Raw genomic sequence first — 72,089 nt, forward strand, 5'->3', positions numbered from 1 at the left:
GACAACTTTTGTTCTTTAACTTAATAACCCATTGGCTTCAGCAAAATATCACTCATCTCTCACACATGTCATATAGGCAAAGATGTAGCTAGCACGGGGCTAGGCTGCTTGGGGGGTGGGAAGGAAAAGGGGAGTTAATCAATGCTTGTTACTTAGTGGGATAGAAAAGGGAGGGGAAGGGGGGGGTGTCGGTTTGAGCACTGTAGGCAGTCAGAAAGAATGTGAGCTCTTAAGTACCCAGCCAACAGGAAAAAGGGACAGGGACCCCACCAGTTGAGGAAGGGTATAAAAGTTTGTGCATTTTAGAGAGAGGTGCCTCCTCAGTGAGATGCATCTGACTCAGGTGACTCGTTTATATCAATAAATAAGTGTTGCTTTGATGACTTTGTCCTCTTTCAACTTTATCTATGACAGCTGGTGAGGGGTCAGTAGCTCTGACTGAGGAAGCTGTGACTGGTCTGGAGAGATGGTCCCAAAAGAGATCATCTTCCCGAAGCCCGGTGTCTTCCCTCAGCTGCAAGCTAGGAGGGCCCGTGCAGAAGCTGTCAGCTCTTCAGTGATTATCAACTCGTGATTTCAGCTTAGCTCTGCAGGGCAGCCTCCAGGCCAGACCAGGGAGAGAGAGAGACAAGAGGCCCCTGTAGCTCTTCCGCACAAGGCAGCTTCATTAGTTAGGCAAAGGGGAGCCAGGGACGAGCATCTCTCTGCCCTCGCAGGGGCAGGGGACTAGCTCTTATACAGGGGGTGGGTGTCAGAGGGTAAAGGCCAATGGGCTACAAAGGATCTGCATAGGGTCTCCCAGAGGATTCTGGGTTTGTCTTCTTCTCGCAGTAACTGAAAGTGGTTGCCTTTCCAGAGGAGTTTGAGCAATATCGTTATCTCAGCAGACGTCCCTCCAGGGCAGTGGCTGGGCATACCCTACATTTATCAGCAAAACAGTATTTCTCACAAGCAACAAGAGGGGAAGTTGTGACCTGGACTTACAAGCAAAAGGCTCAGGCTGACATGGACAGGAGAAACCCCTTGCCAGCTAAACAGGGCAGAAGGGGGCCCAGCCCCCACAAGCAAGGATATGCAAAGAGAACTCTGTGTACTACGGCGAAAGTTCTCACACCTTTTACACAAGATCATTGTAACTGGGTACCTCTCTACATGCATGGAGCATGTAGTCACTACAGACTTCACCTGATTGCCCTGACTTTTCAAATACAAAGGATGAGGACCTTGAAATGCAACTTAGCAGGTCCCAGGATGTGTGGATACTCAAAATCAAAGCTCATCTGCAAAAGCTGGAGTTTGTTTATCTGCAGGGATAACAGTCTTTTGCAAGGCTATTCTTGACATAATCCCAGAAATGGGTTTATCCACGTGTAGAAGATTATGTTGTGGATTTTTTCTCTCTAGGAAGAAAATCAATATGAAAAGGAAAATGAGAACACAAGGCTCCATTAACTTCACAATGACGTGAAATTTTTCTTGTAGGAGGCTTATTTGCTTGCTAAAATTACATTTGTGGGTGGCAGAGTGGGAAGGCACTGGTGGATATCTAGAGATGAAATGGTAACTTCAACTCAGCTGCCCCTTGGTAGCATAAGACAATTAGTGTAAGGAAGTTATGAGCATTGCTTTGTCCCTTTGTAGAAAAATGCAGCTAGTGGTGAGTGCTATGAGTTTGAAACAAAGCTTTGGAAGTCATATGCAGGGGAAAGAGCTTGTCCGAGATTCAAGGATGCAGTGCTTCAGCCAAAGGTGATACACAATAATCCCTATATTCAAAGTTATGTGTAAGGGTGAAATAAAGTAAGAATGGAAGAACTGTATTGCCCCTTTAGGAGTGGGACAGACTGAATGCTGACTCTATGCATAAGCAACAGAGGTGAAAAGGCAAGATGGAGAAATTCTTCTTAGTCTCTAAACCACCAAATACTTTGGCACATAAGAAAATTATATCCAGAAACTAAAAATCAAGGAGACTCTCTATGTACATAGTGATCCATATACATATGTAGTAAAGAACTCCACTGAGGGGAAAGTAGTGGTAAAAGAACCTGCTTAAATTGTTACATGGGGAAAATTCATTAATGACTACCAAGATAACCCTATTGTCCACAATTTCTCTGTAGTTAGCAGCCCTTAGTTTAAGGCCTCCACCAGAGGTCAATATATTGCCATTTAACTACTGGCACTTTAACTAGCCAGTAAAAATATCCTCTGAGCAAAGTTGAAACTGGGAGGGTTTTTACTTCTTGTCATTAGACTAACTCATTCACTTACAAATGAACTGCTTTTAGATTGCAGGGTTCTGGTTGTTATTTTTTATCCACGGAGATATTACATAGAATATTGATTTTAAAGATTCGTGTTATAATTACCAGACAACTGACCTTTCCTTAATATTAAATGAGCTGGTAAGATTTTAACTTTTGAAGTGAACCTCCTTATTTCATCCTCCCTCTTACCTTGCTTTTGGTTCACATCTCTGACCGGATGAAATGGATCCTTCCTGGTAGAACTAAATGGGAAGAAATACTCAGAAGATCATGTAATGCACTCCAGCTGCTGACAGCTGTTTGCTCTGTTCGAGCTAGTGTAGAAAAAACTCAGAGCAAAATCCTCTCAAATGCGCAGAACTAGAGATTTTCCTACGCACTTTGCACCTATCAGACAGTGTAGGAGCAAAATCCTAACACATTTTTGAAAAAAAGCTCTATTTAGCTTTGTCTTAATAATAGTGAAATGTTGCAATTATTAAAGGATCCGGGGTATGGATCATTGATAGAATTATGGGATCAATAGAAGAACTATAGAAGCAATAAGCCTGCAAGCAAAAGGCCTGTGTGTGAGAAAAACTCTCCATGAGAAAAATCTGTGAGAACCAAGCTGAGAACAAAAAGGGAGTTTTGAAAAGGTACAGCTGTGGAGATAAGACCCAGAGGGAGGAGGGTGAACACCGAATTCTTTTAATCATAACATAACTGAAGAAGCTTGCCAATGTAAGTCCAATTATGTAGAAGTAGAAATGTGCTTTGATAAGCTTTAAGCCACTTAGGAGTTAACAAGCTGGTATACTATATAAGTGCCTCTGGATTGCTAATAAACGGAGTTTTGCTCTTATCAACCATATTGGCTGGTCTGCAACCCTCTCCCCCCGCCGGAGTTACCGGGCCTCTTGTCTTTTTACAATTCCAACAGTGAAATCTGGATTTTTGTGAGTCTAAACCCCAAAGCAGAAAGTGTTTCCACTTTTAAGGGTCTTCTCTTTCTGTCCCTGAAACAGCAACATCAGGATTATCATATTTTACGAACAGAGTATAACAATACAAAACAGTGTATCCAGAGAAAAGTCAAAAAGCAATCCATTGTCTTAAAACAGTTAGCTGATGGTCTGCTAAGAGAAAAAACTCTTAGCACTTCTGTCAATGAACATGCAGGTCTGCTTGTGGAAAGCTTTCAAGGACTCAAACACAGAGGGTCATCTCTGCAGGACTTGGTATTTTTTGGCCAAGGAGCCTTGACTAGTTGCAGAGAAAGGGCAGAAGATTGTGATTGCCATAGACACAGACACATCTGAAATTACTTTTCACCAGTTATTCTTATTACAGAGGAATATCTATTTGTCCTTTCCCAATAGGACTATTTATTTATTTCTTTAACACACACAAAGTTCATCTCATTTGCAAGAAGGTCAGACTTTGACTTTTTTGCATGCACACTAAAAAAAAAAAAAATCATTCTGAAATGGTGGCATTCCAAAGAATCTCAAACACTACCGTGCAAGGCACAATTTATTGATTAGGGCCTTTCTACAGGATTTATAATTGCCAAAGTATTGTAAAATTTTTTTCCCAAATAGCCTGTTCGGGTAACAGTTCTCTCATGGCTATCAGCTTACTTATTTCACAGAGAATTAGTTCATGGAGTTTTAAGCAAGCTAGGGAGTGATGACTGGCAGCACCTGAAGGAGCAAGAACTAGATGAAGGCAGGTCATGCCAAACCACTGGCACTACAAAGGTCAGAAATAAGGGATTAGAGATGGCATCACAGACAGTGGTGTACATGACTTTTTAACTTGACCTACCCACAAGGGTTTGCCACTACTGAGGTATCTCTGCAGACAGGGTTACAGAAAGTTATTCCTCTAACATACCCCACGTATAGAAAGTGGGAGTGGTTTCAATCCTAATATATTCTTTGAAGGCAGGTCTCATACACTTCCAAGCCGACTGGTATGGAAAAGCTGAGCATTTTTCCTGAGGAAGGATAGCAACCTGCACTTTTATCCCTGCCAGATAAAAACGGTAAACCCAGTAGGATAACTATTACAGTCACCCAAGTAAGCAAGAAAACCGTTGTTTACACATCTCCTTCACACTGTTTGGAGTGAGGATTCAAACAAACACCTGTCTCTTACTTTCTAGTCAAATACATTAATAATATGGCTGCAGGGTATTTAAGGGTTTTGCCAACCTCAGCTGTTGAAACTGTTTTGCTTTCTGTAAAACACTTGCATGGTAATGGCAGCAAAGGACACATCGAAGAAGAGCCTAAAAGATAAAATACTCCAATTAGAAAATGCAGCCCTTGTTCTTCTGCACACTTGTTATATACTTTGTATCATTCACTGGAAATTGTAAACACTCTGGGATTTAAAGACCAAAATTAATATTATAAGCATTACCACTAAGACCTTACCCACTTGGTCTCTTTCCTCTTTATCCTCTGACTTCAGCTTCTTAATTTCTCTTTTCTGCCCTTCCCCTGACCTACACAGAGCTGCTTTGGGAGGAGTGAAGGGGCCAGTACAGCAAGGATGGGGTGGCCTTGTTGCCTTCTCCAGCTCTACTTTCAAGAGAATCAAACATTGAAGGTTTCAGACTATAGGCAAGGCCCAGGTTTGGCGTGAAACTTTCCCAGGCCAAGGTGTCTCCATCAGTCAGGTCTGGGAAACAAGGAACTGTGTGTGGAGGAAGTGCTGGATCAAGTGGCTCATCTCTAGTGAACATAGGTTGTCCCTGGGTATGAACCAAGGCTGGAATTTAAAATGTACCCATCAGGACTGGACTAGTTTCACCTGACTTCAGCTATTTAAAATAGCTGTTTCCTCCTCTCCTGGACAATAGCAATAAGCATTTCCAGAAGAAAAGTCAATCCAATCTACAATGTTGCCACTCTCCCCACTGACTAGAGAGGCAGCTTACATGTTTAGTTTGCCGAATTTAGGTGAAATACCTCTCAAGCATTGAAGACTCTCAAGCCTCCAGTCTCTTTTGAGGCACCTAAGACCTCTGGACCCAAGTCTGGATAAAGCTATCCCCCTGTAACACAACAAAATGGTGTTTATTTAATAATAGCCCCCAGGTGTTACTCTCACAAGATGTGAAAGACCAAGGCAGAAGAGGAATTTCAACTTGCGTCTCCCAAACTCCAGCAGAATGCTCACCACCACCACACTTTAAACAACTCCACCATCACGTGCCAAACATGAGTAAGTCAAGTACTTGCCCAAAAAGTCCTGCAAGTAAACCAGGCAGATAACCAACATGTGAATCTGGCTGGGGTGCAGGTACAACCCTCAAAACTACTTTAGTTTTCTCTGCTCAGCAGTAAAATACAGATTCTTTAAGGGGGCTTACTGGAGTAAGAAGAGAGTAGAGATCCTAGAGAAACACGTGGGTTCAAGCTGAAAAGGCTTTACTGTGTGTCTCAGTTTCAGATTTAGACACTTCACACACAAACTAGACATAAAAAACTTTCGTACATCCAGCCCTCAGCACATGCTAGAATCAATGACACGTACATATTTTGTGTACAAAAAGGAGTACTCTTCTATTGTTACAGTGTAGATGGAAGTGGAAATTAAGGTTTCAAACTAGTGTAAAATAATTTCTATAAATAAGTTACTGGCACTCCCCATATGACACACTTTTTAATATCCAGTTAATGAATCCTGATACATACCCCTGCACAGACTGTAATCAATCTTACTGTTCACAGTTAATTTACTAACAGCAGCTTTTAATGTCAACAAAGTTTAGTTTACAAACAAAGAATCCTGAATCAGATCAGATGCAATTGTTTTACATCAGTATCATAAATTTAGCTGCATACTTGTAATTGATCTGTGGCTTTGTTGCTCTCCATAACAAGGTAATTAATGAGAATGATAAAATCTAACAGACAAAACTGATCCCCACAATCCTTGTTTGTTTTGAATACAGTTGAAGAGAAGTAGCAGCACAATACAGAGAATGCTTATCTTGTAAAAAACACAGAATACTTGCTAAAAAAAAGGAATCATTACTAGTCCTGTTTGGACATTGTATAGATAGCAGTCTTGAATAGCTGGAACAGGGAAAGACAGAAAAGAATTTGTATCAGTCAAGACATAGATGGGCATTAAATAAGCAAAGAATGAAAATTTCAGTGTAAAACACCATAGCTGCACTTACAGAAGAAAATGAATGCAAGATTTTAAACTGCTGTGTGTCTCCTCTCAGAAGAGAAGACAGCCATGAGACTCCTGGGCTTTTTTTCAAAACATGTCCACTAATGAAACTGTCATTAGGCAGTACAAAGCTGGCAACATTGCTTGCTTCACTTTGGAGGGTATGTAAGTAAACAACCACTTGCACAGCCTCAAAACTCATCAAACAAATGCAAGGTAGCCATAATGCTAAAGTAAGAGAATGTAAATAACTGGTGATCGATTTTCTGGCAGTACAGCAGCAGTCTGAAAGGAAATGCAATACTGAAGGTCTGTAACTTGACCGTAAGAACAAAAGGTTGTTCTCTCAGGCTGTGTTCCACTTAACAGATGTTCTATGCAGATTTTTCTTCCAGACAGGTTTTTCGGGAAGAAAAAAAGAATCTTTGGTTTGACAGGCAATTGAGCCTACTATTTCTTTTTATAATATCCTTGTTCAGGATATTATACAAAATACACACACAAAATAAGGGATTAGACATACAGTCTCTGCCAGTCCTGCAACACGCTTACTAACGAAGTTGTCAGACTCCACAACTACAGAGAACTATCATCATCCGTTGTTAGAAGCTCTGTTAGCATATGGTTAGGAATGCTCTAGAAGATACTTTAAAAACCCTTTTGAGAAAGCCACTAATATCCAAGGCTAGCCTAAGACAAAGGCCAACAACAGACAGCATCAGTAATGGCTGACTGGTTGTTGCATTAAAATACCGATGATCACATTACATGGCCTTCTGCAGAGCTTGTGGTGTTAGACTGACACCTCTGAGAGTAAGCTCCTACATGTATGACAGCGGCCTTCTGTGTACAGTAAACACATACACATTTAAAGCTCCTTTTGCCTTCTACAGCAATTTCCATGACTTTTTCACAATATATCTACCGGATAAGATTATTTCTCACACACCTCAACTTCTAGCTGTAATACAAGCTTAGCAAAGCAACATTCAGAGTTGTGATTAGGTTTAATAGGTCTGTATTTCTTGGTATGTATCTGACATAACTTCTTTTAAGTTTTGGCACTTTCAATTTACCTTCACACTGTGTGATTAGCCTTGCAGCTGAAATACTCCATGTATACTTAGCAAATCACCTTGTTACACTAAGTTCTGTAATCTTATGGACTCTTCTGTATAATTTATTCAAATTTCACCATCTCTTCTTCAGTTTTACAGAAAATAATTTTCTGTTGCAGGGTTCTTCTGGTCTGAGAGTTCTCCAATAACTTGAAAAGAGGATTTTTACAATGCCTCTCAGGAGGGATGCAGCAGTAACACAGATCACTGTGTTCTTGTAAGTATCTCTGCAACACTACAAAGGAACTGTACAATTCGATCCTGAGGTAATGGTTCCTGATCTTAGCTTCCTCCACACTGTCTTTTCAATAAACTGGCCTGGTTTGCTGCTGCTGGTCATAAATTTACACATCTTATTTAGCAGAGGGAAACAAGCATCTGCAAGAAGTATAACAATTGTATTCAGCACATTCCTATCCAATATCCTATCTATCCTATTTGGCTGGGAGACAAACTGAGACTTTATTTATAGATTACCTGCCCAGTACATGGTCTACATCCCCAATTTCTGTGCACCCCACCAGGGGTCACTTACACCACCTTACTGACATTCCTCAGCATGGGGGGCAACAATTCTTCTATTATAATAATTTTAAATATTTACACACTGCACAGCCACTCTTTTACATACACACATATACTTACTGGTATATATATCTAAAACATTTTGCAAAGACTGACTACATTGCGGGGTTTCCAAGCATGAAAAAATCTGTAGCCTTCTATAACACAGACAACTGGAGGGCCTGTGGAGGAAAAAAAAAGTTCCCTCTAAGTTTAAGCTCTCTTTGCTCTCTCCAGAGATCATTCACTAGCTTCAAAATACCCATTTTTGACATTAACTAAAGCTCTCTTGGAAAAACCCACAAGTTAATTTAGTTAAAAAAGCACGTGTTAAACCAAGTAGTACTTAGAAAGAGCATTGAGTATTTCATGTGTAATACATAGTTACTCAGATACAAACTTAAATACTTATTATGTAAAAAATAAAGTGCTTTCTATTGGGTCCCAACGCAGGGACATTATAAAACATTTGAACAACTGTAAAACAAATAGATACATAGAATACTGAATCAAACATACACGAAAACAGTTAACATCCAATCTGGTGGATGCCCCAAGACAAAACATCCCTTCATATACATGGTATATACATATATATTCATCTTTACTCAATATATTATGACAATATAAATTTCAAAATTTTGTTACAGTCCAAAAAAAAATCCTACAAATATGTCAGGAACCAGACTCTCAATCTCCACACAAATATGCAACAAGGATCAAGCACAGAAGTCCAAGACTGACAAAGAATTTGCTATCCCTGCCCACACTACCACCTCCACTCCTGGGAAAGATATGCCAGTGCTCTTTGCTGGGGTGCAGTGCCTCCACATCTTGCAAGGCACTGTGAGCAGCAGCTGTGAAGTTGGCATCGCCAGTGGTGAGTAGATCAAATACACATGAGTAAAAATAGATATCCTTCACAAGCATCTTCTCATGGCATTTGGTGGTAGCTGTTTCCAGTGTGTACCCTGATAGGGGATGAGCCGCAGCACCCCAAGGAAGCAGCTTTCCCACCACAGGCAATGGCAAGTTGCCACTCTGATCAATACGTTCACTGGAAGGGCAGCCATTCACGCACAGCTGCAGATCCTGGCTTTCCTCGTAGGCCATGACCAACTCCTGGGGCATGCGAATGGCCAGGGTCAGGTAGTGCCCAAGCTGGCGGATATACACCGTGGTCCCGATGTACCTAGCATGCATCTCGATGTATTTGCCACTGACTTTCTCCACGATGTGCAAGTTCCTGGTGTTCCCATCTCCTCCACTTGTTGTACCATCAACAAAAGCTGCAGGCAAGTCATCAGTCACTGCTTGATATACTTTCTGATCTGTACAGTCTTGGTATGATTTGAAGATAATAGTTATCTGTGGGGGAGGGGAAAAAAAAAAGCAAAGTTAGCGGAAAAAAATCATCACGTCAACCCCTTTTCCAATTTGTAACTGAATATATCTGGAACTGCCCACTACCTTAAAACTTGACAGCTGTCCACAACTCATGCCTAAGGAAAACAGCTTGTAAATGTGCTTAAAGCAGTATTTTACTAGATGGCATATGTTAAATTTGTTCTTATGTTGGCCCGGAAGCAAGACTATTAGCGTGTGGCAACAGCCTTGAGGTCAGGAAAAGAAAACACTTTATATTTAATTAGGCATCACAATTACCTCCTGCCTGACAGTTTCTTAACACTTTGGAATGCATCTGGCAATGACAGAGAAGCGCAAGGACCCGGCAACTCCCACGGTGCTGGCCACTATGGCAAAACCAGAATGAGACCATGCAAAATCCGAGAAAGGTATAATCAGGACCAGGAAGAACAACTAGTCAAATAATGACTTAGGGCTCCTCAATACATTAGTCCTAGGAACTGGGAGATTTGACACTTCGAGTCCACTGTTGCTAGAAAAGGTGCCCACAGAGAAACAAAGCAATACTGAAAGATACTCAAAGACATGCCTTTGAAGAGTGAGTAACTTCCAATACCAAAATCATTATCATAAAGCAATTAATTTTTTTTTAAGATTAGAATTAGCCTTTTAAACCTTTCTACTTGTTAGAGTAAGTCGCAACAAAAGAAGCAGCAGGTTGTCCAGTCTTACTTGAAGGTAATGACTAGGCTATATGGCAGACCAAGTTTGGAGTGTCTAGCAACTTTTCCTAAAACAAAAAATATAATGAGAATTCACATCTAAATATTCAAACAGATATGCTACTGCCTTTAGAGTTCTAGAGGGGAAGGACTTCTTGAAAAGGTCAAAAGACATTTTGCACCAAGAATAGGTATTCTAGTAATTCTTTTCATCATTGACTGATTATATAATATTTGTTACAGTCTATGATTTAAGCAGTCTGCTGAGAGACTCAGATTACTCCAAAACATATCAGAAGGAATTTTTAAACTAATGTTAAACTCAAAATCTGTTCCACAGCAACCTCACATTTTAGTTTCAGTTAACCACCACACTTCTGCACAATAACTTTTATTTCTGCCCCTCTGTTTTAAAGTAAGAGCTAGAGGTTAAATCAAGTGTAAATTACAAACAATTTGAACAAAACCTCTGCCCTCACTAGCCTCACCTCTCTCTTATACCACTTGTATAAGACACAAGTCTTTCCACCTGTCTCCTCCCCCTGCAACAATTTCTTCTTTGGAGTATGCAGACATACCCTACACAATATTAGATTTATTTTCAGTATTTGGTTTATCCCAGGTGGTTGATGCTTTGTCAGTGTTTGTCTCACAACACAGACAATACTTACTATTTTGACTTCATATGTTCTCACTAGTGAGGACTGCATTTTTCCAATCGTTTTTCCTTGCATTAATCAGTTATACAGCCTGAGATGTATCAGCTATATAGCTTGAGACCATCTGTACTCAAATAATTTGGTAAACTGATGTCTGTGAACAACAGCTGAGCTGGAATGCTTATGCCCAAAATCCAGAAAACGCACAAGTGCCCCTGTTGCTGTAAAGAGCACCTCACAGCTTTGTGCTTAGTAAAGTAAGCTCAGCAACTACAGGAGAGAAACTTCAGGTCTTTCAAGTGATTAGTATTTCTGCATATAATCCAGGCCATAATGCAGTAAAAGGCCTTTTATTTTGCGTAACACAGTTTGGATGAAACAGACTTCTATCTCAGCCTGCTCAGACAAAGAAGCATTGCTATTTCCTTGAGCACATTTGCATTGTTCTGCACATCTCCAGAAGTAAAGCTCTAAGTCTCCTTAGCACTTGAACAAGCCTGGAGTCAAAAAGTGTTCATTGTTTTAATGAGACACTGAACTGGCTGCTTGCTAAAACATTTAAGCAAGGCACCTGCCAAAATCTATCAGGAAACAGCTACCCAACTGCTCTCTCCAGGGCTCCCTCGTTTCCAAGAATGAAATGCACACAATTTCAGAACATAGAGAAAGAACAAGAAGCCTTCACCCTAATTAAAGATTAGCAATAACACTGGATGCTGAATGAGAGCTGAAGGACTATTAGATGAAAAAAGGCCTCTATGAACATTGCAAGGACACTCCAAACAGAGAATCAACAGAGACAAGTAAGATTTTCAAAGGACACACATGTATTCAAACCTTGCAGCTCAAGGCACTGGTTTCAAATATTCTGTTGTCTGTCATGTGACATCCATCTAATCCATAGGCCAAATCAGTAAAACCAGAGTGCTGGATGGGCTTTGCCTTATCACACACTCCTATCTCAGTATCATGCCCTGATACATGCCCTGACAGATACTCAGAACCTGTTGCAAAGGGAGATGAAGCAAAATTTCATTGCAGAGTGTTCTGTCTTTAAATTTTCAAGGTAACAGGGAGCATTAAAAAGTGAAAATGGTTATTTCTAACAAACTTAACACGTTATACATGTCTGTGTACGCACAGTACTTTTCACACTCTGGGTCCCAAGAACACCTTCACAAAGCTGCTCATGCAGTACTATTTACAGACTAGAGATTAGCTGCCCTTTCTAAACTTAGATAGAAAAATCCAAATGCCAAAATCTTCATATGAAGAAAGATTTTTGAAACTATCGATGTATCAGCCTTGTTCTTTGGGAACATACAGAGCTCTTCTGCAGTGAGGCACCCTGAAAGATGAAAATAAAGGTTTCCAGAGGCTTATCTGAGGATACAATAAACGAACATCAGCTATAGTAAGATTACTAAACCAAAACAAACCCCACATATACAATTTGCACACATACAATTTCATTTTGGACTTCATCATCCCACTCCTACTGATGCCAGTACTGATGAGTACACTGATCACAAAGCTTTCTTAAATTCCACTGCACATGCAAAACCTTTCAAAGACGGTGTTACTGAGCTGTAAAACTGCAGTTTCTGGAAGACTTTCATGTATTTGTAGAAGGTGCCTGGCTTGTGTACCTTAAAAACAACACTTTCAACTCTTGAGGTCTTGTACTTGTCCTCCCTAGTGCCACAATGCAATTAAAATGATGAAGGTATCACTATATGTTTGTTATTTTACTATGCATTTCATAGAATCCTAGAATTGTTCAGGTAGAAAAAGACCTCTAACATCATGAACTTCAACCATTATTTTAACACTGGTGAGCTTAGGGAGGAGTGAGTGAAAAAGTGCTCAGTGGAAAAGGACCTAGGGATGCTGGTTAACAGTGGCTGAACATGAGCCAGTGTGGGTCTAGGGCGCCAAGAAGGCCAAGGACATCCTGGCTGGTGTCAGACAAAGTATAGCCAGCTGGACCAGGGCAGCGGCTGTACCCTGTACTCAGCACTGCTGAGGTCACACCTCAAATCCTGTGTTCAATTTTGGGCTTCTCACAACCAGAATGACATTGAGGTGCTGGAGCGAGTCCAGAGGAGAGAAACAGAGTTTGGAAGGGTCTGAAGCACACGCCTCATGAAGAGAGGCTGAGGGAGCTGGGGGTGTTCAGCTTGGAGAAAAAGAAGCTTAAGGGAGATCTCACTGCTCTGTACAACTCTCTGAGAGGAGGTTGTAGCCAGGTAAGAGTCAGTTTCTCCTCTCAAGTTGCAAGTGACAGGATGAGAGGAAATGGCCTTAAGCTGTGCTGTGGAGCTTTAGATTGGATATTAGAGAAAATTCCTTCACTGAAAGAGCTGCCAAGCACTGGAGCAAGCTTCCCAGCCTCTTGACTCATCATGCCCAAAAATGTTTAAAAGGCATGTAGACATGGCACTTACAGACCATGTTTAGTGGTGGAATTGACAGTTTGCGACTGGACTGGATCTTAAAGGTCTTTTCCAACCTAAATGATTGTATTATAACCTCCAAAAAATCTGTAGTATAAGCTACTTCTGCAAAATAAGACAAATTCATCTCTGCCTTAGGCAAGATGTCCATAAAGATGAAAAGAATAATGACATGTGACGAGGTACATGATCCTTCTACTTCTTAAAACGTTTAGAACATTTATCTTCCAGTTACCTTTCAGCTGTTTTTCTACTACACTGTTCTTACTCTGCAATGATTTCCTGAAAAATTGAAACCATGCTACAAAAGAGATATTTAAAATGTTTTGACTTTGGGAAAAAGAACATTTATCCCCAAAATTCCCTTACCCTGCTCACAGCACCAATTCCCAGGTTCCAAGGTTTATACCCAATAAATTACTACAGTAAAAAGCTCTGTAGTTTTTTTCCTTCTCTGTGTCCTTAAATTCCCTCTCTCACCCTCAAGCTATCTATTATAAAACACCTGGACAGGAAAACCTCCATTTCCAATTAATGCAAACAAGAAGATACCTCCAAACAAGAAGGAAAGCTTTCCATTGGCAAGCCCAAGCATCTCTGCCTCATTTGCTACTCAGGGACAATTGCTCTAGTGATATCCTGTCACAACAGCAAAAGGCAATAAAGACTTTGTACCCCTCCAAATAAAGCACACAATAAATAAAATTTCAAAAACCCCAACCTTCTATTTAATGCACTCTACAATACCCTACCTACCTGCTCCCTGTAGACACAAATGTAGACACAAATGTAGACACAAATGTAGACACAAATGTAGACATTTATTCTCAGGGAACTGCAAAACCACTTCCAAGACAGGGAAGCTCTTATCTAGAGCTAGAGAAATCAAACATAAATAATGCCAGTGACCTACTCAAAACCCATACAAGAAGTCTGTCAGAAAGAAAAAGAAAGAAGAGCTTAAACTCAGTTTCCCAGTTACGTGGTGATGATCCTCCTTCTCCATCTGAAAGGCCCTAGGATCCTATGCCAAGGGTCATAAGCACATCAGGCAAGCTCAAAAAACCTGGAGTTTCTATTTTCAGCTAGACCACAGAACACAGCTTTTGTCCATGGTGAAAAACAGATGTTACTATGGGTAACACAAATACGCAAAACACCTACAAACTGTCAAGAGCATTTTTATAAGTACACAACTCTCACAAGATGTGCTCTTCCAATTAAGGAATTCAAGGAAAAGTTTTCCTGCTTTTTATACTTTCATGCCAGCGCACAGTGAGGCGCAGGGGAGAACAACACGCTTTTATTCCTCACATTCTTACTTAAGTGTCGTCCTGGCATTCTCTTGTCCTTTATGAACTTTCTGGATAGTCCTCAGACTGCTGGGGGTTCCATAGTCTCTTAGGTTTTGGAGAGAGAAGAAAACTTCACACACAATGTTGCCTTCATTACCAACTGCCTCAAAGACTGGTACACCAGAAAGCAAAGACAAAAGTGAAAAGTACTAACTCCCTACAAGGGCAGGTGATGGTTTGTACCTTTCAAAAGGACAATGGGGTGAAGATTAAGCATTCTGTTTCTATGACTTCTTAAACCACTTCCTCTAAAAAAATGCATTCAGGAAAAACTAAATCTTCTACTCTTACTGTCCTTCCTTTCATTAGGCCTGCTTTAGAGTGTACTAATTAGGTTAGTATTTGCTTTGGCTTCTGTACAATATAAGTTCAGCATATATCTTTGTTTTTATTTCCTGCTAAACATCTATTTCAAATACATACAATGAAATAACAGCCAGACTAACAAAAAGTACCAGTCTGAAAACTTTTCTTATGAAGAAGGTAGAAGACCTTTTGGCATGCTCTCAGCTACGGATTACACTATGTAGATAAATGTCACGGAAGTGTAGCTCTTTAGAAGTCCTTTAAGCTAGCCTGTGGCCAAAATCAGTTAAGTACACTCAGCAGCAGATAGTCAATCATAGTCAAAATGCAATACTTGCAGAGGAAAATGTTACAGGAATGAAGTTAGCAGAAAAGCCTTTTCTATTTCATTTATAGTAGCCTGCTCGTACTAGAAATAACAGAGTCAAGAGAATGCATTAGAGATATTAAAACTTATTTTCTAAGTCACTTCTACATTCAAACAACCTTCATTGTCTACAACAGGTATGCTAAGTTCTGTTACCTGCCAAAAAAAAAAAAATTCAAGGACTGTACAACATGTAAACTATATCAGCATTAGAGACATTTCTAGTATCGCAAACCATAGATCTTGTTTTATTTAATTGCTTCTGCACACTTGGCTGTACTTGGGCAATGACAGAGACTACTACAAAAGAGGAAAAAAAAACATTTTACCCAAGTCAAGAAAAACACAGAAAGAATCCCTATTGAGAACAAATAAAGACACAAGGCACACCTTTTAAAACCTTTTTAAAAATACTTTCCCTCAGTATGTACACACATTTACTCTTGGTGTTCTCTTTGTTATCTCTTCAAAGACATATACCAGCATAACATGCTACCACAGTCAATCATTTTCAAAATGTGGCTAAAGTTAAGATCACCTATCTACTACTAACACACCCTAGCCATCCACACAATTTGCACACAAGAGTCTCAACTTTTTCCTCTACTGCTATCGGAAACAAGAAATAAAGAAAATTCTGCAAGAGTTTAGCAAAACTGAGGATAAAAGCTTACTGCAGATTACAAAATCCAGGTTTTTCTTCCACTTATTAGGAGTCTTTAGGTAAAGCCACTGGAGCAGATTGCAGGGGACATAAGTCTGTTTTGCAAAGCTTACTCATGTAAGCCTCATTCCCTTACTTTATACACCTTCAGAACTCATTCATAATGAAGACTGTTTTTGAAACAGACACAAGTTAAGAAAATGTAATTCTGAGTTTCAGTCCAACCTCTTTTCACTCATACAAGCATTGCCACTAGTAAATACTTCAGAATCCAGCACAACTTTAATAGTAAAACCGATTTTCCCATATTAATACTACTGCACAACCAACTCCACAGAAGATGCATAGGCTCTACCCTACTGTGAAAGACAACTCCTGCTTCTGACTCCAGTAATTAAAAAAACTACTTCCAGGCTTAACAACACAGTGAAAATTCTTTGGAGTAGATGTCTTGAAGCTGTGTACATATAGCCTGACATAGCTTGACAATACATGAGCTACACTACCACAATTTTTAAAAAAGCCCTTTCACTCCAAAAGAGGTACGTGACAACATCAGCTTCAAATGCATGCTTAAGTAATTGATGGACACGCTACCTGCATTCAGCAGAAAGAGCCAAGGACTTTTCTTAAGTCAAAGAAATGGCATCAGTTATCAAATACTAGTGGATGTATTCCTACTCTAGACACCTCAAGTATCTGAGAGGAGTGCAATCTTAAGTCCTGCCTGTTTCAACAAGAGTTTAACATTCTTGGCACAATTTTAAGGCCACTGCTTGTTTAGTAAAGCCAAGGTACTAAGTCTTTCTCACAACCATATAGCTTGCTACCTCCTCTCAATTCTTTGCAGTTCCCCCTCTTGTTTCTGCTCTGAAACATCAGTGTTTTGGTAACTAGTTTTTTGTGCCAGCCATTCCCAGTATTATTTGCTTTCTACTGTTATAGCTATGCAATTTAGAAAATTAATGAAAAGCAGACAAACGCTCTTTCCTTCTTTAAGTTCCCTTCCAACCCAAAGCATTCTACGATTTTTTGAATTTCTAATTAGTGCAGAGAAAGTCACAGATGTACAATAATCTAATAACTGTTTAAAAGTATTACATCAGTATCCGTACAGGCTTGTGTGATGACACGCACAGGTTTTCTTGTCATGAGCAGGAGCAAAGGGAAGAAAAAACCCTGTTTTGTTTGGTGCTCAGAAAAGAAGATACTAAGTGTTTTACTTTTTTATACTATTGTTTAGAAGATTCTCAAGCTGCTACACTTCTTTACCTGTTAAGGGCTAAATGACTTACTTAACTGTCTTGGCCTTTTACTTCTCCATGCATGCACAGTGCACAAAAAAAAATCTGTACCTTATTCGTAGCAGTAGCGCTGGATCCTGGGACCACAGGCACATTGGTCACTTGCACTGATAAGTAGTTATTGTCTATAAGGGGCCAAGAACCTTCCACTTTGCATGTCTGGAAGTTATCCTTAAAAGTCCTCAGATGAGGATCCCCAAACAAGCCACAAAACAGGTAAGTGGGAGGAGGAGTCTTGTCTCCTCCCTGATGTTCTCTCACTTCTGTGTGGCCACTGTAATTGCAAGGATCATAGGTCATTTCAGGGTTGGTGGAGGATGTGGGTCCATCTTTGGTACAGTTTCTCTGGGTCATTAGGTCACCGATCCCAAGCACTGCAGAATGATAGACTAGGTTTCCACGACATACTTTGGAATTGCGATAGGTACACACAGAGTATGCCCGCAGGGCCTTGCAGAACTCCAAATCAAAGTCCTCAAGAGCCGTGTTCAGATGTGAAGTGAAGGATACAAAATCAGTGGTGCACTTCTGGATTCCACAAGATGTGTGCAGTTGACAGTCACCTAAGCACAAAACAGACAACAGAAAGACATAAAGCAAAGCTCTTAAGTGGCAATACCCCTTTCCACTCCCACAAGTACCACAGAAAACAACATGAAAGAAACTTAAAAGTGCTCATGCACTAGGGAATCATTGCATTTTAGAAAGACAAGAGGTTGCAAGATAGAAAGGTAGCCATGGAGAATATCTCAGAGGCTGAGAGGACTGATGATGTCCTAATCCATTACCTCATATTGTCTAGATGAAAATTAAGAGCACTAGATCCTGTCAAGTATAAGCTAAAGATTTCTTTCCAGACACCAAGGTGATGATGCAATTCTGTGTATAAATTAATCACTTAGTCAGTAAGGAAGTCTCCATTTAGTCTTTCAGTGCTTTACACAAGTTACTGGATTTTTATATAGAATTCTGCCCCTCAAAAGAACGTGGTAAAGGCAACAAAGTAAAGTTGTTTAGATGTTTGGACATATCTAAATGTCTAAAAATGTTTAGACAAAAATAAGACTGACTAAAGCAAAAATCAGGTTCTCTTCCAGAAACGAGGGCGGGGGGAGGATGGTAGGTAAGCAGACAAGCAGATTGCTTAATTTCCCTGGCACTGCCATAGCTAAAGCTTCACTGCTCAATTTTTTTGGGACTAGTGTGTGAAAATACCCAGCTTTTTTTTGCTCTCCTTGTCTGAAGCACAAGTTTTCAGCTAAGGTATGTGTACATTGCAGTAGCTGTACCTCTCAGAACATAATTCAGTAATAACACAAGGGGAAGAGAAACCCTCTCCCCACAAAAGCCTCAAGTACTTATCAGATGTATACAACTGCTACACAGTTCAGTTTACACCAACAAACCAGTTAGAGTTTATCTGATGACCTGATTTCCATAAAAAAACACAGTTAACATCCTCACAAGCAAACGGGAGTTTTACAGTTGTCTCCTCCACAGTCTCACAATTACGATCCGAAATCATTCCAGATTCTCATGGCAGTTAACAACGGCTTTCTGAAGGTAACTTTTACCCAAGAACTTACCAGGACCAGAAATTAAATGAACAACGCTAAGGGAAACAGAGCCACACTTTTCACCCAGGTTAAAGCCAGGAGGACCCTCATCTAGGAAGACTGCAATCCCTGCCATCCAAAGAGAAATTGGACCTTCATAAAGAATGTGTCCACAACTTCATTCAACAGCTGTCCAAGCCTGCAAAACTATGTACTAAAATTCATCTGTGGGGACATTTATCTGTCATTTCTCGCTGTCATCAAACAGGATTTGAACACCACAAAAATGCCAACAAAGATAAAATGGAAGAGTAAAAAAAAAAAAAAAGGAAAACGTAATATATCTATGAGAAACTCTTGAGCCATGAGAAGTGGAAAATAGGATGAATAACAACATTTTTCATTTTTAAATAGTTGTTTTCTGCAATGCACCCAGTGACGAGAGGATATCAGCAATTTCTTTGCCTACCCCTTAGCTGACCTTCCTGAGGCAGTACTCACATGACTTACTCTGAATATCTGTACCATGAATTTATAAGGGCAATATGTTTTGCCAGTGATACATAGCTAACACAAATCTCCTGTCAAAATCCCAAGACAACACAAAGCAGAACGAGGAACTCTCCACCGACAGCTATGCATGACCATGACTTGTGTAAGCTGAAAATTTCCTTGTGCAAGAGATATACACCTCTGAAAAATACAGAAAAAAACCCCTAACAACAATCAACTTCTGTGTTTTCAAATACACAAAAAAGACCCGTGCCAAGCAAAATGACAGAGGGAACGCTGGGTTTAGAGCCAGACTTTCAAAGCATCAAAACTTTTATTTCCCTTCAGTTATATTTGTAAAATTATTTTAATCACAAATAAATCAGGCTAGACGAGCAAGTCTGTCAAGTTATCAAACAGCCGAATAAATCACAGAATCTCAGAATTTTTAGGGCTGGAAGGGACCTCTGGGGATCATCCAGTCCAATCCCCCTGGTGCCAAGGCAGGGTCACCTACAACAGGTGACACAGGAACGTGTCCAGGTGGGGTTTGAATGTTTCCAGCGAGGGAGACTCCATGACCTCCCTGACAGCCTGTTCCAGTGCTCTGCCACCCTTAATGCAAAGAAGTTCTTCCTCAAGGTGAAACTTTTTGTGTTTTAATTTATACCCATTGTTCCTCCTCCTGTCGCTGGGCACCACTGAAAGAGTCTGGCATCATCCACCATCCTCTCGGATGGAGATATTTATATGCACTAACGAGATCCCCTCTCAACCTTCTCCTCTCTACACTACACGGGCCCAGCTCGCGAATCCCTCCTCATGAAAGGCTCTACCTGAAGAAAAAGGACTCGACAGCACCTCGCGTCTGCGGGCACACGGCTGCGCTCCCATCCCTCCCAGTCCCGCTCCCCGGTACCTGCGCCCAGCAGCAGCAGTCCCAGCGCGGAGAGCAGCAGCCGGAGGGCGGCGAGCGGCGGCTCAACGCTGGCGGCGCGGGAGGGCGCAGCGCTCCCCATGCCCGGCCATGCAGGTCCCCGGGCCGGCGGCAGGACGGCGCCGCGGCATGAGGCGGCGGCGGCGCGGGCGGGCGACGTTCTCCAGGCTGCTTCCCCCTCCTCCTCCTCTTCCTCTTCCTGCTCCTCGGTGGTTCCCGCGCCTCCTTCTGCTCCAACGGCGTGGCCGCAGCGACGACCACAGAAGGTGACACGACGCGCACAAAGGGACGGACCCGCGATGGGGGGGGGGGACGGGGCGGTGGCGGCGCCCGCCCCGCCCCGCCCGCTGAGCTGCGCTGCCTCCTATTGGCTGCTCGAGCTGTCCGTCACAGCCGACGCCCGACGCCCCCTGGCGGTAACGAGCCGTCAGCCGCCGGCCCCGCCGCCGGCTCTGCGTCACAAACGGCCCAGAGAGCCGCGCCCCTGCGGCGGGAGGGGCCGCGGGAGGCTGCCGGGGGCCGCGTCGGAACAGGGCAAGGAACTGGACCGCGACAGGGAAGGGAACACAGTCGTGATTAGGGCAGGGAATACAGCCAGGACAGGGCAGGGAACAGCGCCAGGAGAGGGACGGGAACAGTGCTAGGGGAGGGGAGGGGAGGGGAAACAGCCGCGATAGGGCACGGAACAGCGCCGGTATAGGAGAGGAAACACCCCGGGACAGGGTGGGGAACACCGCTGGGGAAGGGAACACTGCCGAGAGAGGAGAGGGGGCCCAGCCGGGATAGGTCAGGAACACTGCTGAGACAAGAAAGGGCGCACTGCCAGGATAGGGCAGGGACACCTCCGGGATGGGATGGAAAGACCTCCGGGGCAGACAGTGTCGGGAACAGGGCAGGAGACACCGGTGGGACATAGCAGGGGGCACCAGTGTGACAGCAGGTGGCAGCGCAGAGACAGGGTGGGTGGGAAAACACCGGGACGGAACAGGGGACATCGCCGGGACGAGAATTAGGAAAAGAATCTGCAAGAGAAGATCAGTTCCATCATGTCAGGATATTTTTTTGAGCATCCAAAGATAAACTTCCCTTTGAATCTGTCACTAAGAAGCTAACAGGAGTAACTTACACCACATCTCAGCTGTAAGTAAAAGTATTACTTTCAGGCTGTTTGATTTTGCAATCTATTTCTCCTTTCTAGCAAACATATTTCATGCTGCTAAGATGAGACTGACTGAGGCCAGTTGGTTGAGGTTCAGCAGGGCGGGGTGCTGGGTCCTGCCCTTGGGTTACAGCAACCCCTGCAGTGCTACAGGCTGGGGCAGTGGCTGGAAGGCTGCTGGGGGGAAAGGGCCTGGGGTTCTGGCTGGCAGAGCTGAGCATGAGCCACCATGGACCCAGGAAGCCAAGAAAGCCAATGGCATCCTGGCTTGGGTCAGCAATAGTGTGGCCAGCAGGACCAGGGCAGTGACCGTCCCCCTGTACTCAGGACTGGTGAGGTCACACTTCAAATCCTTTGTTCAGTTTTGGGCTCCTCACGTTGAGAAAGATATTGAGGTGCTGGAGGGAGTCCAGAGGTCCAGAGGAGGGAGTCCAGAGGAGACACTTCCACCCTGGGGAAGTGTCTAAAGCACAAGTCCTATGAGAAGCAGCTGAGGGAGCTGCGGGTGTTCAGCCTGGAGAAAAGGAGAATCAGCAGGGACTTTCCTGCTCTTTAGCACTCCCTGAGAGGAGGTTGTAGCCAGGTGGGGGTTGGTATCCTGCCATGTCTCAAATGAAAGGACAGCTGGAAATGGCCTTAAGTTGCACGAAGCGAGAGGGGTAGATCAGTAGTTAACTCATGTAAGCACAAATTAACTGTTAAGAGTCAGCAAATGTTAATCACAAGCCTAAGAAACAGGATGTGCCTTAGCCTTGTCAAGATAAGACAAACACAATGCACCGTGTCAAGATAAGAGGATCAGAACCTGTTTGAAATCAGCACAGAAACTGCTGAATCAGCCAACGAAGGACTGCTCATGCTCCAGAAAGAAAGGTGACAAGTGCATTGTTGACGAAGACTACTAATCTTCATCAGAAAGACCCCCCGAGGAAGAAGAGGAGCCTTCCTCAGTGCGACCACCAGGGTACACAGCGCCTGCGTGGCATGTATACTAACGATATTAATGACTTCTGATAAGTAATTTGTACAACCACTCCTATCCCAAGGAACGTGATGAATATTCATTAATTTTACCCATCTGCTGTGCTGTATGGAGTGCTATGTGTGTGTGTTAGGAGGAGCGATCCCCCCACACACCCAGCACGCTGAATAAAGCAAATGACCACTTCTCTGACTCTGTCTCTGAAGTGTCTCTTGGCCCAGTTTGGGGCGATTCACAAGGAACCAGCCTTGGTGATTCTGTGATACGGTTCTTCAGGAAGAGCATGGCTAATATACAAAATACTGTACACAAATAAGAAAAGCACACATACAAAATAGACAAACTGATTTCCTTGGATTCCTCTTTATTAGAAAGTTTCTGGAAAATAAAAATGCAATCAACCATGTCTGAAAAATCCCAACCAACCAAACAAAAACCCCAAGCCCAAGCAAAAATCTGAGCTTCAGTAGCCATTAAAATGAATGTAAATTGCCACAACCTGGAAAGAAGACCTTTGGCTTTTACTGTAGGTCACGTAGTATTCATTAATTTAGCTGGGGCTCTGAGAACTGTCACCTATGGTTTCCTGTCGCAGCGGGGATTACTGCAACAAGTATATTTCAAACCAGGAGTCCCGTGGAAACGAAGTATATATGGACAGATTCATGGTAGATGTTTCAGAGATGTTTATTTCTCCAGCCGCATGGCCGGGGCTCTGCTCAGGAACTCTGCAGTCACGGGACCTGAGGGTCCTTGGCGTTATCAGGGAACACAAACCAACCAATGGGGAATGAGGCTGACCAGAGGCAGGGAAACCCTGTGTCTCCCCCCCAGGGCCCCTCTCCCAGGGCTCCATGGCAGGGGGAAGGGACCCCAACAGTTTCCTTTTTCTTCAGTGCTCTTTGAGAAATATTTCTGCTGTTCACCTCTACTAATAGACAACACCAACCTCCTTTTAGGTTCATACTGCTCTAGAATAATATAATAAAAATAATAATAATAATAATATTCTAACTTGCATTCCTTGAAGCTGTCTTTGACTTTGGATGTTGTCTCAGCAAGGGTACGTGTACATGCTTCTTTTGTAAGCTCATAGAGCCTCACCCTGTCTGTTCTCCCTGTGTTCCACAAGCCAAGTAGCTGTATTAGTGCATGGCACAGCTGACTTACTGTCCATCTTCTGTCTGAAAGGGATTTATCCTCACAAGATACATGCCACAGCAACACCCTGCACACAGGCTTTGTTTGGGTTCTGGCTGAACTCTGGCCAGATCTGAGCAGAGGCAGAATCTTCTCATGCTGAACTACGTAGTATACAGAGTTCTACAGTCTTAATTGTTTGTGATGCTATTTTTACTACTTAGCTCTATAAATAGCTTGCCTAAGAAGATACTTCACTAGAGGCCATATGGCATATTTCCCTTCTCTTAGGATCTAGTATTGTCATACTGCTATGGACTTTTTTTACTGGAGCAAAAAGTAGAAAGAAAACAAGACAACTGATAGTGTGATATATGTAATTAAGTTCCCTTAACTAATGCTGAGTAATAATTCATTCTACAAGCATAGCCATTGATTTATGCAACCAGATTATGTCATCCTATATCATGCTGGTTTATATAAATCAGGACTAAAACTCAGTGCTTTTACCTGTAAGAAGAAGCTTTTCTCATCATCTTGAATATTACTAAAGATTTTTATAGCATTTGAACACCCAGCTAATGCAGTAAAAATTCCATAGGAGTAGGAGGATGGATAGCTTGTGAGGGGTTTTAGAAGCTGAGGCAAATCTCTATCTTACATGTCTGAAAGTGTCTGGAAAGTGCTAAGGGCTGTATTTTGAAATTAATTTCTCAGAGAGTACACAAATATACAAATACATTGTAGACTGTACAATGGATCTCTTGGACTCCAAAGTAATAACAGATGTAAATATGCCTGAAGTGTTGCTTCACTGTATGTGGGGTTGATTTATGTTCGTTTGTTTGTTGTGTGGGAAAGTAGCAGTGTCTTGAAAGAAATAAGATGTCCTCTTGGATTGGGGGTTTCTTTCCATTTCCCAAAGTTACACTTGGAATTGTAACTTTCCTTAGCAGGCCCTTCCAGTGAGTTATCCCTGAACGTGTGGCTCCACTGCCTATCAAACCCTATGGTTTCTTACCCCCCCTTTATGGAACTGGGGGATCTATGGGGCATGCCTGCCTATTTCCCCCCAGCTCCTATCATCACCCATTGCCAAAATCCTCCTGGATCCTAAGGTCGACATCTGCTAATTGCTTCAAATATCACAATTTAACGTTCCTTTCAGTTTAAAGATTTCATTGGTTGTACATTACTACAATGGTGCGTACAGAACTGCACCAAAGTGAACTTCAGTTTAAAAAGAAATTAGAGATGTTGCAACTGCACTGCTTATATACAATTACCAATTTCATTTAAAAGCTTTCTACAGATTGGTACAACTGTACTGACCATATGTAAAGATACAAATATCACTTTCAGTTCACACAATCAAACGTTTTGCAGGTTACAAAGTAGTGCCTATATATGTAGGTATATAAAGAGACAAACATCAATTGAACTATCTAAATATCCACAGAGCAGTAACTAAACTGCACAACTCTACACAGCTTTACATAGAACTCCATACATATATAATCATAACAATCAATGATATATAATATATTAACATCTGTGTAAGTATAATAATATACACAGTGAACCTATACATAAATATGCAAAGTACCTATCTAAATCTCTGTATATCACCTGTAATCACCTATAACTAAATAACATAAATAAATAACAGTACATAATTTGAAATATAATTCTTGGCGTATAGAAACATAGCTATTTATATACAGACAAAACCATAACGGAATACAGATATGGAGAAAACAAGATATGGATGGAACCGAGCCAGCACATTTCCCCATGATTCCCCTCAGTCACTTCCTCCTGTGCAGAGCAGCCCTTCTGGAAACAGAGCAGAGAGAGATTTAGGAAGCAAAGGAAATACTGAGTGACCTCCACCGTGCCCTGAGCTTCACCAAGGTCTCAGCACACCTGCAGCTCCTCCAATCCCTTCAGACCCTCCAATCCCATTAGGCCCCCAAATGCTGCCATCCCCCTCAGTGTCCCCCAGTGCCCTGTGCTCCGCCAGCCCTTTCAGTCCATGCCATTTCTCTGTTCCCTCAGACCCTGCCATCACCCTCAGCTCCCCCGGACCCCTCAGTTTCACTCCTTCCTCTCAGCTCCCACAGCCTCACTGTCCTCTCAGAGCCACCACCACCACCACCACCCACAGCAGCACGGGGCCTTCAGCGGCGCTGTCCCTGCGGCAGCCCCGGTGCCCTCCGCCTTACCGGCCCTCCAGCGGCTCCCCGGTGCCTTGAGCCCCGCGGCCCCTAAGGTGGGGCACTGCCTGGTGCCCGCGGCGCTTCCCGCCGCTCCCGTCAGGTGCGGGCAGCCGGGACTTGGGGCTGAAAACGCTGCTCGGCCCGGCCCGGCTGCCAGCACGGACCCCGGCACGGCCAGAGGGGACAGAGGTGGCACAGCGGGCAAGGCAAGAGGCACAGGGCAGCAGAGTGGGGGAAGAGGGGGAAAAGTAGCATATACCTTTGCAAATACCAGCACATTACCTAAATATCCATAGACACAGAACTCTCGAAATACAGGCTTCTAGAATTAAAACCTTATCTAGTTTTCATTAGGATGTCACATCTTTTCAGAGTGCTGATGTGATGTGTCCATCAGATGTGGTACATCTCCCATGCATTGCTACGCAGCATGTAGCTCACACACTGTCAGCTCTTTGGAAGGCACGTTCTGTTGCGGGTCCTCGCTGGTGCAGGACAGCCAGCAGCTCCTGCAGGAGATGCAGGATGCAGGGACTCGTCTGAGGAGCTGCATTCAAACAGCAGTGACCCACAGGTGTCTCCGAGTCCTCTGAGAATTCTCTTCCACAATGTGCAGAAACATCCAAGCACTCATGCCTCCAGTTGGAGGGGGGAGAGGAAGCAGTGCATGATTTTAGTGAGAGTACAAAATTGGAGACTATCACTGCTAAACCATGAAAACCAGAACAGAAATGGATGAATTTATGCACTGAAAGGCCTCTGATATTCTTTTATTGGAGGAAGAAAAGCTATTCATAGTCTAAATACATCTTATATACAGAATTAGAGAAGAGAAGAATTTCAGGGCTGTATTTTGTTACACAAATGTATTGTGCTGTTTGGCAGGCCCATGCCATCTCAAGGACCCACCTACTTAGAAAATTCCCTTGCTTCCAGACACACAAACAGGACTACCTCTATCCAGGTTTTGAACTCATGTGCTTGACCTGCTGCCTTCTCCTCCCACCTGCAGCACTGGCATCAGTTTGCTCTTTTCAGTAGCACTTTATTTTGACATCTAGAATTAAATAACTGTTGCAGTGCGGATACTGCAACACGCATATATCAAACCAGGAGTCCCATGGAAAGGAAATATATATGGGCAGACGGATTCTTGATAGCTGTTTCAGAGAGATGTTTATTTCTCCAGCCGCATGGCCGGAGCTCTGCTGAGGAACTGTTCCAGTCACGGGACCAAGGGTCCTTCTGCCCGCGCAGGGAACACAAACCAACCAACGGGAACGAGGCTGAGCAGGGGCAGGGAAACCCCGTGTCTGTGCCCTCAGGGCCCCTCTCCCAGGGCTACACGGCGGGGGAGGGACCCCAACACCTCACCCGTTTTATTTTAATAAAAGGAGAATGAAAACAACTGGATAAACATAACAAGAACAGTTTCAAAACAAAACAAGCCACCCTCCTGAGTCTTTAACTGTCCAAACAGATTCTGTGGAACATCTTCGGGCTGACAGAAGGGAGACAGAACTCTCTGAGCATGCTTTGTGGGGAAACTGAGGCAGGAGAGGGTTTAACTTCTTCCCTCCCCCTTTTCATCCCCCACTCGGCATTGGAAAGGGATTTTTGGGGAAACAATTGGCAAAAGCATGGTTTCATGAGGGAAACCATGGATGAAAAAACGGATTAGGAATACACTGGGGGTAATAGGACATAGGGTAAAAGGGAAAGGTGGGATTAGGAAAGGGAGACTGTAGGGGGGGCTTACAATGGAAATATTGTATAACATAACTACGATTTTTAGCATATATACTGCCTTTCACAGAAACACCATCAGGCCCAGTGACCTGCGATGCTTGTAACCCTTTTCTACCTCGTATAATTTTGAATTCCATCACCTCTCCATCTCCCAAGCTTGGGATGCATTTTTCAGGGTTATTCTTTTTAATAGCAGTTCTATGCACGAATATGTCTTGCTGGTTGTCACACCTTGTTATAAAACCATAATTTTGCTTAACATTATACCATTTTACTATCCCTAAGGTTTTAGTTACTGTGATCTTTTCCTTTTTCCGAGTGGCTGCTGTTTCCTGTCTCGCTGCGTCTTTGCTCTCTCCTTCGGTCACTCCCGTGTTGGAATTGTCGGGGCTGCTGGTGCCTGCGGGCTCTTCCCGGGGTCGCGTTCGGGGCTGCGCGGGCTGGGCTGGGCCGCGCCGCTCAGTTCTCCGTGCGTCGCCTCCTCTGGTCGCAGCTTCGCTGCCAATGCCGGGCGCTGCACCCACGTCTCGGCCGGGCCCCCGAGCGACGACCCCCCCGCGCCCCGCTCCAGCGCGTGTTTCGGTTCGGCGCGGCTCCGTTCCACCGCCACCGCCGCCAGCCGCCGCCCGCGCGCCGCCCCTCTCGGCCGGGCGTTCCCGGGGCTCGCTCCACCACGCGCTGCGCGGGGCCGGGTGGGCACCGCCGGGTCCCGCCGCTCCCGCCGCTCCCCGCTCCGCTGCCGACACTGCGGCTCGCTTGGCTCCACCTGCGCGCGGGAACTGCCTCGCTGCTGCTCGCAGAGCGCTCGGTGCATGTGGCCTGGGCCGCACGGTCCCTGCGCCAGGCTTCCCTTCGCCAGGACACAGCTGACATTGCTCAACAGTCTCGGTAACCAAATAATATTCACGAAAATATTCTTCCATCGGCATATATTTTGACTCCAGTATTAACTGTGTCCAAACGGTTTTCCAAAAGCCCTTGGTAAGAATTAAATCCCAAGAAACATAGAAAAAGTTCTTAAACAACCATGCCAGGAAGTGTTTCAGTTCTTTCTGAGCTTGAATCAAGCTAAAATTTACAAATCGTTTTTCAAGAATCATTTTAAGTTTAAGATAAATGTCCATATGCGGCTCTGAGAGCCAAGAGTCTTCCCACGGTTCCTCCATAGTTTAGATATGGAATAGCAAAGCAAAACCAAGAAGAGGAATCCAAAGTTTCCAGGGTTTACTCACACAAATCAGTCGCTTAGGAATCGGGGATCGTTCTTCTCTCAATTCTCCACCATTATGTTGCTGTGGGGATACTGCAACATACATATACCAAACCAGGAGTCCCATGGAAAGGAAATATATACGGGCAGACAGATTCTTGATAGCTATTTCAGAGAGATGTTTATTTCTCCAGCCGCATGGCCGGGGCTCTGCCGAGGAACTGTCACAGTCACGGGACCAAGGGTCCTTCTGCCCGCGCAGGGAACACAAACCAACCAATGGGAACGAGGCTGAGCAGGGGCAGGGAAACCCCGTGTCTGTGCCCTCAGGGCCCCTCTCCCAGGGCTACACGGCAGCGGAGGGACCCCAACAAATAACAGAGGAGACTTCCATACAAAGCTGCACTTTCTACCAACAGTGCTTCCCTCTTTTGGTGCTTGCAAATGTCCACTGTAAAAATGGAGCTTGCAACTCGCTGAGAATTAGCTCAGAAATTTACTTACCTTCTGTGAGCTGGAGATTAGAGTCCAGCAAATATTTTTTTTAAAATGTGCTGCCATACAGCACATATCCATCATGGCTGGGACAGAGATTTAAAAGCAATGTCTGCTGAGGGATCTGATGCTGCAGATTCCCACAAGCCAAAGAGAATCTGTTTTTGCAAAGGCACCAGGAGTCCAATGCTGGACGGGGAACTTTTTTCAAGAAGGTCGACTTGGGAGGCTGTAGGAAGGGTGGTAAGAGTGGGGAGAATGGGCAGATGTGCCCATGGGTGAATCCACACTCTGATAGCTGCTCCAAGGACACCACCTGACATGCACAGGACATGGGCACTGCCCTGTGCAGAGGACGTGTCCCTGAGGTATTGACAACACAAATGCTATTGAAGTATCATGCAAACACATTAGATGAACGTCTTCCTAACCTCTACACTTGTCATGGGGACACTTAACATTTAGGCATCCAAAATTCATAATTCATGAAAAAAAAATGGGAATAGGCAAGCAAGAAACCTGCTGCACACATCAAGCAAGAAACCTGCTCCTGCTGTGGTACGGTATCTCCAAGAAATACCTGGGGCCTGTGACAATGTCTGAGAGTTTCCCTGGGCAAGTCTGTGAGCTGCAGAGACCTACCTGTAATGGACAGAAGGAAAGAAGAAAGTTCAGGAGCATCTTACCTCCTCCCCTCACTTTTAAACCAGTTTTTCTCTCCCTCATAAAAAGACAATACTGAGGATCAAGGCACCTGAGGAACTGAAAAGCTTTTTCCTCTGCTGCTGTGCTACAGACAGATTCAGCAGCATTGCTTCACATGGAGAATCCACAAAGTGACCAAAAGTCACTGCCTTAGTGCCCCTTAAAGGTTGAAAATCTCAGCAGACCCAGGTGGAAGAGGCTTGCATGCTACCTGTTTGTTCTATTGGCCCACTTCTGTCTGGCACAGCTTTGCATGACTAAGAATAACAAGGGGCAGCTCCCTATCACCCGTGCAACTGAGGGACCCCTCTGGCCCCAAGACTCAGGGCACTCTCAGCACCCATTTTGTAAGCAACCAGTTCTGCTCTCATGGCAGCCAACCACCAAAATCCTTGCTGACCTAGTGGGAGTAGCAGCAGTTCCCATACCTGATGAATACAACTGAGTCTGGGCTGGACAAATGAGACACACAGTAGAAAATGGACCTGTCTTTGAAAACAACCACCTGCCACTGTTGCCTCCTATTTGCAGTAGTGTCCCATCAGCCTGAGGTACCTGGCAGCCCTCAGTGTCAACTTGGGCTTCAGATGACAGACTCTGGGCTTCTGGAGGTTATGCACCTAATGGAGGTGGGGACTCCCTCTCCAGACTGAGCAGGGGAGCCCCAGGCAGCAGTTCTGCTCATTCCTGTCCTTACTTCTCAGAGAATCAAAATGACCATTTTATGATTGCTGAACCCAAGACAGCATCCAACTCTCCTGTCACTCACCAGTCCTCTGCTCACAAAGAGCATGCTCAGCATCACTCTCGCTTGCTCACTCGGTTACCAGCTGTGTCAAAAGTTCTCTGTCACATGCTCCAGGAACCTCCTGGATTGTTTGCTCTCCTCTGCACTATATTGCCAGCAGATGTCCCCACCTTGTTCTGTTCTGCTTGCAGAGCCTCGTACTTATTTATCCATGGGCACCTGGAAGGGGGGCAGTCACAGAGGATTCTCTGCCCCATCTGCACTAGGCAGGAACTGAAACTCTCTATAGTCACAACTGAAAGCCTGTATCTGCACAGGATACAGGTTTTGGCTGCCCCACTCTTCCTTGGGTTTTGGCTGTGCAGCGGGTTCAGTTCGTAAACCGGGTGGAAACACCAATTAAGTGTAGTGCTTTGGTTCAAAATATCCATTACTTACTTATTTTCCTTCTGTGATATAAGAATTAGGAGAAAGCAAAGCAGGCACAAAACTTAAAAGAATATAAAGAAGTTTATTAACAGACCTAAAAGAAGGAAAAAAGATTAAACTTTCAGAACACTTCTCTTCCCCCCACCTTCCTCCTTTCTCCCACTGACAATGTAAAAAGACAACCCTTGAGATTTTTTCAGTCAGTTTACCACCTCTGTAATAATCTCTTTTTTCAGTTCACTTAGGGAGAGGAGTCTCTCTTGCTCATGCTATGGAGACATTTCCACAAGAAACAATTCTCTCATGGCTTCAGTGTCACAACGAGACAGCCGCCCGGGTTGGTTCTCTGCTCGCATGTGAAAGTCCCTTCCCTCGACTTACAGCTTTCCCCACAACTGCTTTTGAGGGTCCAATCTTGAGCTACTGGGGTACCCTTTTAAGGTTGAGCTGTTCAGAAACAAAGGTTCTCTTCACCTATCTCTGGGAGCATCTTCAGCTCCAGGAACAGAGGCCTTCCTCTTCCCTTGGGAGCAAGAGTCTTCATCACTTTCATCTCTGTTCAAGATTCTCACCAGATCGCAGCTACTTCAACATTTGCTTATTTCAGCACAGATACTTTTGCTCACAATTGCAGTTTGAACGCTCCACCCCGCCACGCTTTCATGAAATTACAATGGGTACTCTGATGTATCATAGTCCATCACCATAGCTTTACAACAGAATTTCAGCTTCTAGACTTGAAGCATCTCCTCCTTCTCCTCCCTCAGGGTTTCAGCTCTTCCTTCTTCATTGAGTTTGGTATCTTTATGGTGTTGTCTTCACTTGCCTTCACCTTTCCTCCTCCTCTGACTTGGGACAGGATTGATGTCTGCAGGCTTCATCTGTTCTGGAGAATCTTACAGCACTAAAAGGGTTAATCTCACCCGGGCCTTGCAGCTGGCATTCGCTTATCGCTGTTGGTCACATGATCTTTGCTGGGTGGCGGCCTCAGATGAATTTGCGGCCGCACTGGAGGGGGCCGGCCTGGCCGAGCTGTGCTGCGGGTGGAACAAGGCCACTCGGCTCCAGGGTGGCTGTCTCCTGGCCGGCCCAGCCTGTAACTGAAGCAGCAACGCCGGGTGTCCAGCGAGCAAAAGCGGCTGAGATCTCAGCCAAGCCGCGCTGCGGCCGACCCAGCCAGGTCGTGCCGAGCAGGGCCCGGCCCAGCCCTGCCGGGCCACGCCGCAGCGCCCCCCAGTTACTTGTCCAAAAGCCGGAAGCAAGAGAGCTTCCCGGGGTTTGTTCGTTCTTAAATGTGGATCACAGAGGCGTGTCAAGCTTCTTAAGTGGGTTAAAAAAGTTGCCAATATTCAAACTAGCCAGTTGATTGCTTCTGTCGGGTCACAGAGGAAGATGTAAGCACCTCTTTGCAAGAGAATCACTTCCACAGCTGAAGCCTTCTTTACTAAAAAACCAAACTATGCTATACCGTGACAGGCTGGAAATGCAATTGCCCTTTCTTCCTCACCTAGAAGTACTGTGTCTGGGCAAAAGCTGGGCACTGGGCCCTATTCCAAAGCCATTGCAGAGCAGATGAAGGAAGGAGACCCCCAATTCCAAACCATCTCTAAAACCCCAGAAAAGGGACTTTCCATCTTTAAGAAAAAGTGGACAATTCAGAAGTGCATGTATAGCTTATACACAAGGTGACAAGGAAGGCAATCTGCCAACAGAATTGATGTTTTACAAAGTTTTACTGTGAGTCCCAGTCAGGGCAGTTGACACTTGGGAAAGCCATTCTGAAATGGTCCTTGCCATTGTGTTGCAATGATCAGAGATGCCAGGCTGGACAGAGGCACAGCTGATTTTAAAAATGGATGCTGCTCAAAGAAAACAAAAGGAATCATTCCTTTCCAAATTCAGTGTGTCACAGGCTCAAGCAGGATTTCTCTGATGCCCAGCAATACCCAGAAATAGGAGTGAGGGGACCATTTGCATTCCATCTGCATGTTCATGACCTGATTATGACAGGCAAATGCAGTCTGTAACCCCACTAATCCATTCATCCTGGAGTCTTCAGCTTGCTGGTATTTTTGCCCTGACTGCAAAATACCAGGGGGAATGCTGTTTGCTGTCCCAGGGATTAGTTCCTTTCGGGAAACTCCAAATACTTACTCAGATTCCTCTTTTCTACAGACAGGAGCGATTTGAGTTGCCAGAACAGAAGAGGGACATAAACCATTGCTCAGGAACCTCCAATGACCAATGCATGGACTCAGATTGGCAAGGATACTGAGATGTTTTTTGTGAGAAACAAGCTGGTGTTATACACTTCTTCGAGACACACTATTTCCTTATGTGGTATTTTTCACTAAGCGACCTATCACGCATTGCTGCGTCAGCAACACACTTTCTTAATGTCCTTATATGGGGGTGATCACGAGCCGCTCACTCCTCCAGCAGGCTCCTCTCCTTAGAGTGCCTGGCCTGTGGCGTTTCTTCCCCCCAAGGTCAGGCAGAGACAAGCTTCTCTGTGCTGCCGTGGTGTTCTACAGGCACGTCCCACAGCCTGTAGCTCAATTCTATCTTATCTTCCTCTACACAGCATCTCTAAGAAATGTTGATGCCAGTAGGATTTAAGCCTAGGTGTTGTTCTGAAGCCCACTCAGGTAAAGGTTTTCAGCACCAGGTCAAGAGCAGGGAGGCAAGTGGTGGAGCACTGATGGACTTGGCTGTGGTTTGCAGGGTGTGCAGTGCCTACCTTTCCTTGCTCTGCCCTTCCTCTGCTGGATGGCACCTTCCTTCCCAGGAGTGAGAGCTGAGTGGCAGGTTCTGCAGCTCCCTGTCACACAACCTGGCAGTAATCTTGAGGCAGTTTCCCTCAACTTGACCATGCCAGGCAGCAAATGGGGCAGGGCCAAGTCCCACTCAGCTGTCTCTGCTTTGATGTCAGAAACTTCTACAAGCAGGGCTTGGTGGCAGAAACCTCTAAGAGTGTGGCAGGAGGGATAAGCTGCAGCCCCTCTGAAGTTCACAGTGAGTCCCCCACAGCCCCCTCATTCCCACAGTCAATTCTCTGACTGCTTGGCTGGGACTGGTTTCTGTGGCTTCCTCCATGTCTCGGTTTTAGAGACAAGTTTAGGAGAAGAACACTCTGGAATGAGTGTTTCCTCTAACAAAAAAAGGGATTCCAACAATCCCTTTCTGCCAATGAGAAAATGAATACTAGTGGATGAAAGTGAACAAAACCAACAGTTTATTGACAAACAGAGTGCCAACACAACACAAGAAGAAAATGAATAAATGCTAGATATTGAATTGTCAAAGCCTTATCCCCACCTCCACCCCCCCAAGCACACACCCACACCAAAACAAAAAAAACCCCAAAATGCCAGGGAAAGAAAAAAACCAACGGCTGATCACATGGTGGAGAAGAGGGAAAAAAATACAAATGCGACAGCTTTTGTCTCAGGGAAGAAAAAAACCAAAAGGTTCATGTAGCAGTTCGGGAAAAAAACAGATGGGAACGTGGTGAATCTCTGATGTTGGTCTCCGCAGCAGATGAAGTTGGTGGATTTAGGGTCCTTTCTCTCCCTGGGTTGGCTTTTCCGAGGTCTGGGTCTGGGATGGAGTGGCTTCTTGGCTCCTCGCTGATCCCCTGCTGACCCCGTCGATTTGTCCTCGCTGGCCTTGGACCGGACCAAACCAAACAGTTCAGGAAAAACAGAAAGGCTGCTGAAGGACTGTTGTCACAGTCTCCAGAGAAGGGGAAAAAACCTTTTTTTGCTTAAGCTAACAAAAAACCAAGCTAGCTAAGCAACAAAGAGAGCCCAGTCTACCCGGCACTATGGACACTTGGGGAGTGAGGCTTTGAAAAACCTGCTCAAGAGCCCCAAGGCTCTCCCCTCCCCCCGGACCCACCTTAAAGCTCCAGCAACCATTTCTGGGTGTAGAGCAGATGATCATGGGAATAGAAAACCACCCCAAGACACTCCACCACCATTTCAGGCCTCCTGCCCAACATCATTCTACTTCAGTATTTTTACCACCAGGTGTGACCGATAGGTAAAGCTTTGTAGAGGGAAGACCTGGTAAAATCATGGCTCCGACGTGTTACTTAGCCTAAGGAGAAATGGACTGTGGGAGAATGACTCAGCTAGAACAGAGGAAGTGAGGCATTCGTGCCTGCACCGTGGTGTATGGTGGTTGGTTGAATTTGGTTTGTTGTGCCTTAAAACTATGTAAACTAACAACCAACTAATGGCATAAAAAGTCCGGATTTTTTGTAAATAAAGGTCCTCCTTTGCACCTGCCTGGGGACTCCTCGCTGCTCCCTAGCATTACAAGCAGGTAAAACTGAATGGACTCTAAAAGTACAAGGCAGGAATGCAGAAAAGATCTGAAGACGGAGCAGCTGTCCTCTGAGGAAAGGCTGAGAGACCTGGGCTTGTTCAGCCTGCAGAAGAGCAGAGGCGTGGCGGGAGCAGCGGGACCTGGTGGTGCCTGCCTGGCCCCACACAGCACGTGGTGGAGCGAGCCCTGTGAACGCCCGAATGAGAGGGGCGGCGTGTGGGTGGTGGCTGGCAGCGGTGGCGGTGGAGCGGAGCCACACCCAGCTGAAATGCACGCTGGAGCAGGGCGCGGGGGGGCCGCCGCTTGGGGGCCCGGCCGAGATGCAGCGCCTGGCATCGGCAGCGAAGCTGCGACCAGAGGAGGCAACGCACGGAGAACTGAGCGGTGCGGCCCGGCCTGGCCTGCGCAGCCTTGAACGCGACCCCGGGAAGAGCGCGCAGGCACCAGCAGCCCCGACAATTCCAACACGGGAGCGACTAAAAGAGGGAGCAAAGACGCAGTGAGACAGAAAACAGCAGCCACTCGGAAAAGTGAAAAGATCATAATAGCTAAGATCTTAGGGATAGTGAAATGGTATAATGTTAAGCAAAATTATGGTTTTATAACAAGGTGTGACAACCAGCAAGACATATTTGTGCATAGAACTGCTATTAAAAAGAATAACCCTGAAAAATGCATCCCAAGCTTGGGAGATGGAGAGGTGGTGGAATTCAAAATTATACGAGGTAGAAAAGGGTTACAAGCATTGCAGGTCACTGGGCCTGATGGGGTTCCTGTAAAAGGCAGTATACATGCAAAAAATCGTAGTCATGTTAGACAATATCTCCATTGTAAGCCCCCCCTACAGGCTCCCTTTCCTAATCCCACCTTTCCCTTTTACCCTATGTCCTATTACCCCCAGTGTATTCCCAATCCGTTTTTTCATCCATGGTTTCCCTCACAAAACCATACCTTTGATAATTGTTTCCCCAAAAATCCCTTTCCAATGCCGAGTGGGGGATGAAAAGGGGGAGGGAAGAAGTTAAACCCTCTCCTGCCTCAGTTTCCCCACAAAGCATGCTCAGAGAGTTCTGTCTCCCTTCTGTCAGCCCTAAGATGTTCCACAGAATCTGTTTGAACATCTAAAGACTCAGGAGGGTGGCTTGTTTTGTTTTGAAACTGTTCTTGTAATGTTTATCCAGTTGTTTTCATTCTCCTTTTATTAAAATAAAACGGGTGAAATATTGGGGTCCCTCTGCCCCGCCATGGAGCCCTGGGAGAGGGGCCCTGAGGGCACAGACACGGGGTTTCCCTGCCCCTGCTCAGCCTCGTTCCCATTGGTTGGTTTGTGTTCCCTGCGCGGGCAGAAGGACCCTTGGTCCCGTGACTGTGACAGTTCCTCGGCAAAGCCCCGGCCATGCGGCTGGAGAAATAAACATCTCTGAAATATCTATCAAGAATCCGTCCATATATATTTCTTTTCCATGGGACTCCTGGTTTGATATATGCGTGTTACAGTATCCCCGCTGTAACAGTTCTTCCTTCCCTGTTCCCCCACTGGCCCTTGCTCCATCGCCACTCCCTCAGAGTTTCCCTGTTGGTTCCCATATTGGTTCGCCTGTGTACCACCCCCATGCCCTCAGATCATTGGTCCCTGATGCTCTCTGGCCTCGTATATAAACCTGGGCCCTCCCATGTTCTGGGTCTTTGTCCCTGGACCCGTTCACATGCGTGGCTGGAATAAACTTCTCCCGTGGAATCCTATACAGAAACCCTTCCTGCCTCTTTGCTGTCAACTCGTTCTTGAGCCTATCTGGTGTGTGCGAATGTGTGTTTGAGTGTGTTGGCCCTGCCGAGCGGCTTCATATAGGAGATGCTTCTGGAAGGTTGCGGCACCCAACATCCACCCGCCGCAACATGTCGCCTGCAGCTGCTCCACAATTTACCTGCAGAAGTTCCTTGGCAGACCCTCTCCTGTCCTAGGCTGTGTCCAGGCAGCACTTCAGAAAGTCACACAAGAGAGAGGATTGTAGCAAGGTGTTCTTCAGCTTTGGGGTCCCTTGTGCGGCTATCAGGTATCAGGCCTGAAGTAAAGGGAAACACGAGACTCCACCTGTTTCTTCTGTATCTGAACCTGCTCCCCTAGACCCCATTCCTTAAGCTTAGTTTTCCAGTGGCTGTTTCTTCCCTGGCAGAGGGTCAGAGACAAGTTTTCACTACCAGAACAGAAAAAACATAAATGCAGCCACACTTGTTCCAACATCCAAAAGATCTTGCCTTGACTGTCAATTTCATTGGCTGATCTCTTTAGTAGGAAGTTCATCAGCAAAACCACATTTTTTGCTCCTTGGAGAATTGACTCCAACTTTTCCACGATTGAAAAAGGCCTATGTGAAGCTGAAGTTGGTTTCCTATGATACAGCTGGCAAAGCAAAACAAGTCCAGTGGGAAGGAAATCCACTTTTGCAGTAGCTGCAAAGGGGTAATAAGGTCACAGATTTATTTAATATACCAAGACACAGGCAAAGATTCAGCACACAATTATAGCTGCCATCTGTGAAAACAAGATCCAAAACTTATCCAGGCCACCCAGACACATGAGAGAACAATATCCAGATGATTTAGAAGCCTGAAACTGTCAAAGAGCCAATGAATTTGGAAAAGATAGTACTGTTTTGGAGAAAATTGATGCTCCGTGATTAATAAAGTAAAACACAAGCAGAACTGCTTCGGGTTTGGTTTGATTTACCTAGGTGGCTTGTTTTGGTTTTTGTTTGTTTGTTTGTATAAAAATGGAAGTGGGAAAGGTTCAGTGTACCCTGACAGCCAGGATGGCCAGCTGTGTTGTGGGGTGCCTTAGGCTCAGCATCGCCAGCTAGGCAATGGAGGGGATTGTCTCACTCTGCTCTGCACTTGTGCAGCCTCACCTTAAGTGCTGGGGGCAGTTTTGGACACCCCAATATAACAAAAATATTAAGCTATTAGAGAGTGTCCAAAGGAAGGCCATGAGGATGATGAAGGGTCTAGAGGAGAAGCCATATGAGGAGTGGCTGAGGTCACTTGGTCTGTTCAGCCTGGAGAAGAGGAGGCTGAGGGGAGACTTCATTGCAGCCTACACTACCTCATCAAGGAAGAGGAGGGGTAGACACTGATCTCTTCTCTGTGGTGACCAGTGACAGGACTCAAGTAAATGGCATGAAGTTAAGTCAGGGGAGGTTTTTCACCCAGAGGGTGGTTGGGCACTGGAACAGACTCCCCAGGGAAGTGGTCACATCACCAAACGTGACAGCTTGAAGAAGTGTTTGGGCAATGCTCTCAGGTCCATGGTGTGATTCTTGGGGTGGCCTGTGCAGGCCCAGGAACTGGACTTCTTGATGATCGTGGTGGGTCCCTGCAAAGTCAGCATATTCTGTGAGTGTAGGATTCTAGGATTCAACCTGCATTTTTGTCTTGGGGTGACTTGATGTTGTATTCCCTATCGCTGCTCTATGCCCAGAAATTAGTTTTATACCTTTCTATGCTTTTAAACTGAGCCTGAGCAGAGAGAGAGAAAACTGAGCAAACTTCTCAAAGCAGTGCTTTTCAAGGACAAACAGAGATAACACTCTCGCCTCAGAATTTTTTTTTTCCCCCTGCTGCTGCTGGGCTGTGGGGAGAGGAGCAGAGAAGCACCCTGCTTGCTTGTTCAGCCAGTTTTTAGTTTTGTTTTTTTTTTTTCTCCAGAGAGCTGAACTTTGTTTTCCTGGAATTTCATTTTTTTTCCATTTTTCTGCTGGACTGCTTCAATATCAGAACACATCAGGAGGACTTTCCACCGAGCACAGAGCCCTGGGCCAAGTCCCAGCTCTGAGGAGGAGGGAGACCAAAAGGGAGGACTCTAACATTTTCCCAGGTTTTTCTCCACAGTGAGAGATTTTATTATTTAGCATTATTATCCTTTTCCTATGTGTTTGTTAAATAAATAGTTTCTATCTCTTTCACTTTCCTTTGAGGAAAAAGTTTCTTTTTTCCCGAACCTGGTGGGGGAGGAGTGGCATGTAATCTGCCTTCTATCTGAGTATATATTTAATAATTTGGTCAAACAGACACAATTTCAAAGGCTATTTATCACATTGCTGAATGTGCTGCTGGAAAATTCTTGTCATTCAGAGACAGAGTTCAAAGACAGTTCAAAATGTGTACACGAAATTTCAGGCATCACTAAAGGCCAATATGGCACGTTTCTTATCTGTTTATGTTCCACTCCTCTTCTGAGGTTCTCCCATTCATGGAACCAAAGCTGCAGCAGGTGCTGATGGGCTTCAGGGACATTTTTAGAGCTAGACCTAGAGGAACTAGTTCAACCTGGCAGGAATGGGATTTTTTCTCATGGGAGACAGAACACTGGACAGACTAGAAAGACATTAGTATCTGAGACAATTTCCACCTTACTTTGAGAGAGGTTTCCATAAAGTGAGGAAGTTTTTTTGAGGAAGATTTTTATGCCTGCAATGCCAAGCGACCAGATGTCCACTTTGGGGCCGTATCACTGGCCTCTCACAGCTTCTGGTGCCATCCACCAAGTAGTCCCAACAACGGAGGTGCGTTTTTCCTTCTTATAGATGAGCTGAGCACAGAGGCCAAATCACCTGAGGAGAAAACTAAACACTCTAAAAGCCAGATTCAATTAGGAAACCAAGAAAAAGAATGCCCCCATGCTCTGAGAATGTGCTCTTGAATCTAGCCAGAAAAGTGGCTGTGCTGTTTCCTCAGGGCTGCGGCCAAGGAAATATGGAATTGGCCACTAAACAAAATCTTCATGTTTCATGCAGTGGTTTCTATTTATTCACCTGAAGTTTGAGATACTGTAACTCCCTTCCTGTGGAAGGGACATGCATAAACCAAAGCCACTCTTCACACCTTGTTCCTTGAGATATCTCCCTGCACATTGCAACTGTGCTCTCAGCTTGCAGCAGGGGTCTATGTACAAGCATTACATTTGGGCAGCTGGCAGTCACTCCAAAGCAGCCCCACACCTCATGCTGGGAATGCTGCACCTGACCAAGAATACCTACCCAACTTGACAGATCCATCCAGGCCCAGAAGGATGTTTCACTTTTGATGTGTCTCTGGATCAACTTCCTGGAATGCAGAAAAGCCAGTCCTTGCAGGCACTGAGAGAGAGAAAACGAATAGGAAGATGAAAGTTAGCAATCTGGTTTCATAACACAAGAAAGGATCTTTCTCTAATGATTTACTTTCTAGGTGAGTGGGGAGTAATGGCATAACATGCTGCTGGCAAGAGAAAGAGCTTGCCACTCCAACCCTAGTCAAGCAGTATCTCTTTATGTGAAGGCAAATTAGCTTTGGAAAGTGAAAAGGCAACTGCTGTTCTAGACTGCCCCATGAAAACAGAGCCAGAAGGACTGATGCTGGTTTGGGCTGCTCTCTCTCTCTCCATCCAGAGGACAAATGAGAGGTTGCCCAAAAATGGTATGAAGTGGATCACTTTCAGGCAGGAGGCTGCATGAAAAAGGTTTTATTGCTGGCCTTGGCAGCAGACTCAGAAGTAGCACATTAGTGACTTTTCAGAAGCAAAAACCATTTGGGGTTCAATGCTCTCCTTTGCAGCTGAGAACTGTGACAAATAAGTCTCTGTTTTTTCTTTGCTATTAATTTAAAATTTTGCTACCAACAGTTTTGCTTTTGCAGGTAAGGAATGCAGTACAGACAGGCTTCCAGCAAATGTTTAGAGAGGCAAAGTGGAGTACCATAAATAAATATAGAGAGTGTACAACATCAGTAGTTAAGAGTATAAGAACAGAGTAGAGTAAACTCTGAGAATGAAATCACTGCTGTTCTTACCACCATTGTTTCAAAGGACAATCCTGTCCAAGCCATCAGAAGCACAAGTAAGATCCCTTAACCTCCCTACAAACAGCTGCTATCTGTCCTTCACTCATTCCCATCTTGCTAATCACATCCATTAAAGAGTGCCCATCCACATACTCCATTATCAGCCAGAGATCCTTATTGACAAGGTAGCTGAAGGAAGAAAACAACAGCATGGAGATGAATGTGCCTGGCTAAATTGTCTTATGGAGAAGAGCAGAGTGGAGTTTTGTTTCCACGTAACTTGTACTTGTAGACAGAAAAAAATGGAGAGACACTCCATCTTGGCTATGGAGTGCTTGCAATCTCTGCAGTTTAAATCAGAAAGGCACATCCCTGGAAAAGGAAATGTCTCATATGGCAAGCAAAGGAAAAAGGCAGTTTAGTAATGGCAAAGATTAACCTGGAATAGGGATGCATCACATTAGCTGTTCATCATTCAACACATAAATTCCATCATCAACTCCAGGAACAAGGAGAACCAACTTTCACTACTTTTATCCAGGACCACGGGGGTGTGCACTACTGAGGACAGAATTTGGTCAACCTTTTGGAAAACCTTGCATAAAGTACATTCCATAAAAAAGAAAAACACTTCCAAAACCGGCAAATTATGTGTTTCTGGAAACAAGAACCTAGTCTTTGGCAGCCACAACAATGGAGAATAGTGGGACTGGCCCAAGGGAAATAATTTTGATGGTGGTTTATCAGGAATTATCATAAAATACTTGAAGAAGATCAAACCCTGAACAACCAAATGGCATGGAGGAAGCTGTTGATTTAGTAAGAGAGGGCTGATCCAGGTTTTTAAAAAACTCTCTTCAAATTATGTATGCCAGGCAAGATCATTGCAGACAAAATGTAATTTCCTCTCCTACATTGTATATGAGTAGATGAATAATGATAAAAAGATCAAATTTCTATGAGTGAGTAAGGGGCTTTCTAACCCTTGCCTTGCAAGTATGTAAATAAACATTCATATGATAATACCAGAAATATTTACCTGTCTAGGTGACAATGTTGGAGTTCTTCTTGTTCCTCATGATCAGGATTTCTTTTAGTCGTTCCATGGTGGTCTGTTGCCGCAGATCAATTTGCTTTATGGCCACCTCAAATGACATTAAAACCATTAAATTGAGCAGTCTGTGGCACAAGATCCCAATGAACATGGAGTGTGCAATTTTGGAACAACACAGCTGAGCTGTGCCAAACTGCCTTGTGATTGGAGCAATTAGGAGCTGACATTCCAACAGCCTGTTTCTCCGCTCGCTCAGGTGCCAGTTACAGGACACATGGCCATAGAGGTTTTGCCTTCTCAGCTTGGCAAAAATGGTGTCTAAACTATCAACACCAAAGCTCTAACAACACTCTTCACCTACATTCTTCAAATGGCCTCAGTTTATCACCACTATTGTCACTCACACACCTTTTGCAAGCACAAGACAATGGGGCTCCTGGGAACATATATCAAAACAGGTGGTTGACACATAATTAGCAATTAAAACCCAGCTAGAATGCCCTTCTCTGAAAGACATGCTGCCCTCCTTGCATTCTTTCTGGTAGTTAAGGTGGACAAAGTGTATGCAAAACGTGTTTGCAGGCTGACATAGGTCTGTGCTTCTTTTGCCCTTGCAGCAAAGTTCTACTGGCAATGCAAAGCTCCAGCTCCAGCTGCTAGCAGAGATGAAAGCACTTGAGAGCCGTAGAATTTGCGGGTATGTGAGGTGTTGGGGTCCCTCCCCTGCCGTGTAGCCCTGGGAGAGGGGCCCTGAGGGCACAGACACGGGGTTTCCCTGTCCCTGCTCAGCCTCGTTCCCATTGGTTGGTTTGTGTTCCCTGCGCGGGCAGAAGGACCCTTGGTCCCGTGACTGTGACAGTTCCTCGGCAGAGCCCCGGCCATGCGGCTGGAGAAATAAACATCTCTGAAACAGCTATCAAGAATCTGTCTGTCTGTATATATTTCCTTTCCACGGGACTCCTGGTTTGGTATATGTATGTTGCAGTATCCCCACAGCAACATAATGGTGGAGAATTGAGAGAAGAACGATCCCCGATTCCTAAGCGACTGATTTGTGTGAGTAAACCCTGGAAACTTTGGATTCCTCTTCTTGGTTTTGCTTTGCTATTCCATATCTAAACTATGGAGGAACCGTGGGAAGACTCTTGGCTCTCAGAGCCGCATATGGACATTTATCTTAAACTTAAAATGATTCTTGAACAACGATTTGTAAATTTTAGCTTGATTCAAGCTCAAAAAGAACTGAAACACTTCCTGGCATGGTTGTTTAAGAACTTTTTCTATGTTTCTTGGGATTTAATTCTTACCAAGGGCTTTTGGAAAACCGTTTGGACACAGTTAATACTGGAGTCAAAATATATGCCGATGGAAGAATATTTTCGTGAATATTATTTAATCACTGAGACTGTTGAGCAATGTCAGCTGTGTCCTGGCGAAGGGAAGCCTGGCGCAGGGACCGTGCGGCCCAGGCCACGTGCACCGAGCGCTCTTCGAGCAGCAGCGAGGCAGTTCCCGCGTGCAGGTGGAGCCAAGCGAGCCGCAGTGTCGGCAGCGGAGCGAGGCGCAGCGGGAGCGGCGGGACCCGGCGGTGCCCGCCCGGCCCCGTGCAGCGCGTGGTGGAGCGAGCCCCGGGAACGCCCGACCGAGAGGGGCGGCGCGCGGGCGGCGGCAGCGGCGGTGGAACGGAGCCGCGCCCAGCCGAGACGTGCGCTGGAGCAGGGCGCGGGGGGGTCGTCGCCCGGGGCCCGGCCGAGACGTGGATGCAGCGCCCGGCATCGGCAGCGAAGCTGCGACCAGAGGAGGCGACGCACGGAGAACTGAGCGGCGCGGCCCGGCCCGGCCCGCGCAGCCCCGAACGCGACCCCGGGAAGAGCGCGCAGGCACCAGCAGCCCCGACAATTCCAACACGGGAGCGACCGAAAGAGAGGGCAAAGACGCAGCGAGACAGGAAACAGCAGCCACTCGGAAAAAGGAAAAGATCATAGTAACTAAGATCTTAGGGATAGTAAAATGGTATAATGTTAAGCAAAATTATGGTTTTATAACAAGGTGTGACAACCAGCAAGACATATTCGTGCATAGAACTGCTATTAAAAAGAATAACCCTGAAAAATGCATCCCAAGCTTGGGAGATGGAGAAGTGGTGGAATTTAAAATTATACGAGGTAGAAAAGGGTTACAAGCATTGCAGGTCACTGGGCCTGATGGTGTTCCTGTAAAAGGCAGTATACATGCAAAAAATCGTAGTCATGTTAGACAGTATCTCTATTGTAAGGCCCCCCTACAGTCTCCCTTTCCTAATCCCACCTTTCCCTTTTACCCTATGTCCTATTACCCCCAGTGTATTCCCAATCCGTTTTTTCACCCATGGTTTCCCTCACAAAACTATGCTTTTGCCAATTGTTTCCCCAAAAATCCCTTTCCAATGCCGAGTGGGGGATGAAAAGGGGGAGGGAAGAAGTTAAACCCTCTCCTGCCTCAGTTTCCCCACAAAGCATGCTCAGAGAGTCCTGTCTCCCTTCTGTCAGCCCTAAGATGTTCCACAGAATCTGTTTGGACAGTTAAAGACTCAGGAGGGTGGCTTGTTTTGTCTTGAAACTGTTCTTGTAATGTTTATCCAGTTGTTTTCATTCTCCTTTTATTAAAATAAAACGGGTGAGGTGTTGGGGTCCCTCCCCTGCCGTGTAGCCCTGGGAGAGGGGCCCTGAGGGCACAGACACGGGGTTTCCCTGCCCCTGCTCAGCCTCGTTCCCATTGGTTGGTTTGTGTTCCCTGCGCGGGCAGAAGGACCCTTGGTCCCGTGACTGTGACAGTTCCTCGGCAGAGCCCCGGCCATGCGGCTGGAGAAATAAACATCTCTGAAACATCTAGCAAGAATCTGTCTGTCCATATATATTTCCTTTCCACAGGACTCCTGGCTTGATATATGCGTGTTGCAGTATCCCCACTGCAACAGGTATGGGCTACACTTACTTGTCCTCCTGGGACAGTGTTGAGTGCCTTACAAATGGTTCTGAAACCCCTAGAAACAGAATAACAGCCACGAAAAGAGAAGCAGTTTAGTGCCTTGGAGTGAAAGCCAGTCCAGACAGGACATGTCTGCTGCCTGCAGTGTTTATAAAACAACTGGTTTCATCAAGTCTTCAGCCAGTAGCACAGCAGCCCATGAGCCCTCTGCCATGCAGGGTGTCCATGAGAAAGCTTATGTCCAGCCAGGAGGCAAAAGGACTGTTGCAAATCTCAAATGGACACACTAGATTATGTGGGTGTTTTCTTTCTCTCTTTTCTTTCTGGAGCATAAGCAGTCCTTCGTTGGCTGATTCAGCAGTTTCTGTGCTGATTTCAAACAGGTTCTGATCCTCTTATCTTGACACAGTGCATTGTGTTTGTCTTATCTTGAAAAAGCTAAGGCACATCCTGTTTCTTAGGCTTGTGATTAACATTTGCTGACTCTTTAACAGTTAATTTGTGCTTACGTGAGTTAACTACTGATCAGCCCCTCTCAGATGTAAGTTGCAATGGCTTCAGTCTAACCTGGTTGGGCAGTTCACAGAACTGCAATTTGGATGAGTTGTTACTATGAATGAATGTTTCTCTTAAGGTTATGGGCATTCCTATATGAATTTGAACCTCAATAGTCAGAAAAGTGAGAGAGCTACGAACAGCATTCATTGCCATAAAGAAATTGTGATGAAATCAGAAGTGAGAAGGTGGTAACTGAGCAATTTCATCATGTTTTCTTCTATACCATGGTTAAAGGGTTTTTACTCACATGAAAACTGGCCACATCCACTGTGACAACTATTGGTGATTTTTGGTTTCAAGACTTTCAAAACTTGGTCCATTTGTCTATTACAACCTCTTTCAAGCATGTAAAAACACTCTTGTATGCACCACTATAGATTTTCTGAACTAGAATAGCTGGAAGATTTATTATTAAAGTGATGGTAGTTTCCTTGTCCTTTCAGAGACGCTGGTATCTGATGCTCTAGGGAATCCATGGACCTCAGTGAACAAAAATCAACTAATTTACTGGGAAGACTTTTTTCCATAATGTTCCTATTCTTATAATGCCCTCTATGAAGAAATTTCTTTTCCAGGTTATGAAAGATGCAGATTATGCCCCAGTCCAGATCGACCAGTCAGTGGTATTCAGACACAGTCAATTACATATTTTTAGAATAAGATGCTTACACAGCCTGTTCCTGTTTAATGACTCACACAATTTTTACCATAGTAGAGATTGTCTCTAATTTTAATATAGTTACCTCTTCATAGTTTAGTATCAGGGAGATTGAAGGAGTGAGCCATTTTTCATTGTAATTTTGTCATTTAGCAGAAGAATATGAGCTTTTCATTAATCTTTATTTAAATAGTTTGCAAGATAAAAATAAGAAAACAAAATATTCTGTAATAGAATATTCACCATTATAAATGAAATATAAGTAAATTATTTTTCATTCTACCTGGAAAACTATTTTAAAAAACTGGTTTGCAGGTGGAGATTTTGTCAAAACTCTAAGACTTGAGGAGTGGCCGGGCATCAGACAGTTAGTGGTGTGCAACTGGGTTTTTTGCATTGCTTCTTTTTCTTGGGTTTGGTTTTGTTTGGGGGCTTTTTCCTCTTTTTGTTTGTTTCTTTGTTTGTTTGCAATTATTAATGACCTCAACCACATTTTTTTGTACTTTTTGCCCTTCTGACTCTTTTGTCCATCCTTTTGGGTGGAGTGATCAAGCTACGCTGTTGCTTATTAAGAAAATGCTTTATCAGTGGGAGCTGTGAGTGCCTATAAATATTGTATTTAGAAGGTCAGTGATCTTCCAAACCAAGAAAACAACAAAGCTGGGCATAGTGAAGAGATATCTTAGGTTGACTTTTTTTGGGGGCGGTGGGGGGGAGGTCCGAGTGCTGGAGAGCTAGCCAGAGTAACAACACATACACCGATACGATTTGAGCATCGTTCTCCATTTATTGTTTAACTATACAAGCTTATATCTACTTTTGCAAAGATTCACGCCCAGTCCCTCTAGACAGCCTCTAATCAGCAGGGGAGACGATCAGTGTATAACTTTGCCAAGGACTTTCAGGGCTGCCTGCAGCCAGGTGCTTTCCAGGCTTGCTTGCAGCCAGGGGCCAGTTCAGGGGCTTTTCCTTAGCAACCCTGGGTTGTCCAGTCTTTCCAGAGGTATCATATGCCCCTGTTCCACAAGGAATCCCTCTACAGTTGACTGTTGCTATGATTGAAGGTAAGAAATATTAGGGATTGCTTTTTACCTGGGCAGTGTAGGAATCACTCCTCTCTGGAACATGTTGATGGATATTTTTAAAACTGGTAATTTTATCAAAAAGCATAGCTTTTACAAAATGTGAAGATCTTGGCTAAATGATGTCAATGGATGACTACCAGGCGGTTTTTGTGGCTCTTCAGACAATAAAAAAGCTCATTCGGTTATAAAAACTGATACCTTAGAGGGTTTTTTCCAACCTTAGCAATTCTATGATTCTATGATAAACAGGAACTGTTGTCTTGTTGCAAGCTTAATAATCACAAGTTTGCCTACTTAATAGAACGCAGTATTTTTAAAATATGATTTTATATTTCAGTATATAGTTGCATATGTAGATTTAATGCAGTATCTTCTTCATATATTGGAAACGTCTATTTCCTTTTCAATGAATATAAGTCAACTTATACCAAAAATACAGCAAAGGTGAAAATTTCGAGGCTTATATGTATAAAGAGGTCCTATTTTCAAAACAATGTATAACTCTAAAAAAATCTAACTTTCTGGCCAGAAAAAAAAAAAGGCCATTTTTTCATGTTTCATTTAATTTTACTGTAAACTAAACAACACACAATTGGTAGCTTTATACAAAACCTATTCATCAGTCAGTTTCCTTCCTTGCTAAAAGACAAAAGCATGATTAAAAGAAAAAGATCAGCATGGAAAAATGGACTCTTTTTGTTAACCAAGAAATGGAATCAAAGGAAGCGCAGCTGTGAGGAGAGTTGCAATTACTGTACTACTGTACTACCTACAACACATTTTAATTTTAAAACAGAATGTTAATATCTCATCCATACCTCTGTCAATTTGAAGACTTCTGATGTAGCAGAATGGGCAGGAAAGCTGAAAGATGGAAACATCATTACAGTTTCAACCATACTAGAGTGGGTGAGAGACAGTCAGGTAAGAGTAGGGATGCCATAGAGACTTCATCCTCAGAATTCTTTGAAATTGAACAAAGCCCTGAGCAGCTTCATTAACTTTGAGGCCAGTGCTGGTATTAGTGAGAGCCAGGCTTGATTAACGCTGGAGGTGTTCTCCCCCCTCTTCTTGATTCTCACCAAAGCTGCTTGCAAGCATACTGAGCACAGCAGGGCGATCTGTAATGAGTTTGTTGGTAAAAATACAAAATTTGAGAAGAATTCAAAAGGGTTTTAAAATCAAGATTAAGATATTGATCAGAAACTAAAATAGTCACAAAGGTTTGGTTTTTCTTTTTGTCCAGGAAGGCTACAAGTCCAAGTGTTTTATTCAGTCAATGGTCAATTATTTAGACAAAAACATTAATTCTGTTTAGTTCTGAAATAGGAATGATAATCATTTTCCCTCTCTTTGCTGAAACTGATACATAAAGCAAATCACAGGTAGAGAACATGGGATTTCTGTTTGTGCACTTACTACGTGAAGTATCCAGTCAGTTGTGGACGGTTGCTTTTGGCTGGCAGGCCTGATTCTGTGCTGTACCCTGACTACATCTCGTTGTCTATAAAATGATCTAATCTTTGCTGCTATGGCTTTGTCAAAGTGGAGAAATCTGGGTAGATCTCTTACTACCAGCCAGCTTTAGTGCTAAGAGAGGAAAACATGTCTGAGGCAGCACATCTGGGACAGGAGTTCCAGACAGTCACACCAAACTCTGCCTCTTGCAAGTAATTCTCTGTTGGGGTCTCCCCCCCTGCCATGGAGCCCTGGGAGATGGGCCCTGGGGGGGAGACACAGGGTTTCCCTGCCCCTGCTCAGTCTCATTTCCCATTGGTTGTTTTGTGTTCCCCGGTGTGGCCAAGGACCCTGGGGTCCCGTGACTGCGGGGTTCCTGAGCAGAGCCCCGGCCATGCGGCTGGAGAAATAAACACCTCTGAAACATCTACCACGAATCTGTCCATATATACTTCCTTTCCTCAGGACTCCTGGTTTGATAGATGCGTGTTACAGTAATTCCCGCTGTAACAAACTGGTGGAGGAATGCGGGCAGGACACCGATCCCTGAGGAAGATTCGTGAGTAAAATAACCACTCTAGACCTCTCTCTTCTCATCTTGGTTTGGATATTCTCTCTGGACTATTGAAGAATCGTGGGAAATGGGGCTCTCTGAGCCACAGAAAAAATGTATCTAGAAGTAAAAGGAATCCTTGAACAACAAAACAAAAAAGTAATGCAACTGGGAGATCTAGAACATTTTTTCATCTGGCTTTTCAAAAGGTTCTCCGATATTTCTCGAGACTTACTTTTTGATATCGAACCTCCTGAATCTTGTGAGGGGTGTTTCTGGGACGAGATCTGGGATAAAGTAAGAGATCAAAGAGAAGCTTTCTGTGCATACCTTATAATCAGGGAAGCTCTTGAGGAGCATTTGTATCGTCCCATTTCCCCTAAAGCAGAAGATCATACTAATCCCATGGCTGAGCCCGCACGGCCGCCATCCCGGCAGCACATGACTGCATCTGTGCTGGTGGAGGTGCCTGTGCTGGATGCGCCCGGCCCCCTCGGGAGCCCAAGCCTTATCGCGGACCCCATCCCTGTCTTGGGGTCCCCACGACCGTGAGTGAGGGAGCAATGCCGCAGGCGCTGCGGGTGCCGTGGGCCACGAGCAGCCAGGAACCGGGCATCGGTGTGGCAGGCCGCTCTGAGCACACGGCTCGGAGAGCCCTGTGGAGGGAGAAGCGGTGGTTTCCACAGCGACACGAGAAGCCGCGCAGCGCAGCGCCGAGCCAAAATGGGGCCCCTCTCAAAGCAGCGTGGAGTTTGTGGAGCAGAACCACTCACAGGGCACGGAGCCAGCGGCGATGGCAACATGGGGCCGCGCAGAGCCCAGACACGCGCCGGAGCAGCGCCGCTCGGAGAGCGCGGAGCAGCCACAATGCGGGGCCCGGCCGAGACGTCGGAGTCAGCGAGGCGGCGGCCACGCGGGACCAGCAGCCACGACGAACACGCAAGCATGTGATAGAAGTTATAGCAATAAAAATCACGGGAACTGTGAAATGGTACAATGTAAAAAACAACTATGGGTTTATAACACGAGATGATACAGGGGAAGATTTATTCATCCATAGAACTGCCATTAAAAGGAATAACCCTAAAAATTACCTGCAAAGTGTAGGAGATGGGGAAGTTGTACAATTTGATATAGTGCAAGGAAAGAAGGGTTTACAAGCAGTGAATGTTACTGGGCCTGGAGGTATTCCAGTCAAAGGCAGCCGTTATGCACAAAATTATAAACAATATCCATCCCAGCAATTTCCCTACTCACAGCCTACTTTCCCCTTTTACCCTATACCCAATATGAACCTTTTCCTAAGTTTACCCCATCCCCAGTTTACTCCTAATCCATTTTTCACCCCATGGCTTCCATATACAATTCCATTTCCCTACAATTCCTCTCCGATGCCGAGTGGGGGATGAAAAGGGGGAGGGAAGAAATTAAACTCTCTCCTGCCTCAGTTTCCCCACAAAGCATGCCCGGAGAGTTCTGTCTCCCTTCTGTCAGCCCTAAGATGTCCCACAGAATCTGTTTGGACATTTAAAGACTCAGGAGGGTGGCTTGTTTTGTCTTGAAACTGTTCTTGTTATGTTTATCCAGTTGTTTTCATTCTCTTTTTATTAAAATAAAATGGGTGAGGTGTTGGGGTCTCCCCCCCTGCCGTGTAGCCCTGGGAGAGGGGCCCTGAGGGGGAGACACAGGGTTTCCCTGCCCCTGCTCAGTCTCATTTCCCATTGGTTGTTTTGTGTTCCCCGGTGTGGCCAAGGACCCTGGGGTCCCGTGACTGCGGGGTTCCTGAGCAGAGCCCCGGCCATGCGGCTGGAGAAATAAACACCTCTGAAACATCTACCATGAATCTGTCCATATATACTTCCTTTCCTCGGGACTCCTGGTTTGATAGATGCGTGTTACAGTAATCCCCGCTGTAACAATTCTCTGCATGAGAAATCATTGCCTCACTTCAGTAGAAACATTTCATACTGAAATTCAGTGTATCATAAAAGAATGAATCCTCCAGTTAAACACTGTCTTTTGATTTAATTTTGATTACAGGAGTTGAAAGAGCTTTCTAAGGCATCAAAGTGTCCCAGAGTTGAAGAAAAGCATTGCTTTTTGGAAATAAAATTTCTTCATGACAAATGGTATAAAGTGAAGCAATACTGGCCACAGCACAACAGTCATTTGGAAGAAATGGCCATGTTCAACAGAAGATATGCTCTTTGCCAGGGAATTTATCTCACTGCTTCACCTCAGGTAGGATTTTATGGTGCCAAGTGCTAGGAGAAAAAAAAAAAGAGTGCTGAATACTAAGAAATAAAGCTTGGAATATATTCTTATGCACTGCTATGTATCACATAGATTATTTTATCCCCAAACTATAATTAAAAATTCATAGACATGTCTATTATATTTAATCGTTTTTTACTTGCAGAAGGAATTAAATAGTTTGAACTCCTACTGTTTTAAAATCATATTCTAACAAGCAATGCTGTTTTAGAAGTCAGACTACAGAGGAGTCATTCTTTAAATGCAGAGGAGTCATTGTTTTAAAAGTATAATAAAATAACCCTGGGAAAGCTCTCATTTGCCTGAAAAAGAGTCCTGGTGTGTTCCGGCAAGAAGATGCTGGCTGCACCACTGTGTTGTGCTCCACAAACTTCTAACACCTTGTTAGAAACTCTGTCCTCGCTTACCTTCCTCCAAGAACACCTGTCGAACCTGTCTTTTGTCTCTTATTGTTCATTTCACAATTGTAAGATAGCAACACTCATAATTAGGTTGAGGGTGCTGAATTTTTTAACAGAATGAAAAAACATGAGGAAGAACTCATTCTGATTAGACATAAACATTATTTGTAATATGCAATATATGACTTTCTCAGCTAATCACACTATGGGAATTATCATGTTTCTTGCTATTGCAATTAAGAAATCATTTGATAACTCCCCTTTACACAGATTGTTGAGGTTTCACATTTGTTTCTCCTAATTAGGCTATTTAAGTATAGGATAAGATTTACTAGCTGAATGCAAAAATCCTTTGACTCTAAAACAATAGTACTTTAACCAATAGTTTAACTTTTCAACAATTTCAGGTCCAAAGACACATATGACAGTTAGATGTCACTCATTCCCTTCATCTGAGTTGCCTTCTGTTGGAGGTTAGGGTTATTCGTTATGTTTTCTTTCTTAGGGAATTTTTCCCCATTTTGTTGCTAAGAAACCAGAACTTAGACCGGTACTTCGGAGAGACAAAAGAGGTTGCCAAGCTCAGGGGAGGAGGGCACCTGGCTGCACTTCTCTTATCTGAGGGTTTCTCTCGGAGGGGCAGAGATACCGTGAGAATGGGGCTGGGAAGAAGGCGACTGGGGCAGCTGCTAGCTCTCCTGCTTTCTCGGCATCCAGAGGGGAAGGAGGCTGCGGTCGCTGTGGGACGAATTCGCCACCACTGCGGGGTTTCCGTCTCCTGCAGCCTTTCTTCTACCGTGAGTGGAGCTCTGCTCATGGGAGCGGCCATTGCACTGGGAGCTTGTTAACACCCTACGTCGTGTAACAGAGGACCCTTCACCATCTGCTGGGGTGCCTCGGGGGAAACCCCGGGATCCACTAGCCCCTTTCCTCCTCCCAGGGAGTCCCTCCCTGCCCTGTTTGGGAGGCGGGCAACCACTGCCCAGCCCCGCTGTTTCTCTGCCACCCCTCCGAGGTTTCTTTGATACACTGTAGCCCTTCACCCCCTGCCTGTGGGGATGCCCCGCGGTCCCAGCTACAGCTGAGGTGTTTCTGCTGCCTCTTGCTTGCTACCCTGGGTGAGCTCGTTCCTGCCGTTCCAGCTTGCTGCTTCCGAAGTGCCTTCTGGGGGTTTGTAAAGTAAGCCCTTTCCCATCTCTTCTGCCAGCTGCACCGCCAGTACCCGTGTGGAGAGGGGGCTGAGCTCGCGCCACAGCGCCCCCTGCAGGCGCGGGGGAATCACCGCACCCGCCCTGCCCGGCCCGGAGCCACCAGCGCCCCTGCCGGCTGTGAGCGGAACTGCACCCAAGGGGAAGGTGCCTGACAGCCGAGACAAGGCTGCTGCTGCGTTCTGTTTGCTGTTGCTGCGTTGCTGTTGTTTGTTTGTCTTGTCATACACATACCTACTAGTAAAGAAATGTTACTCCTTTGCCTATCTCTTTGCCTAAAAGCCTCTTAATTTCAAAGGTATAATAATTCGGAGGGAAGGGGATCATATTCTCCATTCCAAGGGAGGTTGCCACCTTCCTGAAATTACATCCCAGGTTAGAGCGGTGTTTGAGTAGATTGCCTTTCACCCATGAAGCCTGTTTTTAGGGTTAGGTTGTGCATAAATAGGTTACTTTGTTAATAAAGGCAAAGGGCTGTGACAACAGAACTGGACAGTGAGGTCAGAACAGCAGTTCCAGCAGAAAGCATGAACAGAAATTTCAAATGTGGATTCACCAGTTATCAATCTCCTAACTGGTCACTCTGTTGAAGAGTGACTGACTATATGGGTCTGTCCCTAGAAAGCTGGTTTTTGCAGGTGGGCAGCTGCAGGGTCTGCTTTGAATAAATACTTCTGAAAGAAGGTAAATTTAGAGTAATTTTTGAAATCGGGCTGAGGAGACATACACCTAATGACCTTTAGCCTAATTGCTGCAAGATTTGCTTTAAATACTGATTATCATACAGTACAACCAGGCTATGTGCCTACTGAGAATGTGGGTCCTACTCTTGACATCACAAAGGGTACTGTGTCTGGTACTGATATACCTATCAATCCAAGCACTATGAGGAAACTTAAGTTTTGGCTAACTAGAGACTTTTAAATAGTGAGCAAGTTATGTCTGATACCAATGTGAACTTGGGTTAAACAATCCATGTGGACACATACTAAGCCCAAATGAAAAAAAATGGCTGTGAAGAAAATCTGTCAGGAAATTGCCAGCTTTAGTCAGAGGAGCAAGATGCTGGAAAACTCATTGTGGAGTTAGTGTGAAACATACAAACTTACAAAACAGAATTGGTTTTATTATTATTATTGCAATTCCTATATTTTACTTCGTTTCAAGTATTAAGCTGTTCTTACCTCATCCTATGAGTTTTACCTTTTCTTACCCCCTGATTCTCCTCTCCGTCCCACCATGAGAGGAATGGGGAAGTGGGCAAGGGGCTACATGGTTCTTAGTTGTTGGTAGGGTTAAACCATGACATAATGTAAAAATAAAAGTATGTGTTACAAGTGAAAATGCACCATATTCAGGTCCCTGTTTATGCCAATGTCTATTAATGTTTCAAAATTTTTTGTACATTTTTAAGTGACACTTGGATCTTTAGTGATACAAATTGATATAGTTTCACTTGTTTCAGTGAAGTCACACCAAGTTACACCAGATGAGTTAAAAATGTAATCAAACTAAATTTACCAGGAATGGTGAAATACTTGGATATCTTCTTTATCATAAAACTTCCAGTACTTTTGTCAGGAGATAAACAGCTTGAAAAACTTTGGCACTCCCTTATCGAGGAACACTAGCCTCATTTCTTGTAAAAAAAATGATAATATGTGAATACACAATATTAGAAGTGAAGAGGAAATCTCCACAGAGGCTCCAACACTTGGGAAGTTTTGCAGTCATATTTATTCTGTATGGACACAGTGTCTTCCAAAAATAAAAAGGGGAAAATCCAAAGTGTCCAGCTAAGTCCTTGTCAAACCACCAGGAACAGGAGAGATTAAAGAAGATTAGAAAATAAGAAAGATGTTGTATGGATGAAAACAGAGTGGAGAAGGAAGTTGTTTTTCTATCAGAAAACAAATCCTAAAACAAATGTAAAAGCTATGGTTGTAACAGCCATGCATGTCACCATTGTTTCTCATTGAAGCTGGCAAACTTAAAATTGTTTCTCATTAAAGGTAACATGACAGCCCTGTCACAAGTGAAACCTCTACATGCACAGTTGCTGCCTCTGGCTCAAGTTTTTTTAAACCTACTGCAAACATTTCTTTGAAAAATTTAGGAATACAGTTTTGACTGTGAGGGTCAGGAGGCCATGGCACAGGTTGCCCAGAGAAGCTGTGGATTCCCTGTTCCTGGAAGCGTTCAAGGCCCAGTTGGATGGGCCTTTGAGCAATGTGGTCTAGTGGAAGGTGTCTCTGTCCACAGCAGTGGGGTTGGAGTAGATAATCTTTAAGGTCCCTTCCAAACCAAACCATTTTTTGATTCTATGATTCTATGTTAGTACAGGAGAGAGCTAAGTCCCAGAAGCAGCAGTGCAACACCGTAGAGGAGAAAGGACAGAAGATGTGAGGGGTTATCAACAGGATTTTTCCAAGAGAAGAAAGGACTAAGCTAAAATTATTTTCTTCCTTTCTTACATTTTTCTGGGATAATCTGTGGGGAATAACAAGACCTTGTTTTATTTCTTTTGAGTCTTGTGCTTTGTTGCACCTTCTCTTTAAAGTTAGCTCATTCTTTCTTTAGTACAGTTTTCACCATAGCTATAGGCTTCAGTAGCCCTCACCTGCACCTGCTCCGCATAATATGATGGGGTGTTGCCCCTAGTCCCACTAAATACTGAAATTTGGCCTTGTAGCGGTCAAGAAAAATGCACAGTTGAATAAATAGTTTCACATATAGAACCAGGTGTATTTGTGAGCTTAATTGGATTAATAGTTCTGCAGTTCAGAGCTGCACCTGAGGCATCACTACAACTGTGTACATGCCAAAAAACCCTCCTAATTCTTGGGAATGAAACAAATGTGCCAGTGCAGAGGGACTGACATGAAACCCAAAGAGCTTTTCCTGGATGATAGTTTAATACATGTGTTTGGCCTTCATGTTTTTATATGCATGCCATGTTGCCTTGTATCTGAAAACAACCTGAAATAATTTCGCATACTATGAATTGCAGAAATGGTATAGTGTGCTCTTTCTTTACACTCTTATTCTCATGGTTCTCCTCCTTCACTTAACTTCCCCGACAGGCTGCTCCAGGATAGGCCAATGCCTGCAGTACCTCCCCATGCCAAGCACTGCTGGGATGTACAGCCAGGAGACTGTAAAGTTATTGCAAGCACTAAGATTTGCATATTTTTTTACTGTCTCACAGTTATTTCTCCTGAAAAATGCCCCCTGCCATAAGAAAATCCTTTCCTGATGTTTGGAAATTCCTCATTTAGAATCAAAGAATCATAGAATCATTCAAGTTGGAAAAGACCACCAAGATCATTGAGTCCAATCTTGAACCAAACACCACTGTGTCAGTTAAACCACAGCACTAAGTGCCACATCCAGTAATTTCATAAACAAATTAATGCATTCATAGAAAAAAATGGATCCCTATTACTGTATCCTGCAGCTGTAGGGAGGAGGAGAGAAGATCCAACAGGCAGGAGTTGTGCAGCAAGATTGATTTATTTAATTATTTTACAAACTCTTTTATAGACTTTTTTCTTCATAGTCTAATTGGACAAAGGATCAGCCACCCCCTGGGTCGATTGGCTAGAAATCCTAAACATCCATTGTCAAAATATTTTTCTACTGTACCATAAACATAGTTCTACAAGGTCGCAGGTGTTCATAGTTTATAGAACTTCTGATAATGTCTTTGTGAGAGAGAAAAGTATCCCATGGCTTAGAAAACAGCAGGAAAATTCTTGCTAGCAGCAATATTGTATCCACAGATCCCTACTATAAGTAATGGAGAAGGAAGAGGTTTCCTGTCCATGTATTTTCTTTCACTTTTTTTTTTTTAGTGAGCAGTCTAATAGTTAGCTCTACCTAAAAAACTTTGTCCTCTTAAGCATCCAAAATGATGCTAAAACTGTGTGTGTGTGTGGGGGGGAAAGAATGTAAACTGGGTAAACCATCAGTTCCATCTTTAAGTTTCCGGTCATTTCCTTGTACTGGGTGGTCACTGAGATGGTGGGCCCTGTTGAAGCCTGTCGAGCCAGAGCCGCCGATTCCTTATCTCACAGTGGCACCGTGTGGCTGCGCATCCTCAGCACAGCTGCGAACACCAGCATCAGGCTTGGGACGCGGGACAGCTCCAGAGCCGGCTGTTGATATGGCTTCTCCATACCACCCAGCTCAGAAAAACAGGGTGTGAGCGCTCTTGGATTTACGAAGCACATTAAGTTGGTGCCCGCCTTCAGCAATGTAGTAAAAACAATTCTCTTGCACATCCTAGCAGGGTGGGGGATTCTCTCTTGCCAGGCTTCTTGCGAATGGCCTCCTCAGTGGCATCAGGTCCCAGGGTAAGTGCTGCTGGAAGCATTGGCTTCTGCATTCTCGATGCTCAGGAAGGTGCCCGAGTCTCATTGCTGCAACCCAAGCATCAGCTCCATCAGGAGGGTTCTGTGTCAAATGGTTGCCACCCAGAGCTTGTGGGATCACCTGGAGGGCAGCCCTGTTACATGGCAGGGTCTCAATAGATTCAAAATGTGTCAAGCCGAATTATACAATATCTGGAACCAGAGGATGGTCTTCTCCATGACAAGGTAGGGACTGGTACAGAGTGTGCCTAGAAGACTGGGACCCTGATCTTTCCTCAGCTCCTACTCGGGGTGGTGGAGGAAGGACAGCATGTCCTCCAGCATCTGCTCCCTCATGCAGGTACAAAGCAGCTCCATGGAGAGGAAGAATGATACTGTACAGCTTTCCTTGAGTGTTCAGCTGCAGTTGGAAGGAGTGCCCACAGCAGGGATTTAGGGGCACCAGCAGGTGGTAGACGGAGACAGCATAATCTTTACAAGGACAATGTCTTTCTTGTTGTGAGGAAACACAACAAAACAACCCAGGATTTGAGCTGCAGCCCCACCAGTACCCTGTACAGAGGGACAATCACTTCCCTCGTTCTGCTCTCCACACTATTTCTGGTACAGGCCTGGATGCCATTGGCCTTTCTGGCCACCTCGGCACATGCTGGCTCATGTTCTGCTGGCTGTCAACCAGCACCCCCAGGTCCTTTTTTTGGGCAGCTTTCCTGACACATTTCTCCAGAACTAGAGCATTGCCTAGGGCTGGTATGAGTTGTGTCCGAGTGCCTGATAGGGCAGGCAGGGGAACCAGGCTTTTTCAGATCTTTATGTCACTGGTGGCAGGAATGCTGTCAGGACATTTAATGGGTTCTGGTCTTCAACATGCTTAGAACATCATGGGTGGCTCAGTAGCTGATAGGGCAGGTGCAGGAACCTCACCTGTGCAGGTGCTTGTGATGTCACTTGTGGCACAGTTCCTCATAGTGCATACATGGGAGCCTGGCTTGTGCTGGTGTTTATGTCACTGGTAGATGAAATGTTAATCAGGTACTGAATAGAACCTGGTCATGCTGGTGCTTGATGTTATCACACTTGGCAGAGGAACTGATGGAGAAGGTGTGGTAACTTTGGATAGCTGCACTTCACTTCTCACCATACTTCACTTTAGGCTCACTAGGAGCAACAAACCTCATGTCCTCATTGTATACCTGTGAACTGGAAAACCCCATCTCACATACAAGGGAGTGAAGGTGCCTTGGAAAATAATTTGAAGAGTGGTTTTGAAATCCAAAAATGCGAGATAACCAAAGTACAGGACAAGATAGCAGCACTAAAATGAAATCTGTCTTGCCTGTAGTACTGATTAGCAGCCAACTACATTCTAAAAACATCACCATCAGGACAAGCCCAGTCTGAGTTGTCCCAAAACTGCAGCTGGACTGCATGCCAACCCCACTCTTCCTTTGAGTTGGGATGTCTCTTGAGTTTAGAAACACTTTACCTGAGATGAAGAGATTGTTCCTTTACCCATGACAAATCCCCAATAAGTGACTGATAGCATGCTGAATAATTACTATGAAAAATTACTAATTTATTTAGCTACTCTAAACTGTAATAAACTTTGTGTGGATAATTTCATCAGGCATAAATCATTGTCCAAGTCTGAGACTGATTGCACCTAGCTGCACCAAGGATCCATAAAGAGTTTAAAAAGCAAGAAGATCCACCATGAGCAAGAGGATCCCTTGTGACTCAGGGGGAGTTTACTCCTTAATTTTTCTGTCTATGGTCTCTGTGTGAATCATTCTAACTCAATTCTAGTGATTGATTTTCAAAGTTCCATACATTCTCATTTGTTTAGCTAAACAACTTAAAAATCAGACAGGTGCTTTGTCTACACTTACTGAATTCCCCTACTTCACTCCAATTAATTATTTTTCATTCTGCTCACTCCAGGAATTTTAAAACTTCATCTCTACATTGTCTCAAGGTATTCCTCTCTGCTTCTGTACTATGATCCCATTTTGGGATGGCCATCTTTGGCTGTGCTCCTGGACAGCATATCCCATCTGCAGCCCACCTTTGATTATGCTCCTGGATTCATATACACTCATCCAGAGCAAGCACTGATTCAAATAATTGTTGGGCATCCACCCAAGTTGGATCATATGGTCTGAGAATATCCCAGAATGTCTGGACTACCTTTTTTGCAGTCATCTCTGAGCCTGAGCATTTGTTGCTGCCATCACACTAAATCATTATGGCTAAAGGGTACAGAAATAGTTCTGAGAGTCAGATGTAGGAGCAGAAGAGGCCTTGACACTGTGTGCTCACTGTTCAGCTGTAGCTCAGTGTTGTGCTAGTGACACTGGTTTGGTCACAAATCCAAAACTTGGGTTGTGACCCAAAGGCAGGTCCCACACTTCACCTTAATTGAACCTCATACAATTAACCTCAGCCCATCAAGCCAGAGCCCTCTGGAGAGCCTTCCCGCCCTCCAGCAGATCAACACTTCCACCCAACTTGATGGCGTCTGCTAATTTACTGAGTCCCCTCATCCAGGTTGCTGGTAAAGATATTAAACAGGACTGATTCCACTACTGAGTCCTGGGGAACACCACTAATGACTGGCCACCAACGTGTGAAAAACGAGGTTCACTCTCCTGTGAGAATTTAAAGGGTTTAATATAAAGACAATAAGAGACACATAAAATAAAGCAAAGGGATAATGGCCGGGTGCCTTGGCGCTCTGCCAAGAGCACACCTGATGCTCGAGGTGAGTCCTTTTTATACCATTTTTACTGTCTGTTCTCTATGCATATTCAAACTTTTCTAGGAAGTGTTCTGCATGGCCACTCCTTGGTTCCGCCTTTTTAGAGCATGTATTTTCTTCTGCCTTGCAGTTTTATTTCTTTTGATTCTTGGGGCTGGGCTCACTAGGTGAGAGTTGATGGTAGGGTGGATCTCTTAATTCTCCAGACAGTCAGGGCTGATTGCAGCTTTGGCCTCTTTGCCCCCCGGGCAGAGCGGTGATAGCAGCTCTGGGCCCCCCTGGGCCCCCGTTCTCCGGGCAGAGCAGCCTTTGGGCCCTTGTGTTCCCTGGACAAAGTGTTGATTAGCAGCTCCTCGGGCTTCATCCTCTGTTCGCTTGGAGGTTATCTTACTTGCTCACACTTGCTAACATTCTTGCTAAAAAGAGAGAAAACTACATCCACACAGCAAAAAGCATTTCTAACATTATATAATATCTACCTTTATACTTGCAAGAAGCCAATATTATAATATATGTTTATAACAAACAGGATGTCACTTCATTCACCACTACTCTCTGGGCTCAGCCATCCAGAGGCAGTGCTTTAACCAGGGAAGAGTGTAGCCATCCAAGCCATGAGCAGCCAGTCTGTCCAGGAGAATGCTGTGGGAAAGACTGTCAAAATCTTTACTGAACTCCAGGTAGAAACATCCACAATCTTTCCCTTATCCACTAGGCAGGTCACCTTGTCATAGAAGATCAGGACCTGCCTCTTCTAAACCCCTGCTGGCTGGACCTGATCCCCTGGTTGTCCTGTAGGTGCTGTGTGATCACACTCAAGATGATCAGCTCCATAACCTTACCCAGCACTGAGGTCAGGCAGACAGGCCTGTAGTTCCCCAGATTCTCCTTCCAGCCCTTTTGTAGATGGGCATCACATTTGCCAACCTTCAGTCAACTGGGAGTTCCCTGGGTAGCCCCAGGTAGTAAATGATTAAAAGGTCCTCACAGAGCACTTCTGCCTTCTCCTAAACTACCTTTGGGTAGATCCCATCAGGTCCCATAGACTTGTGTGTATCTAACTGGTAGCAGGTCACTGAGCATTTCCTCTTGGATTATATGGGCTTCATTCTGCTCCCCATCCCTGTCTTCCTGCTCAGGGGGCTGGGTACCCCCAGAACAACTGTCTTAGTAGTGAGCATATGTCTGTGTGACACCCAGTTGCCAGCTGGGGTTAAGCCCCAACAGTCCTCATCTCCTCTTTGTAGTCGTCACAGGATTTAAAAGTTTGAGATACTGACAGATCTGTCTAGAGTGTGTTAAAACTAATTTGTAACAAGCATTCAGTGTATTGGTTTAGTAATCCCTTCACATTATGTTGATTCATTTTCTTCCAGGGTGGTTGCCCTTTTTCTCAGAGTTGTGTTATACAAGACCTTAGTTGTAGGATGTGTTCCCTCTGGTGATCTTTATCTTCCTTGGGGCCTGGGCTAAGATTATTGTTTGTTGTACTGCACAGTTATTGGCTTATTTCTCATTGAAGAGACAGCCTATCAGAAAGACATTTCCTTTCCTTTCCTTTCCTTTCCTTTCCTTTCCTTTCCTTTCCTTTCCTTTCCTTTCCTTTCCTTTCCTTTCCTTTCCTTTCCTTTCCTTTCCTTTCCTTTCCTTTCCTTTCCTTTCCTTTCCTTTCCTTTCCTTTCCTTTCCTTTCCTTTCCTTTCCTTTCCTTTCCTTTCCTTTCCTTTCCTTTCCTTTCCTTTCCTTTCCTTTCCTTTCCTTTCCTTTTTCCTTTCCTTTCCTTTTTCCTTTCCTTTTTCCTTTCCTTTTTCCTTTCCTTTTTCCTTTCCTTTTTCCTTTCCTTTTTCCTTTCCTTTTTCCTTTCCTTTTTCCTTTCCTTTTTCCTTTCCTTTTTCCTTTCCTCCTCCCCCTTCGTCACCCCCTCCCCCTCTGCCTTCCCCTCCTCTCCCTTTTCAGCATGCTCTTTGAGAAGACATCTTCAAAGGCTTGAAAACAATTCCCCATTTAGGAATTTTGAGAACACTTTTTTTTTTCTGAAATAAGTGTATTACCTGAAAGAAGGATATAAAGTTTTGATTGGTAATGTATATAACCTTTCAATTTAATATAGCAATGATGTAAAATTGCTGTCCATTCAAATTTACAACCTATTTTTAATTTAAATGGTATAATTCATCATTCTGTGACCTTCTATTGCCTTCATGGATGCTCAAATCCATTTAGATACATGTTCTTTGGGGAGGAAAAAAATCAAGAAATTGTTACTCCAGGCACATTTCCAACAACCACAGTCTATAAATAAACCATTAAAGGCATGTCAAGGTTCCGCCACAAGCATCCTAAGAAACTATATACCTATTACAAAATGGCTGGCTATGAACTAAAACCACACTAATTGTAACAATTTTTGAACCTTAATACCAGGACAGTTGTGCCAACTCCTTATGTAAGTCCAAGACCACCTGCCTTCTCAAATAAAAGACTACAAATTGTTATTGCCACCTGATGTCCTTCTCATTGAATACCATTGTGTGCAACAGGTGCATTACAGTTAGTGATAGAATGCACCATGCCAGCACATCAGGTTTGTGTTCTTCTAAATCTGAATACTACGAACACAGAAATTTCCAAAGCAAACTCCACCAATCTTTCCTGAGACAAAACCAACAGAGCCAAAAATACTTCAATACCACACAAGAGATTATGTGTTTTTTAATAGAATTAAACAGAGGACAACACAGACTTTTTCTATTAAGGATGTACAAGAGGCTTCTCTGTAATAATTTCCACCTTTAAATAAAGTCACGGATAATAAGGAATGTCACTGGGAATAAGGAAGATGGCTATAGGCTGGCTTTAACCCTGCTCCACTCAACGTATTACTGAGGATCGCAGAACAGCTCCATCTGGAGGGAACCTCAAAAGATCACCTGGTCCAACCTTTCATGGAAAAGGGAACCTAGATGAGATTGTCTAGCACCCTTTCCACATCTGGAAAACCTCTTGTGATGGACACTCTTCAGTCTTTCCTCCTTCTCCAACCCTTTGATACATCATGTCTTAGCTCATATGCACCAAGCAGCACAGCAAAGGCAGGCTTAGTGTATATTACCACGGTGGCTGAAGGCAAGACAGTCCCGCTGGCAACACAGATGTCATCCCTTGATTGCAAGCCTGGGCATTTAGGTGGTTGATCACAGATGTTCCTTCAACTGAGATACAAATCTTTGCAAATTAAATGTAAGTAAACTGCTACCTTTTATTGCCTATAAAATTACTGAGACATCATGTATACAATGCGAACTTTTCACTTTCCCCCCCTCAAAATATGTTTCTAGAGTTGTTACCCCATGGCTCCAGGGATTATGCTCAGTGTATGGATGTCCACAGGCTGCAAACACTCAGTGCAAATCTTTTGGGCAGTAACTTTTAACAATGTAGGCATGTCCAACCTATCAACTGGTTGAGGCTTCAGAACAGGACAAGGGAAAACAAAGGAATACATTTCAGAGCTGTGTGCAGAAGATAAAACATTCGCATCCTGTTTTTTTATGAAGCTAAGCAGATATTTATGTATTCTTTGCAGATTACTTTGTTAATTCAGCTCTTATCATGTGGGTGGATTCAATACTTACACTAGAATTGCTGCGTTCACGTAACTCTGAAAGCAAGTCCTACTGCACAGCTGTAATATTCGATATAGCATCAGGAACCACATTATTTCCTCTTCTTACATAACTACCTAAACAGAAAGAACTCCTCTCATTTTTGTAAACTTTTCCTGAGTCTTGCGAGGGAATTCAAATGTTTCCAAAAAGACCCAGTGGTCTATACTGAATTCAGACTTTAATTCTTCTTCCCTCTTAAAAACAGCTTTGTAAATTGGGAAAAATGAGATCTTCCTGCCCACATATGAAAGAAAATAAAACAAAAAATATTTCTCAATTATTGCAAATTGTAGCATCAGGAACTGAGGTTGTGAATATATACATATACATGTGAATGTATCTAACTTGAAAATTCCACTTCATTTGCAATTTACTAATAAAGCAAACAGCTGTGCTCTTATTGGGATAACAAACATGCATATAAAATGTTGCAATAACCTTTCATAGATGATAGCTTTGTCAGTTCTCAGGTAAATAAAAAGCAGCTGTAACTTTTCTTCTCTTAAAGGCCATATTGACTTCCTTCTCAGGTTCAGTAAAGAATAGGACAATAAAAACAGGCAGAAAAATCTCTCTCTCTTTTTTTTTTTCCCCCCTGAGGTTTTCACAGGGTTACAGATAGAATTGAAAAAGAATGAAAAATACTACAAATTTAAAATATCCAGGTCCTTCAAGCAAGGGAAACTGTAGGTCGGGCCTTGAAAATTTACAGGTTGAATGAATAGTAATTGAAAGCATCTGCTGTTTGAGTAGAAATGTTCTGTGATAATTTGTTCAGCTTATTCCACGTTAGTATTTCCTTTTCCTGATTTGAACATGAATTCAGCATCAACTTTGGATTTTTCCCATTTTAGAAAACAGATAATTTGTATTTTTTTATGGCAGTGCTAGTTTATGAAATATCACATTATATATTGGGGGTTTGAACTGGCTTTCAGATCTTAGACTTAGATTTTTCTTAATTTTCCGTTGCCTTGGACCTCCAGTTCTTCAACTATATATAAAGACCGGTAAAGCTGAATCAGATGGATTTTCATGAAAGCTCAAAATTTTAAGTTATGAATTGTCCCTAGGTTAGCAATCAGGACGTTTTTGTAATATCATTCAACTCTGATATCAGCACCTGTGGACCCTACACAAAATTTAAATTGGATTACAACATAAAGCTGTGATTTAACTTTACACTGAATAAATTACACCTTATCCTAAACATTTCCCCTCTACCCTATTTGTGTAGTTCTTGGCATGTGTTTTTGTTTAGAGTTTTGGGGGATTTTGTGTGTGTTTTTTCTTTAAAATAATACATTACTTCTAGCTTACGTTGAAGTAAGATAATTAACTTTGCAAGCATCCTCTTGCAAAAATAACGAACTTGCTTTGCAATTTATCCCTCCTTACTGTTAAGAAAATTGCTTTGTTTCTGAAGAAATACAGACTTTCTGAAATCTTCCACAAAGAAATATTTGTGTGGTGCCCCACACAAAGTTGATGGAACGTTTTTTCATTATTAAAAAAAAAAAAAATTAAATGGCACATCATTAAAAAAGGAATTGTAGGGCTCTGCACAGAGTTTCCCCTTCTCCCCTATAGTAAGTGATTTTTCAGTTATTACTGATTGGACTGGGTCTGGCTGGGATGGAGATCATTATCTTCACAGCAACGCATAAAGTACTGTACTTTGGATTTCAGGCTAAAGGAGCCTTGATAGCAGACCAGTGATAGCAGTGCTCACAGGGCATTTACATTTTCTCTGTTTACTCCTCTGCCCCACAACAAGCTGGGAGAGGACACAGCCAGGACAGCTGACCCAAGATGACCAAAGTGATACCCCCCACCATATAACATCATAACAGCATTAAAAATGCTTTAGCTCAGGCAAGAGAGAACACTTTGTGAGATGGTTGCATATCTGAAAAGACTTAACACTCATCCCAATGATCAGCTAGCCCTACTGATCCCTTTCAAGCAAACATTTTGTAGAAAAGAAGACAGAGGGTAACAGACACTTGGGTCTACCAATTAATTATTTCACTGATTTATTTTGCTAAATATTATCCTGACTATTCTAAATTAATAAACATAAAGGGAGGAAGATAAAGACAGGCAGAGCTCTTACACTGAAAAGTGTTAAGATGTGGAGAATAATGCCCTTCAGAAGAATAACACCATGTTAACCACAAGAATTCACTTTTAGCTGGTGACTCTTTGATAGCTTCAGGAATACTTTCAGAGGCACCCCCAGAAGAAAAGTGTTGCATCAGAAAAATCATTACAAGAGCCAGATATTTTTTGAGGTTAATAAATAAATAGTGGAAGCCAAAGCCTGAGAAAAAAATGATTACTGAAATATTAGAAAAGCAAGGAGTGCCTAAGGAAAGAGAACTTAATAACTGCTAAATAACACTTCAGAGTGAGGAAAATGCCCAAAAGGTCAAGCACCATCTGACAAACTTGCAGAATTTTTTTCCTACCTGATTACAGAAAATGATTCCAGAGGTACTTGCATTTGAAAGGGGAGAAAAAAAAAAAGGTACAATAGATCTGTAACTTGTTTTGGCAGAGCTGCATGCAAGCAGGGAATTTAAATGCCACAGTGTTGCTTCCTGCCAGTCTTGTAAAACAAATGGTATTGTAAATCAACATCAGGGTGAATATACAGTCACATGAATGTCTGCTACATTCCAACTTAAGGCTTCATATCTCGTTTTGAAAGCAGAATCCAAAAACCAGAATTATAAGGAGCAATGACAGCTGAAACTTCTTGCAGCCAGCTCCAGAAGCACTGCTGTAGTAAGCCCAATGGGGCTTACTTGCCACAGTAAAAAAAAAACTATCCCACAGTCCTTAACCAAAAAAATCTCTTACATAACTCAAAGTTCAGTTGACAAGAAAGTGGTAAAGTATTGATAAACCAAATTTTCAATAAGAATAGCATCACAGAGAAGAAAGAAGTCTTTCAGTTGTTGGTTTGGGTTTTTTTTATTACCACTTCCTAGTAGAGCTAGTCTAGAAATATTACTTGTACTTCGACGGCAAACAAAAATAACACAATGTCTACAGGATTGGCAGAGTTATGGCTCTGAAGAATTAGAAATAACATATGTATTAGGCTTGTATCTGGTTCACCCAGGCTGAAGAAGCAAAGGGGTAAATGAGTTATGTATGTATGTTACAAATGTGCAAGGAAACAAGGTTGGATTTCATCGAATAGGTTGCATTGGAAGGGATCTTAAAGATAATTTTGTTCCAAACCATATGTCATGGTGAGGGACACCTTCCACTAGGTGTCTACTTATTTCCAGTACATATAAAACAAATCAAATTAAAATCATATAATAATTCTATATTGTGAAGGACACTGAGTATGAGAGACTGAATCTAACAGCATTACTAAAAGGTATGCAAGGCTGCATGTCATGGTTGGAGCAAACAAAACCACTTTCATTTTAGAAGAAGATGAAACAAATCTTAAGAAACTGGGCCGCATACCTATGGGATGTTAGCATCTGCTTCTTGGCTTTGGTTCTCTTTAAAATATAAATATTTCTGACATCTTTACAAAACAAATGAAGGAAGGATTACCTGCTTTACATTTATTACTGTACTGCACCCAGACAGCTCCTCAGTGACTAACAGACACATGAGTTGATTCACCCTCACCCAGAGGAACATTGCCTCATTTGCTGGAATATGACATTCTGCTGTTCAAGCAATCTCACAAGCCCCAAAACATAAAATCTCAAAGACAAATGATTTTATGAGAAGAAGCATTCACCAATCTTGTATAGTGAGTGCTAGTACTTGACAGTGTCAATACATCTATGCACCTGATGAACTCTCCTGATAAAATCTGAAGATCCAAAGCCTGCTGAAGTCAATGTACATCTCTCCTTTTTCTGCATTTTGTTGTAGTTGTAAAATCCTGATTCATTCTTCGTTAAAAAAAAAAAGTTGCTTTTTCTCTTTTCCAGCATCAAAACATCATGGCAATAAGCAGTTTAGTGCTTCTGAATGAAAAGAAAGTTCATATTAGAGCAAATGACAGTTTATTTTAACATCACTTTCATGTTGTCGCCAGGAAATGAGATAAAACACACTTTGTCACTACCTCAGTGCAACGACAATTCTAATATGTCGCTGTATCAGATGAAAAATCTGATTTCTACCAGCAAGGTAAGTCTGAATGTGTCAAAAATAACGGTGAACTCTTTGATGGTATATTGTCAAGCTGGTGCAAATGACACATTAATTCTAATGATTCACTATTAGGCACAGGGTAAAACAGTTACCACTGAAATATGTCACAATCTGAGGAAAAACTTGGTATTTTTTGAAATTATTCAGAAATAGTAACTTCTGGACTAAAAACCAGTACTGTATCCCCTGAATTAAATGGGCTCTCAAGTTTTAGATGCATTTCTTTCTCCACTTAACTGCATTTTGTTGCTTTGCCATGAACTCTGTCTCCCTGAATAATATTCAGGAGGAGTATTCAAGATAGGGTATTCTCCAGATGTCAGGCAACTTCTTCTTTCTAATACAGAAACAGCCCACCCTATCCTCACATGAACACAAGGCAAACAGCCATGGGTGCTTCCCCAGACTTACAGTGAAAACCAAACACACCTTCGAGACATTGACACAGAGTGCTGGGCTGTTACCATATACCTGTGTGAGTAAAACAAGGTTGTCACCTGACACCCCCTGACATGACACTGCAATTTCCTGCTGGTTTTGAGAGCAGCCATCTCCAGCCTTCATCAGCCAGACTTGCTTGTCATGACAGATGAAAGTGGAGTTTCCAGGATACCACTATAAGTGAAAAATTTGATGTGAATCCTGGCTGTTTAAACAAGAAAATGTAAACTAGGAAGGTTATGGTAACATACTTGGTGGTGGTGCACTGGAAGTTGAACACGTAGTTTACATTAGGGTGAGTGCCCTGTACTGTCACTAGATAATCTGCGAAGGGTGATTCACCCCCTCTTTAACATCTATCTCCTGACACACTGGAGGTCTTTATGTGCCTCTATTAATTTTATAAAGGATTCCCCCAACTACAATGTCCAGGATAACAGTCTTTTCTGTTATTCAATTACAATACCATCTGTATTCTTACATTTTATATATATATGTATGATGACAATCTGTGATCTTTTCTTCAGAGAACATAAGGGTGCAAAAGTTATATATATGTGAAAGTTGCACATTCTGATGTAGCATATGGGATGAACAAAACCTGGACACTGCTCGCAAGTAGTTTATGGGAATCTTACTCTGGCCACTGTGAAGCAAATAGTTCTGCATGTTATCTTGCAAGTTTTAATTATATACTTTTAAATATTTCAGCATACAATGTGCATTTGAACTTCAATGATTTAAAATATGTAAATAGAACAGCTAAATGAAAGACATCAGAGAAACATCAACCATCAGAACTTTGTTGCATAAAAAGTATATGAAGGGCATAGATTTTTCTATTATAAATGAAATGGGTTGCTTTCAACAAATGCAAGTAGGAAAGAGTAATTACAAATTCATGAATTAAATAATGGCTTAAAAGTAAAAGTCACATAGCACTGCTGCACATGATGCCTTTCCACTACCTGGAAACTAAAAGAAGATGATTTCAGTTTTGAAAGAAATCATGAATGATACAGAGCAGTTGGCTCATTCTCATAATAAAGAGAAGTAACATCATGCACATACTGCTTCAGTCTTCAGATGTTTTCTTACCAAAAGAATCTGATAGTATATTATTGCATTGCTCTAATACCACCTGATTTACTTATAAATTCTTCTTCTTAATTTATAAGCGATAGATAGGTGGATCATAACGAGCTCATGCTTACAACTGCTGTTGTTCACAATCTCTCTGAGTGCTAATGCCCTAATGAATATGAAGAAGCAATAAAAAGAAATTGATGCATCTTTTTGCAAAAACCAAGAAGGCATAAATAAAAGGAGACTGCCAGCAAATCTGGTCTCCCAGTAATGACTTGGAAGGCAGGTGAGGACAGAGATCATCCTTCTGTTACAACTATCTGAAATGGCTGCTGTATGGGAAATCAGAAGCTGAATGAGATGCTAGCTTGAAGATTGCATTAAACTGACAGAGGGTAGGTTTAGATTAAATATTAGGAAAAAGTTCTTCCCTGTGAGGGTGGTGAGGCCCTGGCACAGGTTGCCAAGAGAAGCTGTGGCTGCTCCATCCTTTGAAGTGCTCAAGACCAGGTTGGACAGGGCTTAGAGTAACATGGTCTAGTGGAAGGTGTCCCATGGCAGGTGGGTGGAACTGGATGATCTGTAAGGACTCTTCCAACCCAAACCAGTCCATGATTTTATGTATCTATAAAACACTGAAACATGAGCTCTGTCAGATAACGAACTGCACTGCTGAAAGATGCTAACATAGATTCCAAGATTCAAATAAGAGGATTTCCCTTTGAGTCTGTTAGATATGGTTGTGCTCAAAGATACATCATGATAGATGTACATAAACTTGTATGTATACACACACATATAGAGTTGGATTAATCTTATTTAGCTGTAGCCATTTATGACAGGGCACGGATGTCTTGCACTAGACCAGGTTGCTCCAAACTTCATCCAACTGGTCTTGAACACTTCCAGTATAACTCAATGCATTACTGATGCAAAATACTATGTCTGTAAAATGGAGAGAGTGAAAACACCAGTTACTGTACTTTTTTCACACAGCCCATAGACATACCTAAGTGCTTTAATGTTTTTAACTATGCACTCAAAACACACAAACAGTAGCCAAAGACATGCTAATGATTACTGATGTCATGCATTATAAAAGTTTAAAGGTTTGTTAGTAAAATACTTTTGTTTCCTATGACATAGCTGAACTGAAGCTCCAAATGGGCTGAGTGTAATTAGAGCTGAAGGCATCTAATGGAAACCTTGGCAGCTGTCCAGCTCACTAGGATTTGAATAAAAGCAGCAAAACTTCCTTTCATCTGGAACAAAGAAAGAAGTACCATCACAGAGAAAAAGGGGGAAGAGGTGCCACATACAGCCCTGAAATAACAAAATACAAACAAAAAAAGCAGTACTTACAGATTATCTAATACAAAGAAAAAGGGTAAACTAACTTCAATTCAGCATAAGTGGCAGGAAGAAATTATTTCTTTGTTCTTCCTTATCTTTTCTGTTTCAGAAACCCTAAATTAACAAGTTCTTCAGGCTTCAAGCTCTAACTCATTAGCTGTAACAAAAACCCCTCAGATAATAGATAATTAAAAATAAATATATAAATAGGACCAGGTGCATGTTAGTCCTACAGATCTTGACATGGCAGTGGCAAGAAGGGGAACAATTAAATTAATTTCTTAGTTTATGTGGTATATTTGGTCCCATTACTAAAGTAGATTCATAAGAAAGGCTAAATGTGAGTGCCATAACTTATATTTATAAAAAATCTCAGACTTTACAGTGCACCACACACTAATTTGGTATTTACTAGAATATAAGAAAAATATTCCTTCAGCCCTCCCTCCAAAGAAAAGGGGGAAAAAAAAAAAAAGCACTCTTAATTTCTGGGAGTTGTTACTAAGGTTTTTTTCTTCTCTCTGGATGCCATGAATAGAGATTGAAATATGTTTTCATTGTGCAGCAGCTGTATCAGCTCTTTGTGCTTTTTCTTTTGGTATACTGTTGCTATGTTTGAGGATTGTAAGTAAAAGCACAAATGAAGTAAACAGAGTGCAATGTATCAAATTCTGCTTCACAAAGAAATGAGCTGCTCTATTT

At 43.5% G+C, this 72,089-nt stretch overlaps 1 protein-coding gene and 3 long non-coding RNA genes across 5 annotated transcripts in view; 1 reads left to right on the plus strand and 3 right to left on the minus strand.

Moving 5' to 3' along the window:
• Positions 1-8,217: 8,217 nt before the first annotated feature.
• Positions 8,218-20,617, minus strand: RGMB (repulsive guidance molecule BMP co-receptor b). Its single transcript, XM_032095145.1, has 3 exons — positions 20,297-20,617; positions 17,381-17,892; positions 8,218-9,496 (listed from the first exon to the last, which is right to left on the minus strand). Exons 1-3 carry the CDS (start codon positions 20,394-20,396, stop codon positions 8,819-8,821), a joined length of 1,290 nt encoding a protein of 429 aa, XP_031951036.1. The 5' UTR covers positions 20,397-20,617; the 3' UTR covers positions 8,218-8,818.
• Positions 20,618-20,962: 345 nt separating this feature from the next.
• On the plus strand, positions 20,963-35,267 carry LOC116437495. Its single transcript, XR_004237330.1, has 3 exons — positions 20,963-21,888; positions 23,085-23,086; positions 35,257-35,267. It is a non-coding gene; the product is annotated as an uncharacterized LOC116437495 (long non-coding RNA).
• Positions 35,268-37,105: 1,838 nt separating this feature from the next.
• Positions 37,106-42,816, minus strand: LOC116438099. Its single transcript, XR_004237590.1, has 3 exons — positions 42,336-42,816; positions 40,516-40,614; positions 37,106-37,545 (listed from the first exon to the last, which is right to left on the minus strand). It is a non-coding gene; the product is annotated as an uncharacterized LOC116438099 (long non-coding RNA).
• A 20,530-nt stretch (positions 42,817-63,346) lies between these two features.
• LOC116438434 overlaps positions 63,347-72,089 on the minus strand; it is a 17,251-nt gene continuing 8,508 nt past the window's right edge. For both annotated transcript variants that reach the window (XR_004237735.1, XR_004237734.1), the window contains one exon: positions 63,347-68,317. This is a non-coding gene — a long non-coding RNA (uncharacterized LOC116438434). The remainder of the gene's footprint in view (positions 68,318-72,089) is intronic.

This window comes from Corvus moneduloides, chromosome Z (genome assembly GCF_009650955.1).
Source record: "Corvus moneduloides isolate bCorMon1 chromosome Z, bCorMon1.pri, whole genome shotgun sequence".
NCBI classification, from domain to species: Eukaryota; Metazoa; Chordata; class Aves; order Passeriformes; family Corvidae; genus Corvus; species Corvus moneduloides.

Bases quoted from the DNA above. Each gene is read 5' to 3' on its own strand.
- RGMB (XM_032095145.1), bottom strand. From the start codon at position 20,396: ATGGGGAGCGCTGCGCCCTCCCGCGCCGCCAGCGTTGAGCCGCCGCTC. The intron at 17,893-20,296 runs GTACCGGGGAGC...TTTTGTGCTTAG, and splicing joins ACTGCTGCTGCTGGGCGCAG to GTGACTGTCAACTGCACACA. The intron at 9,497-17,380 runs GTACAGATTTTT...CCTCCCCCACAG, and splicing joins GCGCTACTGCTACGAATAAG to ATAACTATTATCTTCAAATC.